The sequence below is a fragment of the Culex pipiens genome, chromosome 1 (assembly GCF_016801865.2).
Source record: "Culex pipiens pallens isolate TS chromosome 1, TS_CPP_V2, whole genome shotgun sequence".
NCBI classification, from domain to species: domain Eukaryota; kingdom Metazoa; phylum Arthropoda; class Insecta; order Diptera; family Culicidae; genus Culex; species Culex pipiens.
Genome location: NC_068937.1, coordinates 119,757,293 through 119,829,381, shown reverse-complemented (window position 1 = coordinate 119,829,381; position 72,089 = coordinate 119,757,293). Strand labels below are relative to the sequence as shown.

The 72,089-nt window shown below is 38.3% G+C and overlaps 3 protein-coding genes and 2 long non-coding RNA genes across 17 annotated transcripts in view; 4 read left to right on the top strand and 1 right to left on the bottom strand.

Annotated features, from left to right (window-relative positions):
• LOC120423960 (peripheral plasma membrane protein CASK) overlaps positions 1-35,776 on the top strand; it is a 539,239-nt gene extending 503,463 nt beyond the window's left edge. For 4 of the 13 annotated variants that reach the window (XM_052709491.1, XM_052709518.1, XM_052709488.1 and 1 more), the window contains 10 exons: positions 13,192-13,383; positions 21,769-22,002; positions 22,777-22,808; positions 26,125-26,230; positions 26,291-26,429; positions 28,740-28,793; positions 32,312-32,434; positions 32,582-32,704; positions 32,771-33,054; positions 33,200-35,776. In XM_052709491.1, coding sequence (XP_052565451.1) covers positions 13,192-13,383; positions 21,769-22,002; positions 22,777-22,808; positions 26,125-26,230; positions 26,291-26,429; positions 28,740-28,793; positions 32,312-32,434; positions 32,582-32,704; positions 32,771-33,054; positions 33,200-33,379 — 1,467 coding nt within the window. In that variant the 3' untranslated portion in view covers positions 33,380-35,776. The remainder of the gene's footprint in view (positions 1-13,191; positions 13,384-21,768; positions 22,003-22,776; positions 22,809-26,124; positions 26,231-26,290; positions 26,430-28,739; positions 28,794-32,311; positions 32,435-32,581; positions 32,705-32,770; positions 33,055-33,199) is intronic. The other 9 variants (XM_052709493.1, XM_052709496.1, XM_052709495.1 and 6 more) reach the window with 9 other exon arrangements.
• Positions 35,777-38,972: 3,196 nt separating this feature from the next.
• Positions 38,973-39,872, bottom strand: LOC120421186 (uncharacterized). Its single transcript, XM_039584387.2, has 2 exons — positions 39,666-39,872; positions 38,973-39,593 (listed from the first exon to the last, which is right to left on the bottom strand). Exons 1-2 carry the CDS (start codon positions 39,765-39,767, stop codon positions 39,051-39,053), a joined length of 645 nt encoding a protein of 214 aa, XP_039440321.1. The 5' UTR covers positions 39,768-39,872; the 3' UTR covers positions 38,973-39,050.
• A 3,834-nt stretch (positions 39,873-43,706) lies between these two features.
• On the top strand, positions 43,707-47,822 carry LOC120421187 (ubiquitin conjugation factor E4 A). Its single transcript, XM_039584388.2, has 3 exons — positions 43,707-44,716; positions 44,773-45,718; positions 45,786-47,822. The coding sequence occupies exons 1-3, from the start codon at positions 43,963-43,965 to the stop codon at positions 47,125-47,127; spliced, it is 3,042 nt and encodes a 1,013-aa protein (XP_039440322.1). The 5' UTR covers positions 43,707-43,962; the 3' UTR covers positions 47,128-47,822.
• Positions 47,823-50,375: 2,553 nt separating this feature from the next.
• Positions 50,376-51,135, top strand: LOC120421181 (uncharacterized). The gene is made up of 3 exons (XR_005605947.2): positions 50,376-50,588; positions 50,646-50,713; positions 50,773-51,135. It is a non-coding gene; the product is annotated as an uncharacterized LOC120421181 (long non-coding RNA).
• Positions 51,136-55,080: 3,945 nt separating this feature from the next.
• Positions 55,081-56,334, top strand: LOC128093309 (uncharacterized). The gene is made up of 2 exons (XR_008212394.1): positions 55,081-55,669; positions 55,731-56,334. It is a non-coding gene; the product is annotated as an uncharacterized LOC128093309 (long non-coding RNA).
• Positions 56,335-72,089: the final 15,755 nt, after the last annotated feature.

The window sequence follows — 72,089 nt, the reverse complement described above, 5'->3', positions numbered from 1 at the left end:
CCGGTCATAGAACTATTTTGAAAAGCAGCCCCGGGCCGGATGAAATGGCTTCATGGGCCGGACGTTGGGCAGGCCTGGTTTAATATTACAAAGATCAGTGATTTTCAGACTCAAAATCTGCAATTTTCATGATGAATTTGATTAAAAAATTAAAATAACCTCTAAAATCTTATGTAAAAATTTTAGAAAATACTTCTGTGACTCATTTTTTGTGATCTGTGAAAAAACTAAAACCAAAAGAATATCGTGAAAATTTCACCGGATCCGATACGATTCCAGTTTCAAACGCAATAACCAGTTTCGTGTCCGAACCGGTTGTTGCGTTTGAAACGGACTTTGTATACGATTCAAATAGTATTCCGTTTGAGAATTCGGATTGAACTGCCTTCTGGACACTCACCAAGGCCACCTTTCGCAGGAAAATTTCACCAGATTTTTCCTCTCCGAAAAGCTAAGCTTTTGTTATCCTAGCGGTAACGTTCACCAGGACGCTTCCTCCGTTCGTATCTTGATGGATGAGCGGCTTAGTGGTGTTTCTTTAATATTTTTTAAAGCTTATTCATTGTAAGACCAGGCTTTAAGGGAAATTCGATAGACTCAGGGTGTGGGCGAACCACATTTAGACAAGACATTGCGGTTTCCTAATTTATGGATGATCCTTCCCTGGAGTCACGTGGCGTTTGCACGTGGAAAGCCATTTTTCATAGCTTGCCATCATCAAAGCTCCAAATGATGCGAGGGTTGGTGCTCTTTCTCCACTAACGGATGAATTTAATTTGCAGAAGAAAAAAGGCAAACATTTTCCAAAGTAAACCATTTTGCAACTTTCCTTCCTAAAGATAACATCAAAAATTGATTCCCACAGTTATCAAACCTTGTATACCTCACTTTTTTTTTCAAACAATACCGCCATTTTCCCCATCACCGCACATTGTCCGCTCCAATCTGTGGGCGGAGTTTCATAACAACCCTCGATAACGAGAGCCCATAAAGTGCAGACGTGCATCGTGCACCATCAAAAGCCATCACGTACTTCACCGGCACAAGGACGGCGGTTGACAGCAGCCGGCAGTAGGTCCTTTGAAGTCCTTCCCCGAGGAGATCAACGAGAGAGCTTTTTTTCTATGGTGTGGTGTGGTTGATCATCACCAGTCAAGGTTACACGCGAGCTGGCAACACTGCTGCAGTACCAGTATTGTAATAGCGTTGCAAGTTTAATGAGACCTAGTTTTTCAATTCAAAAGAGTCGGGTTCATTGGAGAACGTGTCAAATCAAGTGGATTTCAACGCTGTTGACATGACCTGAATATAAAATGTGCTGTACGGAGACCTGTTTTGACACCATTCTGTAAATTTTCCAATCAAAATCTCAACGTATCTGAAACCTATAAAGTACACCGTCTTTGATTTATTTCTTTTCAAACTGTCAGCCAGAGCTGCCAGAAAAGTCGCACGTTCGCTTCATTCTAGTCAATATCAACCCCCTGGAGAGCAAGTCACGTTGCTACCAGTAGCTTTTGCGACACCATCAGCAACCTGTGGCACAACAATGCGCAAAAGCAGACTGTGTTGCCAAAGTCACTGCTTCCAAAAGCCAGTTGTTGCCAGACTGAATGATTTATTTACGTGTTTTTGGCGTGGCTTTTTGGCGTGGCTTTTTGCCGAAACATGACATGACACTTCCCTGAAGGCACCTCCTCTCGTGGCTGGAATGGCAAACTTTTTCGTAACTCCGGAGGTGATTTTCAGGTTGGGAAAACTTGTAACGTGTGTTTTCTCGCGTGATACAAGGTGAAAGTGATGTGACAAAGACCTTTGAGCCTTTGGTGAAATCAATCATGCAAGTTTAGATTTTTAAGTGAAGAAATTTCCCGCTTAAAAAATCTCGAATAGAAGGGCGCATCCTAAAAAATGTATCAATTTCCATTCGTTGAAGTCAATTTTTTCCCAAGGACGACATCCGGTCTCCGGAGGCGGAAACGAAAGGCAGCAAAGGACCAATTCCATCAAACTTGGCGACACAAAAAAATCAACGGAACATAAACGAGGAATTCTTGGAGCCACTCTGCTACTGATGGGCCATTTTGCCAAACGAAGGATGACGAGTTTTTTGTTTGACACAGGAATGTCTTCCGGGAATTTGCTGCGATTTTCGTCCGGAAAATCTCTTTGGGCACCCTAATTGAATTTTTAAGGTATTCAAATTATAATTTAGTATAGTTTATAAATGTCCACGCAGGTAAAAAAACGTGTGCAAAAGTATATTAAAAAATTAATAATTAATTGAAACTGCTTGAGGTTAGATCATACATAGTTAAGGCTACCAACTGTACGGATTTTTTCCTTACCATACGGATTTTCGACCCTCTTCGCGGATTTTTAACAGGCCGGAATTTTTGTAGGGATTTTTTCGCATAATACGGATTTGTACGGAATTTTAACAACTTTTTAAACATTGAATTGCTTTTTTTTTATTTGATCAAAGCATTTATTAACTAGACATTTTTATTTTTATTTAACTGTGAGTTTGATTCAAAAAGGGAGTTTTCCGGGTTTTCTTCAATTCAAAAAAAAAAGGACCTATAAATTATCGTCTTTCATATGTTGATAGGACCTTTTAAAAAAAATCTCGAATTGTTCTTTTAGAAATTCCTTACTAAATATATTTATCCATTGAAAGATCCAAAGGCCATCTTAAACTTGTGAAAACCTTTGAACATTTGAATTAACAAATCTAGAGTTTTTTTTAAAGGTCCTATAAACTGTTGTGTTTCACATGTTATAGGACCTTTTCAATATTTTTTTTTTGAAGTGTGTTCGTGAAAACACTGAGAACGTTATTATTGGTTAAAGCAAACTTGACATTTCGTAATTTTTTAAACCTTTAACAAAAAAAATAAGAGCATAACGTGTTGATTCAAATCACGGTTTATTTTATGAATACTTTTAAACGTGCAAGTCATAAGAACTCTGATAGCATTTTGTGAAATTTGTTAGCTGTAAAAACGACACTCAAAAAAATGAGTTCGCGTCAACGTGAACAGAGTTCATGCCAACGGGAACCAGGAAGAAAACTGTTCACTGTCATGGTGCAATGCACTATTAAAGTTGAACAGATTTCTTCCTGGTTCCCGGTGGCATGAACTCTGTTCACGTTTACGCGAACTCATTTTTTTGAGTGGACGCAGTTTTATAGTTTTTATTCTCAAATTTATTTAATTTTATTTATATAAATAATTCCTTGACAGTTTTTGTTATACCATGCTATCATATCTGCAAAGTGAACGGATTTTAGCTCAGCAAGAGTTGGTAGCCTTATACATAGTATATATCAATAAATCTAGGTTCACATGTTAAACAAACACAGCAAATTTAGTAATTAAGCTGCTTGTGAAATGCCTGAGTGTTAAATATATTTTGCACCTTTTTTTTATTTTTATGTATTTTTATATGCAGAAATATGAAGCCAATCGGGATAGGAATTCTACTTTAACGAAATGTTTAGCTCATATTTCCGTTTATTCATCCCATTCTTCCCTTTCCAATAAAGTAGTGTGGGCTAAGACGCAGTCCCCTTAGTGTGTGCTGGGTTTGAAAGTTTTCGTAAACAAAAAAGTTTTTTGTAAAGGCTGCACATCCAGTGTGCATTATTCAATGACATTTCTCAAAAAAAAAGATTTCTTGAGTTTTTTAAAGGTCCTATAACCATATGAAACACAATAGCTTATAGGACCTTTTAAAAAAAAACTCTAAATTTGCATGCTATTACCCTCTGATTATTAACTTTGAAATCTAATATTCCATTTTCCAATACCAATTTCCAATAAAATTGCCTGAGAGGTACGGATTTTGGAATCAAGACTAAAATTTCAAATGGGCGTTATATATGATGTTTGGCCCTTTTGAAATGTTAGTTTTAATTCTAAAATTTTGAAAATGGAAAATGGGATCAATAAGTTGGCATTAGAAAATGCGGGAAAATATGTTTTGTGGGACTGTCCAAAGACGTATGATTAAAAATAAATCTGAAATGAAATATTTAAGCTGAGTGACTTGATTTCCAAAAACACTTCCGCCTTAAAAAAAATCCAGGGAAGGAGAAGGCGTTTCAAATCAAATTGGATTCGCAAAATAAAACGTAGTAGATTTTTCAACGACTTGTAACCCTGCAGGAATGATTGCAAGCTGGGAAGTTTCGACAGACACCGGAAATTATAAGTTAAACGAACATCGCGAGTGTCTTTTAGCCGGGCAGTCTCATTAGCAACTTCAAAGGGAAAACGTTTTAGACGGGTAGCGCAAACTCGTTTTCCGTGAAGTTTGTCTAAATTCAGACAAGTCTCATTTCCGGCGTGATCAAGTTAAGCTGAGCTAAAATAATGCTTGGCTGTTTAAGGTCGTAGATGATGTCATTCACTCTCGGAGGAATGGCTGTCAATGATGGTTCTGGTATAGAGCTCGGAAATAGTTAATTGAAACAAAAATGAAATTTAAAAAATGTTAATTGCTTCTACAAACAACATCTGAGCAATTATTCAAGAAATCAGCCGATTCTGACTGTTTTTTATATTTTTGTATTATGCGATTCGGCTAAAACATTTTGGGGGCTTTCTCTATGATCAAAGAAGCCATTTTGTGTCGTTGGTTCACCCATACAAGTTCCATACAATTTTGGAAGCTGTACGCTAATATTTGAAAATCTGTAGCTTTTAAATGAAAGTGGTGAGGATGAGGACTATTCAAAAAAAAATTAGTACACACAAAACATTGCCGTATTTTTGAATAATTGAAAAAAAGTTATTTTTTTTAGAAAAAAAAAAATGTCAACAAAATGTAGTGATTTCAGTTTTCAATGTAACATCAAATCGGCTATCAAAAAGTGTTTTAAACATTTCGATGCCTCTGTCCTCTCTTGTACTAAGCTTGCTGGGATTCCTATCCAGTTAGCATAAAAGAGCACAGAGGCGTCGATTTTTTAGCTCTTAAATTCCCGTTATTCGATTTATTTACATGATTTTCCATTCCAGATTTTTTTTTATGTTCACGAAATTTCCAATAAAGTTGCCTAAGAGGCATTGAATATTGGACCTCTGGTTGCTGAGATACAGCGAATGTAAGAAAAAGAAACAACAAAATTAATGTTGTTACAGGCTCATCCAAACATTCCCACATTTTCTTATGTCAATATCTCAGCAATTCATGTCATGTTCCAATTTGCTGCAATTCATGTAACTGTTGTAACATTTATTGGAAGTATACCATATGGAGCCAACTCCAATTCAAAACATGGTTCCGAAATTTGTTCGCATCAGTATCACCACCTAGCGTGGATGCCTGAAGTTACTACACTGTTAACTTTGAATATTAGACAAGATAATGTTGTATAACACACGCTACAGGTCACGCGCACTAATCTGATTTTGAATAAGTGGCATAATTTTTGAATTGACCGTTGCTACTGGTTTATTTTTGTTTTCAACTTATTCCCTAGCGTAAACGAGTTGCATACATTGTGTAAATATGTAAACAGTCTCCTTAAATAGAGTTGGCGGAAATTGATATGAAAATATACGTATGTTTATAAATTAAAATTTCTAAAATTCTTTGGGAGGGATAATGCGTGTTACAAGTTTTTCTTATCTTTCCGTAAAATAAGTGTTTCGGTGTTACTCAACAGATGGCCAGTTGGCCTGGCTTCAGCCCCAGTCAGACCCGGTGCACAGTGGGCGAAATGGAACCCAAAATCGGACTTAATTGAACGTGGCTGGTTCCCTGGTATGAAAAATAATGTTTCTTATGTAAAAAATCCGGAGAATCGATTGGTGATGGTTTCATCCACCGCACGAAACGGCAAAGGGTCCATTTTGCCCCAATTCCCCATTTTTCAACATTTTTTCTTGAAAATCGGTCTGTATTTAGAGCGGAGGCTTTATGCGGCCATCCAAAATGCACTTAACTTAAGCTGTGTATGCACATCGGAAGGAACCGGTCAAGAAAAATTTCAAACGGGCAGCAGCGGCAGCGAAAGCAAGCCAGAGAGGGTGAAGAAAAGCCCCAAGAAAACGCTCCCTCTTCTTTGTTCTGCTGTTCGTAAAGCTGTTTCTTGACCCCTTTACTTCCGATCACCATACTAGCCTTTATGTGAAAATGTCCCAGGAATCCAGTAAAAATAACCACTTGCACCGCAAAAATCATCTAGGGCCCATTTAACCCCAATTCCGCTATAAAAGCATTTTAGGTCATTTTCAAATGTTAGGTCAGATTTTAAAAATCTGAAAATATTTTTTTCGTAAAGATCAGACAATTTTACATAAGAATGACTATTTGCACTTGATAGTTTGACACATTTATGTTGATAAAAATAAATATTATTTAGAAGGCAGTTTATAGGCGAACAAACGTCAAAATTACCCCCCCACTAGAGGGCGCTGAAACTTGGTGTGATGTTTACATTATAACCTAAAGAGAGCAAATCGGTTTGAAATTTGAAATTGATTTATTTTATCGTAAAATCGACAATTGTAAAACATTATACCGTTTTGGGGTAAGAAATAAAGAGCTTAATTGATTTAAACAAAAATATTTTTGTGATGGCCGATTTAACCTGTTCATTATTTGATTAAAAATAAGGAAATTTGTCAATCAACGAAAACCTAATTAATTAATTCAGAAAGTAAGTTTTTTCAAGTGGACTAATGTTTTTTAAAGGCACTTATACCTTAAAAGCAAAACTCTGTCTCAAAAATTGAAATTGGATTGATTTTCAAAATTAGCAATCTAACCTCACTCTCGCATTTTGAATCCGGATCTCATAATTTTCAATAAAAATGGCAACTTAGCAAAAAACTCAATAAGTCAATCGATAATACTTTTTATTTCTTACCTCCTGTTGACTTCATTTTATTCCAAAAGACCAGTTTTCATGAAAAAAATCTTAAAATAGTTTTCACTCCCGTATGTACTTATCGCGCAAAAACGTAAACGTAACCTTCCACCAAAGTTCTCCTACTCGAATGTAGATGGCGAATCGTGTTTTTAGCTTTGGTTTTGGGGGCCTATTCTGCGTATGGGAAAATTGGCCCAAAACTGATTCTTCAACCTTTTTATTTAGTTTAATTTCTTTATCAACATAAATGTGTCAAACTATCAAGTGCAAATAGTCATTCTTATGTAAAATTGTCTGATCTTTACGAAAAAAATATTTTCAGATTTTTAAAATCTGACCTAACATTTGAAAATGGCCTAAAATGCTTTTATAGCGGAATTGGGGTTAAATGGGCCCTAGACGATTTTTGCGGTGCAAGTGGTTATTTTTACTGGATTCCTGGGACATTTTCACATAAGTTAAGTGCATTTTGGATGGCCGCATTAAGCATCCGCTCTAAATACAGACCGATTTTCAAGAAAAAATGTTGAAAAATGGGGAATTGGGGCAAAATAAACCCTTTGCAGTTTCGTGCGGTAAATAAAACCATTACCAATCGATTCCCCGGATTTTTTACATAAGAAACATTATTTTTCATACCAGAGAACCAGCCGCGTTCAATTAAGTCCGATTTTGGGTTCCATTTCGCCCACTGTGCGGTGGCTTGTTTCGAGTCAAGATTTGTCTTATCCGTCGAATGGGGAAGTGAACATTGGTTCAGACCTAATCTAGATCGTTAGCTTAGTCCAGGTGTAGGAGTCGTCCATGGGTCCTTCCTCGGTGGAGTCGCTGGTAGGCAGTTGGACTCACAATCCAAAGGTCGTCAGTTCGAATCCTATCGAGAGGAATGCAACAACCACCATACGGTAGATTAAGTAACGTTTTACCATTCGTTAACATGTTGAAGTAGTTATTGATATACTGATTAAATATATTGACAAAAAATCTGATGACCTAAATTTGTAAACCTTTGTTTGACAGTTGACAGGCGAAAAAAACAATCACTTTGGAGACAGGGAACTTTGCCGTTCTCAAGCAAACTTTTAAAATAATATCCGGCAATTTTGGGAAAGGTCGGTTTTTCTTGACAACGTTGGCAAGCCAGATTTTTTTTAATTTGGCCACTGTTTGACGGATTTCTTGGCTGTATTTTGCAAGAGGAATCGGTCCACCGGTGGACAGATTTCTTTTCAGGAGAAAATGGGAACTTGGGACAAGTTTGTTAACAATGTCCAGCAAGAGGAATCCGTCCAACGGTGGACGGATTCCTCCTGCAAAACAATGCACAGAAAGCCGTCCACTGGGGAACCAGTTCTCTTGCCAACTTATAGCTATTCTTGAACGCCCAACTAGTGTAAGCCAACATCACGTGCATGATGAAATTACATGCTATTCCCCTTTACATTCATAATAAAATTATGCTGCAAAAGTTTTTTTTTCCATAAAATTATTTTTATTAGGTCCTTTTCGGTACTGGGACCTGGTTAGGACCGAGCCGGCTTTTGTAATTACATTTGACTTAATAATTACAGAGGATCTTGTGTATAAATGTTAGTGGGAGGGGAGCCGATTACCCGCGGCCTACTCGGGGTTAGTAGGGAAGGGATTGATGTTAAAGACAAGGCGTGGGAAGGGAAGGGGGATTGTGTAGGGGTCTTGGTTGGCTCTTCTGGCCTTTGCGTTTTGTCCTCAGCCGCAACTATGCTGCAAAAGTATTCAAGAAAAAACGAACCGACTTACGGTAGTTGTACTGCATACTGTTTACAAACATTATACGAGGCTTTTTTGACGTTATACCACTGTGGCGTACACGGTCAGCAGCGAACGGGCAAAACAGGCAACAAATGGGAAATCAAAGTGAGACCAGGAAAAAAAATCGCTTTTGTTCGAGCTTGCCTCTATATGAGTATACTCTCTTGCTGCTTTTCAAATTTAAGCTTTCGTAAAACTCTAATTACATCAGCAATTCTTGCAACCAGCTAGCTCCAATAACCTCTGGTTCAATGAATTTGAAATTGATTTACGACCCTTTTTCGGAGTGGTTTTGCCGCTGTCTGTGCTCAATGAATTTTCTGACAAAACACTCATTCACACACTCACACGAACAGCTCAAATACGAACACAGCAGGTGATATTTCGCTATAAATTCTAGTTCGAAATTAATTACGCTTTTGCCTGGAATTTTAAGAATTCATTTTGAAACCCCCTCACTATGTGGAAAGGGTGAAAGGTATTGTTGTTTAATGAATTGCCTTTCTGTACAGGTGACGCACCTTCGGTGAAGCTGCTTGGCTCGTACCTATACAAAGTCAAACAAAGCTAAGGTAAACAGGATAATTGATGGCAGAATTTCGGAATTGTGAACACGCTGCATTCCCGACATGAATAACAGGCGAAGCGTTAAATTAGCACGTGTCTGCGTTTAAATTATAATCAATCACATTGCAACCGAATACTTGCAAGCTAGTTTCCTGTTCTACAGCCATGCGCAGACATTTCGAGCGAAAACTCGTTCGAAACATTGCCGTTTGGCACACGTGTATAAACTAATGTGTGTTGTTTTAAATTGCAAACAGCGGTGCAAAAATTTTCAAATTAGCATCATTTTGATTCATGCAACTTTTGCAAACCAAAAGTAATTATAAATGTAAAGCTGCAACTAATATATGTAAAACGATTGCAACGAAAAGCAACAATCAGCACGACAGTTGTCACACACAAACCTCACTGTCAACTAGTTTTTGAATCGACAAATCCGGAAAGGGGGGGGGGGTGGACAGTTTTGCACATTTGTCAGTTGGCTGCATTCCCACAAGTGCAAATCCATGGCTAAAAACGATATTTGCACGTTGCATTCGCTACTCGCCACTAGATGGCGCTATTGTGGAATGATGAAGTTGCATGCAAGTTTGAGTTTGTTGTATACCAGTCGCTTTCACAACAATAATTATTAATCAAGAATTCTAAATCAACCAAATTTGTCCTAATTTCGCATGGATTTGCAGGAAATTCTCCAGTCCCTGCTCGTTCGAGCAATATTTCACATTGTCAGCTTTTGGTTTGCACGACAGCTGTGCAAAGAAGGCGCACTTTTGGCGCTGCAAAAAAAAATGCGAGAATCTTGGTTTGATTTTTCCGGCAGTGCTGCCAGACAAAATGTAATTTCCGTGCTTTTTTTGCTTCCTTCGACACGAACTCTCATCCTTACTACGACAGCGAAAGTGTAATCTGCAACCGACATGATATCCGACTTCTTCTCGGGAAGTATTTTGTTTCAATTTTTTTCTGAGACCAGTACTGCCGTTCTACGCATAATTGTCCCATGTTCAAAAAAGTGCTACTGAGAAAAGCGCTCTTGAAAATTTTCGACCGTTTTTTTTGTGTTTCTACGCATAATTGTCCCGTGGGTCCTTGTTCACCCCATAAGTCCCTAGTCATCCCAGTTAGCAATTTAAAACTCTTATTTGTAATCCTCTTGCTGTACAATAAGTAAACAAAACACAATACTTCGTGAAACTGATAATGTCTTGAAAGAAAATACTTGGTGGGACAATTATGCGTAGAAGTACAACAATGGGACAAACAGACTTGGTGTTGATTTCAATGAGTTTTCGAACAAAGTACTAGATTTTATGTGTTTTTCGAAAAGTAAACGTCAAACTAAACCTTAAAATGACAAAAAGTCAGATTCGACCAAAAATGACATGGGACAATTATGCGTAGAACGGCAGAGTACTTTTGGAAAAATTTTGAAGGCAGCATTCTTACTATCAATCGGCAACTTATCAAAAAAACATTAAAACATTGTGATCAAATTTTCCGAGCATTTTAGTGTACGAAATAACCCTCTCAATTAGTCTACAAGTACGTCACCACCTCGAACACCTTTGATCACAATGGCTTCTAAGGCAACGATGAATATTTAATCACGTGCGGAGGATGAATAATTTTAGCGCAGTAAATGTAGCTTTTCCGACAACTGAGTTTGAATTTTTAACGGCGTTTGCAACCGGGTGATGATAAATTAATGCAAATTAGAAAAGGAAGTTTTCTTGCAGATGTTTTAAAGTTTATTTTTGACTTTCTTCGAAAATTGCATTCATCAATTTATGGTTCACTGTGAAATACGAGCGAGATAATAAAATTCTCAAACTTTTTCCAAGTCCCCAAACTGCAAGAAGCTTTTCGGGAGCTTCGCTCAAACTTGACTTGCATGCCTGATGAAATACTGTGTTAGATGCTTTTATTTACGAACATTTGCACACCCAAATTGAGTTAGACACTTTGACAGGAAAGATACCGGAGGGAAAGGAAAGCGGAGTCCGCGATAAGGTGAATTTACTGCCCCGTTTCCGGAAAGCTCATAAATTATGATAAATTCACACTTTACAAGGTACTAAGTTGCGTGTACCGAATTTTGCGGTGGCCCGTGGTAATGGAGACGCATGATGTTTTACGGCTGGGGATGTGCCATTTTGCAGGCTGTAAATTGGATGTTTATGTCCTGGGAAAAGGGCTTTGAACCTCCTGGGGAAATAAATTTGGACGCTAGGGAAAGGGGTTATCTCACGCATTTTGAGGAGAGGGTTATCACAGACACAACTATAAATGAACAATTATGTGGCCAAATAACGATAGAAAATGATGGTTTTTGTGTTTTTTTTATAAGCATGACCCTGTCAGCTTATATATAAAGAGACAACCGATTTGAAATAGTCGCATTCAATCTAAGTTTCTTATTTTCTAATAGCATTTATACCCAAATTTTCATCCCAAAAAGCTTATTTTTCGCCAAGATTGCAAAAATGAAAAAAATAATATTTTCAAAGGGGTTCTAACTTTCAGTTAAAACTCTAACATCTCAGACCATGCGTTAATTGCTCAGAAAAACAGAGCAAATCCTTGAAACAGTTGTTCTAATTTGAAACGCAGCGATGCAAAATATGAACTTTCATCTTCTGTGTTTCACAAGAAGTCCTAAAAGTTCTTTCCTGTGCCATCAGACAACAGCATTTAAATTATTTTCTTTCCTGCTCCATCTCGAGCTGTTTTTTCGGGAAGAAATTTCCTTGCATTCCTTGCAGTGCACTTCTTTCGAGAAACCTAACACAAAAACCCTCCTTCCTTTCCCTCTTACGGTATACAGCAGTTCATTTCGAAATCCCGTATTTTCTATTTAAAGTGTATTTTGATCCTACGATGCCAACGGGAGCTTTCGGGTGTGTTCTTGAATAACAACTATGTGCACAACTCTGAGCATGCTCTCGTTCGCAAAATTATAGACAAAACGTGGGAAAATGCTACCAACACACACAAAGGAGTGCGGCAAGGGCAGTTATTGTTCATCCTGGCTCCCTTTACCTCACCTCATCTGGTTGGTATCGAGAAATTAAAAGTGGGAGTGTGTGCGTGCAACATGGAGTTAACCTTTTTGAAAAGCCTTGGTAAGCTTCACAGCAACTGCACAGAAAGCTGCATACAATGAGTTAGTACAGGGCAAATCAAAAATATTTTATCCAACTCTAAAAAAATTCTTAACATTACGACGTCAATGGCCTAGAGGCAAGGAGCAGTCCAAATCGAGACAGGCATCAGAGTTATCTAAGCCCGATCTCACGCACACTAGCACGCCATTTGTAAGCTGGCCGGTACAAAATTTAACCTCAATGGTTTGTTAATCACACAAGAATTGGCCACAACCAAGAGTGGCTGGTGTCCACAGGGATGTTAAATAAAATGGTAAAAACTAAATTTAATAAGATTGCATTTCAAGAGCTTTGTCATATTAGTCATGTGTGACATAATCTCCTGCACATTTTTGCAACTGGAAAAGAATAGAAAAAATTGACGATGACGATAAAAACACCATTATTCAATCGTTTTTTTATTAAAAATATTTGATATGAAAAAAATACAGATTCAAACAGCTGTCAAGCGCGTGTAATCGTCAATGAATTTGATTTCTCGACTAAATTTTCAAAACAACCTTTGAGACATGGGTTTTCTATGCAGAAAGGACCTTTGGAAAATTTAATCTAGATTTATTCTAATTAACTATCCTCGATCTGAACACCCCTACTTAACCAAATGGAACAGGATGCAACCGAGACTGATTAAACCATTATTAGCCAACAGCAACATTTACATGCACCGGCGGATCGCTGTTGCTAATTAATCCTTACCCAACCTCCTTTAGATGTCATCTCTCAAACTAGCACGTCCACACTAACCCAACACTCTATTGTTTTGCTCTCGTCCCGTACCAGGCTCTATTACACACGCATGACGTGGTAGCTAGAGAAGTATACGGCGAGGAAGCTCTCCGCGTCACACCACCACCGATCGCACCCTACCTAAACGGCGGCAACGACGACATCGACAATGGTGACACCGGCGACCTGCAGCACGTCACCCGCGTCCGGCTGGTGCAGTTCCAGAAGAACACCGACGAACCGATGGTAAGTGACATATTGTAAACTCGTGGGACACGATTAAAAATTCATAGGGACTGCGTTGGCCCTCAAGACCCAACCCCTCTACTGGATGAGCTTCGACCTGAACATTCGTTGAAAACAAAAATTTTAGCCAAATTTGAGGCGTCTAAATTCATATCAATCAAAACTCTTTATTCATTTTTATTTTGATGATTTACATGGTTGTGACTTTGTCAATGTCTAGAAAAAAAAATGTATCATTCTGGGGACAATTTTGTTCGTGTTTTTAACTACTTCTATCTCTTACTTATGTGTTTTACAAGAATTTTGATTGTATCCAAAACTATGTTTCAACGCATTTTGTTGCAACTTAAAAGCTAATGATTGTATGGTATAGTATAACTTTGACATGTCGTGTTATCTTGTCGCACGTGTTTTTTGGCCAAATTTAGTTAAGAACACCATTTCTGAGATAATCAATAAAATCCGAAAAAAAACTCCGTGCATTGTTGTCACTTTTCCCGAAAAAAATGTGCCGTGGAAGGTTAAAAATATAGCACAGTAATTCATTTATTTCTTACAGCTTTAACCTTCTTGGTCAATCGCTGCTCTCTGACTGATATTATAAACCAAAATATGCAGGTGAATATGGGGATCATAAAACCCAATACTTCCAGATGACTCGCCTTGAAGTGAAATTGTGCGAATGTGTTAATTACTGTTAAATTGCGCCGGTTGTTTATTTGATCTATGTTAAACCTAAAACCAAAACAGGAAAACGATGTGTTGCTGTAGTTGTCAAAAACATTTATTTTAACATATAACAAAACGCCTCGAAAGACTAGGCTTTAATTGATCATTTTGAATAAAACACGCGTTATGTGGTTATTATTATTAATATATTTAGTACCGTCATCTGGGGCGAATCGGGACACATGGGGCGAATTGGGACAGCTGTTATAACAATGTTGCAGCCAAATATTTTGATATTTTTGAGTGATTTCGGGCAGACCAGATTCTGAGCAACAAAATGTGTACATTCATTTCCAAATTTGAAGCATTTAGCTGCTGAGCAATTTCGGCCATTCTATTTTTTTTTAATTTTTTAATCCGACTGTAACTTTTTTGGTGCCTTCGGTATGCCCAAAGAAGCCATCTTGCATCATTAGTTTGTCCATATGATTTTCCATACAAATTTGGCAGCTGTCCATATAAAAATGATGTATGAAAATTCAAAAATCTGTATCTTTTGGAAGATTTTTTTGATCGATTTGGCGTCTTCGGCAAAGTTTTAGGTATGGATAAGGACTAGACTGAAAAAATGATACACGGTAAAAAAATTGGTGATTTTTTATTTAACTTTTTGTCACTGAAACTTGATTTGCAAAAAACAAATATTTTTATTTATTTTTTTATATGTTTTAGGGGACATCAATTGCCAACATTTCAGAAATTTCCAGGTTGTGCAAAAAATCTTTGACCGAGTTATGAATTTTTGAATCAATACAGTTTTTTTCAAAAATCGAAATACTGGTCGCAAAAATGTTTCAACTTCATTCTTCGATGTAAAATCAAATTTGCAATCAAAAAGTACTCTAGTGAAATTTTGATAAAGTGCACCGTTTTCATGTTTAATCCATTTTTAGGTGACTTTTTTGAAAATAGTCGCAGTTTTTCACTTTGTAAATTAGTGCCCATGTTTGCCCACCTTTGAAAAAAATATTTTTGAAAAGCTGAGAAATATCTCTATATTTTGCTTTTTTGAACTTTGTTGATACGACCCTTAGTTGTTGAGATATTGCCATGCAATGGTTTATAAACAGGAAAATTTATGTCTTCTAAGTCTTACCCAAACAAGCCACTATTTTCTAACGTCAATATCTCAGCAACAAATGGTCCGATTTTTTCAAAGTTAAAATATGAAACATTCGTGAAATTTTCCGATGTTTTAGAAAACAATATTTTTAAATCAAGACTAACATTTCAAATGGGCGTAGTATTGAATGTTTGGCCATTTTTAAATATAAGTTTGGATTTGAAAATTTTGAAAATATTGTTTTTCGAAAAAATCGGAAAATTCCACGAATGTTTCATATTTTAACTTTGTAAATCGGACCATTAGTTGCTGAGATATCGACGTTAGAAAATAGTGGCTTGTTTGGGTGAGACTTAGAAAACATCAATTTTCCTGTTATTAACCTTTGCATGGCAATATCTCTGCAACTAAGGGTCGTATCAACAAAGTTCAAAAAAGCAAAATATAGAGAATTTTCTCAGCCTTTCAAAAATATTTTTTTCAAAGGTGGGCAAACATGGGCACTAATTTAAAAAAAATGAAAAACTGCTACTATTTTCAAAAAAGTTACCTAAAAATGGCTTTAACTTGAAAATGGTGCACTTTATCAAAATTTCTCTACAGTACTATTTGATTGAAAATTTAATTTTACATTGAAAAATTAAGTTGAAAAATTTTTGCGCCCAATATTTCGAAGTTTGCATTTTATGTCCCCTAAAACATATCAAAAAATAAAAAAAATTAAAATAGTTTTTTTTTGCAAATCAAGTTTAAGTGAGAAAAGGTTAAATTAAAAATCACCAATTTTTTTTTACCGTGCATCATTTTTTTCAGTGTAGTCCTTATCCAAACCTACAACTTTGCCGAAGATACCAAATCGATAAAAAAAATCCTTCAAAAGATACAGATTTTTTAATTTTCATACGTCATTTTTGTATGGACAGCTGCCAAATTTGTATGGAAAATCATATGGACAAACTAATGATGCAAAATGACTTCTTTGGGCATACCGAAAGCACCTTAAATGTTTTAGCCGGATTAAATACAAAAGTTTAAATTAAAAAAAAGATCGATTTCGTAGAGAACTGCTCTGCTCTAAAACGTGCTGTCCCTATTCAGACTGTAGTCCCGATTCAACATATACATTGATTTTAGTCAACATCACGATTTTTACTCTCTTCAAAATCACTACATTGACATTTATTCTAAATCTTTGTGACGTCCTTTTCGTATGCTGCAATTAACATCAATATCTTTTATCAATTCAGGTCCATTAAATGGTGTTTATAAAATATGTTCCCATAGATCTAATTGAATCTAATTGAATTATCACACGCTTAACGTCACATTATACCACTGAGAAATGGTTTTAACATTTATAAATATTGTTTTTATTTACCAAAGTCTTGCCTGAGACCGCCGGTAAGGAGGAGGCATAGGTTAAAATCTTCATTATAGCCTTGTTTAATAAGAATGCAGAACAGAGTGCCAGAAACTGCTAGCAACATCGAAGATTAGTTGTACTTTTAAGGAAAAATATGTTGAGGTCCGATTAAATTGATTATTTGAAAAGGTCATATGAAAATTTCATTTGCTGTTCTGAAAGTCTCGGGACCAAAGAGCTCATGTCTGAAAATATTTTTTTCTTGATTCCTTGTAATAATTTACATAACATATCCAAAAATGGCGAATATCCGCGCAAAAAGGGATAATCCAAAAAAACGAGTAATGCTCAACTTTTTTGACAAAAACTGCGATAACTTTAAAATCATAAGCAATAAACTATGCTTTTTTGGGAACCAAAAGTTGCGTATTTCAATTCAAAAATAAATAGAACCCGAATATGTATATTTTGAAGTTATTGCAGCTTCTGCGAAAAAAAGTGAATTATTTCTCGAAAACTTCAAATCATTAAATTAAATGTTCATACGATCTTTTAAAATATTCAGATAGTTTTTTCAGACCACAATATATTTGTCCTTAAAAGACCAACTAGGGGAAATTCTCGTATGTTTGGCAGGTTAAGCACTCGCTCCTAACTCCATCCAATTTGCTGATTTTCACTATTTAAACAACTAATTTTGCAAAACTTTTGATAGAAACTTGCTTGCTCACTTCTCATTGAGCTATTTATCACTCAATTTAAGTTGAAAACGCTTTTAATTAGCTTTAATTGAGTGTCAAAGTTCTGACCTGCCAACATTAGAGGCACGCTGGAATTAGATGCTGTTCCCCTAATAAGATTTCTTTTGAAACATGGCGCTCTAAAATTCGTTCAGCCGTTCAGGAGATATGATTTTTTTTAAATGTGTTTTTTTGCTAAAATCGATAGGAGCACCCTAATCGCCAAACTAAAAATTATTTTGGCCAAGGAACTTCCATGCTAAATTTATTCCAAATCGGAACCCTTTGATTTGGATCCTGCTGCACGAATCACAGTGACTATCAAAGTCACGCCGGGTTTTAAAACAAATCTTTTCTGAAAAACAAGTACATGGCCATTGTGTTAGGCAGCCTAATAAATGTTTTAAAAGTATTAATCATGAGAAAAGTCTAACCGGTTGAAAAATAAATTGAAATCCTATTAATGTCAGTGGAAAAACTGAAAAAACTGTCTTTTAGTTGAATAACTGTTGTCTTTTCTAGAGGATTTATGGTATTTTTAGAAGTTCAATAACGTCTTACTTATACGAACTGGCTGTTCCAGTAAAAGGGGCCGCAGGCACGATGTTTGCACTATTAAAGTCGAAATGTATTCAGCAATTTTCTATCAAACTTTCAACATTGGCAAACAATGAGCAAATTAAGCGCTAAATCAAGTAGTGAAGGAAATCTTGCGTTATTGATTTTCTCGTACCTCTCGATGAACTAAACTAACATGAACGTTTTCAACGCCATTCCGGTTATGTCTACGTCATAACAACTTATACTTTAAAATGCTTGATTTTTGTTTTTTTTTTTTTTTTTCACTGGATTATACTTACGCTGCTTATTTTTTCGAGATGCAGCAATCGTTGTAGTCGTTTAACACATGATACATGTTGTAGGCCAAATTGAGCAAATGCCAGAACCGGTTTTGGGTAAATTCCACCGATACGAATCCATCGAATCGTAATGGTTGCTGCGACATTGCAATCACTATGACAAAATTCTTACGAACTGATTTGCACTCGGCTGCGAATTGATCCTCGTACTCCAGCCTTGTCTGCCAATCCAGGCAGTACACTTCTCGGCCAATGGATTCGTGCTGTATTTTTAAGAGAGTTTGTTTTATTAGAGTGTTAAAAAGTTGTTTGATAACTCACCGCCTCATTCAACAAGCTCACACCTCGTGAAATAGAAAAACATTCGAAGGCAATCCAAAGACAATAGAGAACCGTTTGTAATGTAAATGCCGTGATCGTTTTCATCTGTGCCAGATACATGGCTCCGCAAGCCAGACTAAGTGCAGTAGTATAGTAAATAATTAATAAGTTGAAATTCAGCAACGGACGAATTTTGTTTTTCATAGTTAAGAATTCGACATGCAGATCAATACATTTGCCAAACTCTTCCTGAACGTACTGCCAAAAGTAGAATTTCATCTTGTAATCCATTTGACGAATGTTGCAAGCTTCCAATTCCAGCATCCTTTTAACTCGTTGGTCAGCATTTTCAAAAAATTGGGAAAATGTTTGAGCAATTACCTTAACCTCAGTTTCAAGTCCCGTAAGAACCATGTAAAAAACGACGTAGTTAGGTACAACCATAAACTGTATTCCAGCTGTGAGGAAAGCGAATGTCTTATCACAAAAGATCTGAACCAACTTTAAACTTGGATCTATGTTAAATGGCTTTTTCAAAAAATGATGATGTGAAGTGTCGACTATCATAAACATTGAACATATAAGTAGCACGAAGCTACAAGAGAAGGTGAATATTTTTCGGTTGTTAGAGAAAGTTTCACTTCGAATCTTAAGTGATGCTGCAAGATTTCTACCGAAACTTCGATTGTTTACATATTGTCGCACTTCCTTAATCGTTTCGTAATTCCGAATGGTGAAGAATATGCGAACGTATATAAAAATGAGCGCAAGCAAACATTGCGCGCAGCTAAATAATATGTCAATTGTTGGGTAATGTTGTATATTGAGTAGGCAGTTTAAACTAATCATCATAATTGAAGCACAGATCAACACACGATAAAGGTTCCAAAAGACGCGATATTTCAAGTTTTGTGTGTCAAGTCGAGCTCCCGGAATGGCCAGTAGAAGATCTAGTCCATAGAAGGTGTCGGTCGAATAGTTAAAGTCCTTTCTTAACTCGCGTCGAAACGCGTTCACCCGCGATTTACACCGATTCCACAACACTTTTATCAACTGTTTGCATTCCATCGTTCCGAAATGAATACTGCAACTTGCCATTCTCTGGACAACGGTTAATATAAGGCCTAAATCCAGAAATCTAACAGGGCGGAGCTAAACCGTGGAGATCCAATCAGCAAGGAACAGCACCATGTGGGGATCCCATCCCACTCCAGGGTGGCAACCTGTAAAATCTCTGATTGGACGAGCGGGTGGCGATATCAAGGTCAGCAAAACGATTTGTTGTGACCAAAAATAACCACTAAACAATCGGCTTTTTTCGATTGGTCCACGACTTGCAAAGAACATGGTAACTACTCCCTTAAATTGTTCTTTTTCAAGAATACTGCTTGAAACTTACGCCAGCACTGGCGTTCCTGCAGCTCATGCCACATCGTCAGAAAAATTCATGTATAGACTCGAGGGGAAGCATGAAGTTTGGGGTCTCCAGAATCACGTGCACTTGGAATTTTTCCAAAATATTAAGACAGGGCCGAATGGTTTTTCTCCAAATGGAGGAAGCTGTTCTCTACTCCCACATATTTGGATTGTATGTAACTGCGTTGAGCCGGGTCCGGTGGCGCAGTGGTTAGCGTGGTAGCCTCTCACCCCAGTATGGCCTGGGTTCAATCCCAGACGGACCCGGTGGCATTTTTCGAGACGAGATTTGCCTGACCACGCCTTCGATCGGATGGGGAAGTAAAACGTCGGTCCATAAGCGTAAAAGAGGTTTTGAGTGACTCACCACACATAACCTTCGGACGCCTAGAAATGAGCAGAAACTTGCAACAGAGACCACAAAAGACCCGGGGGTCGATAAAGTGGATTGCTTTGCTTTTTTTTTTTTGTAACAGCGTTGAACCGCCCTAATTCTCTGTGTAGCCGCAAAATAGCTTACAGGAAACCAATCGACGCGACGGCTTCTACCGCACGCCTGGGCTACGAGCAAGTTTCCTATCTCTTTCTAGCAAAAGTTTTTTGTCAGGCGATTTCTAGCTGGGTTTTTTGACTGACCGCCCGATATGTCAGTCAACATACTTCGCAGGGCTGTGACAGCTCGAGCTCGATCATTGTTTGCATCAGGACACTGTGACGAGAAGTTCGTCATTTTTGGGTTAAATGATATGTTTTTCACTGGGCCTAGAAAGCCTTATGTCGATCAATAGCGTACAGGCGCCCGCTATTATGTGTCCCCCTCACATTCTCCATACAAAGTTTGGAGAAAAACCATTCGGTCCTGTCTAAATATGTTTGAAAAAAATCAAAATGCACGTGTTTTTGGCTACCCCAAACTTCATGCTTCCCCTCGAGGTGAGCCTGTGCAGTCATTTTTGTATTTTTTTGTAGGTCAGTGAAATCTAAACATGAAATTTTCTTACGTTCTGATTATTTCAATATGAATCGTTAGTTGAATTGAATTTAATCATATTAAGTTCTTTAATATTTAATTTGTTGTGCATTTTCAAAACATTGGTGCCAAAAACCTCCGCTTGATTTTTGGGAATTCCCGGGATATGATGATAAATAGCTCAATTTTACATCTCTACTGAATTTCTCCGGTTAAGTTGGTACCATGCTCAAGGCACCGTCCATAAATGACTGACTTGTTGCGGTGAACATAATCTGTATGGTAGAATTCTTCAAATATCTTTGGTTATAAGCACCGTTAAAAATGTGTTTCGTGGCACGAGCTTTTTCCACTTATTTCATTATCATAGTTTAGGGATGCTCCATAAACATGTTAACAACCACAAATGCAACGTGGTGTCAAAACCATTTGTGACGTTTCTCATCAATTTGCAACTTCTAGGATTTCCCCACTAGTGGGTGGCACTGCATCAGCCGGCTGTTGAAGAATGATTTGCAAAGGTTCGAATTTTAATAATTTAGAGCGGTGAGAAAATTTAAACGCATACGTGTGTTAAAAATGCTCAAAGTAGGTCAAGGTTATGGAAAAATCATCCAAATTTTATGATTAAAGTCTATTCTATTGATACATATTTTTAATATATTATTGGTTCTGGTTAGATTAAACACAGAATAACAAAATTTGTACATTGCTTTCCAAATGTGGAGCTGGCAAGTGTTCAAAAATCTCATGTCCCTATTCAGACTGTTGTACTGAAACGCACGAACTTCCTAAAATAAGCTTTATCGATTTGATAACTTTAAGGATAGGTTTAAACCCATAAAAGAATTCAATATTTATTTGACCAAATTGCAAACCCCAAAACGTGCCCTGTACCATCAACTTTCTTCTCTCTCCCGCAGGGCATCACGCTCAAGATGACCGAGGACGGCCGCTGCATCGTGGCCCGGATCATGCACGGCGGCATGATCCACCGGCAGGCGACGCTGCACGTCGGCGACGAGATCCGCGAGATCAACGGCCAACCGGTCCAGCACCAGACCGTCAGTCAATTACAGCGCATGCTGCGGGACGCCCGCGGTTCCGTTACGTTTAAGATAGTTCCTTCATATAGAAGTGCCCCACCACCGGTCGAGGTAAGATTCTTTTCTGGCTTGCAGAGGCCGTTTTCGTTGCACTTTTTGGGAGATCATAAGGTTGTACGATATTTGGTGGACCATTATAAACTTTATGTAGTAAAACATAAAACCAAGGCAAGTCCCAAAAAAACGGCATAACCAAAGTGCCACCGGCAAAAGAGACCTGGTGAAACTGAATATCCTTGTGTTATCGCATAACGTCAAGACCGGGCCCAGAACCGGAATAATTTTGGGACAAACGGTTCGTTTATCTCTCTTGATTGTTGATAATGTGATACCGGACCTGCGGCATAAGATTTGCCTTCAATTTTTCTGATTATAGGAAAAGAATTTGTTTACCTTTATTGAAATGATAACCATAAAAACGAGAATCATTGAATATAATACTACTAATACTTCTTCTACAGTTTAAATGATACAACCAGTAATTGAATTGCTCCACAACAGCTGCAAAGTTTCTCATCCGTTCTAGGCGATTGAATTAACTTCCCAAATCGACTCGCTCTCGAGATCTGTTCAACAGCAAAGTTTAACCCTATAACCTCAGATAATCTCTGTTCGATTCGTCCAAAGCTTAAACTTGCTTCCGAGGAAAACTTTGTTGATTGGCATGCCAGCAGCAATGCTCTAATGCTTTCTACGAAGTAATTAAATATAAATCAATTTGGGTTCTTCCCAAGTTACCCCTCTCTCGATTACTGAAACATAACCTGAAAAACAACAAAATCATCCTCCTCTCTTTTCATCCAACTTTTACTGTGGAATCTGCAGCTGTTCAGGATAAGACCGGCGCCCGTCTTAGTAAGTATTTTCGCTAACCTGGTGGGCGTTAAAATTAAGTTTCACCAACTGCATGCATGTTTCATTTTATGTTTTGATTTTCGTGAATTTTAATTTCAATTTGTTTAAAAACCTTTGGTCAACACAATTTTAATGATGCGTGAACTCTGGTCAAACGGTCAATTGAGAGTAAAATTGCTCCCTTATCAATTATTGATCGCATGCAATAACCTTAATTGCAGTGTATCGAACAACGATTTCAATTTTCCGATCATAATGACGCTAAACATAATTGGAACGTTTCAACGATAGGGGGGGTGTCAGCAATCAAACCACTTATGAGGCCCAGCAAATTACACGTTAATCAATGTGGTTCGATTGCTGTTTGTGCTGACAAAATTAGGGGGTTGTTTTTTATGCGATGCAATTAATCTTGGTATAATATTTTCACACAAAGGCTAGCGACGAGTGTTTTTATCGTAATATTTTCACACAAAACATGAAATAAAAGTTTCCTGATCGGTTGGGACTTACTTGCATTTATATTTTCTTTCATAATTAAATAAAAAATCAACGCATTGTTGCCATCTCATTGAACATCATCGGAAAATAGCGATCACTAGCTTTACTCATCTGTCTAAAAAAAATCAACCCCGTTCCAAGTAAGTCTCAGTATCGCATGACAGTGTTGCCAAATCAGCAAAATCATGTGAAAATAGTCAATTTGTTCTGTATGAAGCATGTATGTACAATGTTTGATTATTTTTTTGAGTGAAAGCAAACAACCAAAAAAATATCACAAAAAATATACTTTTGGAAAAATGTTCGACCATTTCCTAAAAATCTATTTGAAATACTGTTTAGGCCGATGCAAATATTTTTCAAAGTTCAAAAATTAAAACAGTAAAAAATGAAATTACATGCCACGGTTTCGACATTTCAATGAAAAAAGAGTTTTCAAATGCATTATACACCTGTCCAGTTGTTTTGTAATCATTAGTTTTCAAAATATCTAAGTATTGACGAAAATTTTATCTTTTGCGATTTTATTTTGTGGCGCTGAACATTGGAATTTTATAAAAATTCAAAAAAATTAATCCAGCCCAAACATGCTTAATATAATTATCTATTTTCATTAAACTTTTTAAGTTTTTTGAAAAGAAACATTATTTTGCTCCTTGATTTTTGGACCAATTTTGAAGGGAGGGCGACATAAACTTTGAAAAATATTTGCAACAGCCTTACTGCCCATGTTCGGATTAATGTCCCATATGCAAAAATAGCAAGCTGAGAAAAACGCAAAACACGTTTGTCCCACACATAAGGCTACGTGTTAAGTTTTCGCGAAAAAACCTGGATTTCCTCGTGATTTCTAGAACAAAGTACTGGATGTTGTAAGCTTTTCTGAAAGAGCACACGATTTTAAACCAAACTGCATCAATAGCTCAAAAGTGACGAAAATGCATATGGGACATTTATGCGAACAGGGTCAGCTAAGGGTTTTAAATTATTTGTTTTTTTTTTTTTTCAATAAAAAATCATCCAGAGTTATTCTCTACGTTTTTGCAAATTAACTTTTCTTTGTACCGTAAAACGGGGTGACTTTGTTAGGTTTGAGATTTTTCCGCAAAATGAAGAGTACAAATTAAATACGTACGTACGTGGAATCGTTCTGACCGTGGTAGAGAAGGGTTCAAAGTACTTCTAGAAGAAGTTTTCCAAATATGTTGAAAACTTTAAAAAGTTAGTTAACAATAATCAAAGAAAACGTTGATGAATAGCATTATTTTTATATTCTCAAAGTGTCATGATTTTCTCAATGAACATGATTTCGAATCGGAAAACGGAATGCATTTGAGAATTCTTTGGACAATTTTCCACTAGGAGAAGGTAAAATGAGTTAATCAAATAATTAATATTATGTGTTTTTGAAACAAAATTAAATAAAATCTCCAAATATGTGGGCATTTTCAGTAGGACAAATTTCATCAAAAGTGTGAAAACTTTTGATTCGTGCGTCGAATTCATTTTTAAATGCAATATGAATCGATTATTTTATTAACATAACCAGTTTTAACAAATTTCAGGCAAAATTCTGACTTTTCAGACAAGAATTGATACGTGGAAAAATCCCATTGTTTTTTTTTTTTTGACTTTATATGATAAAAAGTTGAATTCGCAAAACACTTTTTTTATTATTGATTTTTTATGCATTTTTTTGGGACATGCAAAATGTAAAAATCAAAAATATTTTTTTTAGATGTAAAACATGATTTGCAAAATTAAATGCCTATACATATTTATTGAAAAAGTGCACAACTTTCAAGTTGTAGAAATTTTTAGATGATTTTTATTTGCGATTTAAAAATGTGTCATAAAGGAAGAGCAATGAAAATACATTTTTGTGAAAAAATAGATTTTCTCAGTGTCATCCAATTAGCCCTCACTGTTCAACTTGTGATATCCCGGAAACTATTGGTTTTATTTTCAACGTTAAAAACGCTCATTGGGCTAAAATCACCTTTTTTTTGAAATTGTTAAGTGTTGGGTTAGATTTTGAAAAATTTCACCGTATATGGACATCCTTATGTTTATTTGAAATTCAAATGCATTTTATGACCGATCGATCCTTACACAACCACAATTCTAAAAACTAAAAATTTGGAATCGTTTAGATAACATCTCAAAACCGAAAACCTTTGCTAACCTTTATTACTCCGAGCAATCTCCTCTCTTTTTTCACGCAACCCTCGCTGACCATTCAGTGTCAATTTCCTTTGAACTGCCAATGTCCGGGCGCAAAAATTGCTTTTTAATTCGTGCATACGTACATTTTAATCCAATCACACATTGAAAAGGCGGATGAAATTCACCTGCCAACCCCCTCTCTGTGTCTCTGTTAATGAACTTGTGTGTCTGTGACGGCTGCCTGTGTAATCGGATTACCTCTCAACAGGCAACTTTTCATGAATGGTGGTGTAGAAGGACACAGTTGATTAAAAATAAACCCCAATTGAACATGCCAATCGGGGTTCAGAAGAGGGGTGGGGGACTTCATAAATGTTTCGAAATTAAAAGTACTGCCGGGCGAATATTTAATCAGGCTGTGCATGCAATGGCCGCCATTTGCATAACTGCAGGGGTAAGATGCTGTCAGGGGGTTTTTTTTTTCATTTTTAATTCGGGTCATACAGTTGTTTGTTTTGTTGGAGGATACTTTTGTTTGTTTCATAATTAATAAGCGTATTTTACGTTCTGCCAGAAGGGACTGGTCCCCCAATTTGACACAATGTATATACTAAATGGAGTTTCCGGTGTCTCTTTTACCCCCCACCTGGTTGACCAGATTTTCGTTCGAGCCCAGTTCGACTACGACCCGTTGGATGACGAGCTGATTCCGTGTGCCCAGGCCGGGATCGCGTTCCACGTCGGGGACATACTGCAGGTAACTGTGGACCCTCGGTCCGTTTGGTGCCAAAAGCTAATGCCGATTTTTTTCTTATAGATAATCAGCAAAGATGACCACCACTGGTGGCAGGCTAGACACGATGCCGCTGGTGGATCGGCCGGGCTGATACCGTCGCCCGAGCTGCAGGAATGGCGCATTGCCTGCCAGTCGGCGGACAAGACCCACAAGGAACAAGGTAGGACGGGCGGGTTGTCGTAAATATAACTTCTTTTTCTTAAATGGTTTTGGAAAAATCACAACCCACGTCTCAACCGAGTGGCTATGGTGGCTTTGCATACATTTGGGCGTTTGTTTCTTTGAGAAATATTAAAACAGTAATATTTCTCAAAGGACTTGGAATTTGACAGAATTGACAGAACTGACAGCATTAACTTACCAAAATATTCAGCAACACAGCAATTAGACATGCACTTACCTTTCACATTTTAAATTTGACTTGACATCACTTCTTAGAGAGAATCCATCGACTTTGAAGTCCGTTTTAGAAGCGTTACCAGCCATTAATCATTCCGAGAAGCTTATAACGTCACCATTAGAATTTTCCGCAACCTTAAACTCCAAGAAGCCTCATTATAAAATCAGCAGACGTCTCGAAAGGACATCAATTTCCATTAAAAGCCTCGATAAATTTTCTTCCATTGCGTTCCCCGCCCAAAGAGGCACTTCATCATCCGACAGCCGGATAGTTGAACCGACTATCCATAGCTGCCATACATCAGCCTATCCCGACTTGGGTTTAACGTCGTCGAATATCTCTTAACATACTCGAACCAAAAAAAAATCCAACTCAATCTTGCCCTCTTCCGGTGCTCATCCAATTGAGTATTTCTGCTCGTACGGAGAAGATGAAAAAAACTCCTTGCTAGAACATAAGTGACTGTCGTTCACTTTTAGTTTGAGGAAGAAGCACCCATCCAAGTGGAAACTGGTACTGCACTGAACTCAGAAGTGGAAATTCCACACGACTTTTCCACGTGGTGACTCGATGGGGAAGTTTTGAAGTGAGGATATCCACTCGTAAAGTTTGTTCCTAGCACAGGGAGCAAAACGAATTTTGACCAACTCTGGAATGTTTTGAATAAATTGATTTAAAATAATTGATTATACAAAGTTGTGCTCCGGAGGGGACGGCAGCACATTTTAAATGTTTTGCTGATAAATATTCATAACGCTCGCTTTTTTTTTGCTGCCTGAATCTCTCAGTTCCCGGAGAATCAACAGGATTGAACTGTTTTTTCCCGTTATCCTTCTGCTCACAAATTGGCTCTTTGCCAGGCATATTTTATCGCACAGTTCTGTCTTATCCAGCCCCCGAAGCTCTGCAACCGAAGCCGAGGCTTCGGAATATATAGAATATACGCTGTAGATATACACGCGTTCTATCCTTTTGATAAGGTATCATACTCTTCCGGCTGGGTGACACTTTTGAGGATTGAATTTCGAGATTTTTCCTATCTACAGTCAGTGCGAGTGGGTGGTGGATATTCATCTCATGAATTGTAAAGGAGATACTTGTGGCTGTTCCCAGTTACGGGAAGCCAATTAGGAAGGTGAGCTGAATTAATTCTGGAGATTATCGATAATTCATCGGACGTGACGGCTGTACTGTTGCAGGTTATGTACGAGAAGATCAAACAAACGTTGCACAGCGTAAGTGTATAACGTTTGTTGAAACATTGAAACAGCGATATTTCACAAGCTTGACAGAATTGACAGACATTGACAGTAATTGACAGATGTACTTACCTGGGTCACCAACGCTGCAACGAAATCACTTTATCACTTAAAGCTGATGCAAGTAGAAGTACCTAGATGTTGAAGTCCGTTTTAGAGATGTCAATAATGCGTCACAAACTCCCGAATGTATGCAAAATGCCACCGAGCAAACACCTTCACCTTTCCATCCCCCATTGCAAAACACACCACACTCACAGTCTTCTTTCGTCAATTCATCATCAATTTGTGAATTTCTGTTTCCGTAGATTTGAAACATGTCGATGTTTTACATTTAAGCCATTTCCTGTTTCCCGTTTTCATGCAATATGTCCAAATATACACAAAAAAAAAGTCCTAAATAAATCGCTGTATGAGTGTGCGTGTGCAAATTTCCGTTTAGAACCTTTCCTTTTCTCAGCTGGCCGCTGATTCCTGTTACTGATCTGAATTCTTAACCTCTAAAATTTTTCCGTTTCCGTTCCACGAATGTGTGAATGAGTTTCGTTTTCTCTGTGCTCTGTTTCTTGTCCTGTTCACCTCTCCTTACTCTAGCTGTCTGTAGAATTCTGTACAAAAATCATCCGTTCAGTTTTCGTTTCCACATCAACCCCCACCCCTTATCTGTTTCTCCAATCTTATGTCTCAACCCGCTTTCTTTTCAAACGGTACATCGCCCCTTAACCCGCAAACGAAAAAAAAACGCTCGTCAACTAAAACTCTGCACTACCAACTTATTTTTTCACGTTTTTTCAACAATGTGTGTGTGTAGGAGAGGTAGGGCCTGGTTGCTCAGCACACGCAGAAGGATGTGACGGATCTACAGGTATTAGATATATTACAGCTCAACACCAGTCCAACAGCTACACAAAACCACACAAATAGCTACACATACACACAGTCGCTTGGAGTTGAAAACACAAATTTCGTTACTTCGATTGAGCAACAATGGATTCGAAAGCACAAACAAACGCGTACAACCTCAAAGCTAGGATCGTTTCGTTAGAACAAATAAAACACACACACAAAAGCTCCGGTTACCCGTTTGCTACAGTACAATAACCAATGTTCATTAGGGTGTATCCTTGGATGTAAACAAGCTATAAATCTTTCTCAAATAGGAAGAGGTATTTGTTTACATTCAAAGTTACGCCCTTTTGAACATTAATCTTAGAGTTGACGAAACATCGAAATTTATGTTTTTTTCCGTACTGACCAAACGAGCGATTGTTCTCTTTTACTCTCTATTTATCTCTTTATTTGTCGTAATTTTGTCATGTATTTTTTGAACAGTAAAATGTTATTGATTTGACAGTTTTTAGTTTGACAACTTTGTAGTGTTCATCTTGTTGATTTGGCAATGGCAACCTCGAAAGTGACTCACACACCATCACAAAAATCAATGTTTAGTGACTGAGTGAAATGAGCGTTGAGATGTTGTCAAAACTAACAATGGGACACTGTACACCATTTCGTTTCGAAAATAGTTAGCTTTGTTTATCGTTCTTTTACCATTCACCAATTTACCACCACACCGTAAACCGTTTGTTCGTCAGATAAATAAATCAATAAATTAATAAGCTTTTTTGTACTCCATGCCCGTTTTGATATTAATTGCGTTATGTTTCGTTCAAGAATAAAATGGCTTTTGTTTCTTTTGTTATGCTTTCGCTTAAACTTTTGCTTAGAGTTGCAGTCCAGCTTTTGTTTTCAATTGTGATTTATGTTTTCATATGTATTTGCTTGGTAGCCCAAATTAGATAGATTTCATTGTAAGATCTGGCAACACTGCCAAGGGTATTTTTGACAGCTGCTGCTTAAAGACCGTATCCAGAGCGGATGCATTAGTCCGGATTGGAACTGCATTCGAACTAGCGAATCTGAATTCACTACAGAGTGAATTCGCTAATTCGAATGAGCGAATCCGATTTAGCTAATGGAACACTTCCATTCGTGCAGTTTTTGTTTTTTTCTATAATAAAAACATTATGGGAAAACTGTAATTTCTCGCTAACATTTTCAAATAGTCCTGTGTACTTACTTACTATTTGGTGGATTTTAGGACACGTTTCATCGGAAAGATTTCTTATGTCATGACGGCAAAAAGTTTGTCGGGGTTTGACACTTCTTCGCCAAATGACAGCCTGGCATGTGTCAAAAAATCGACAAACATTGTAAGTTTAACAATACACTCAAACTCCGATGGTTTGACACCAACTGTTGTCCAACGAACCGGGTCAATTTTTAGTTTGACAAGCCTTTTACACGGAGTTCACACACACTATCAAACGTTTGTGTTTATATTGTACGTGAGCGCCGTGCAAAAAGTGACAGTTGGTCACTTTTTAGATTGACTTTGTCAAACCAACGGGGTACAAACTAAAAAGTGTCAAACGAAAAAGTGACCAACCACCGGAGGTTGAGTGCATCACTCTAGTTTTGACGTGAGAGTGCTTTTAAGTTCGAACTCGTTCGAACTAGTGAGCATTCGAATTAGCGGACATTCGAAGTAGCGAAATTCGAATTAACGAATCCGCTCTGTACATGGAACGACTGACAGCTTGCAATCTTTCATTTACATTGTTTTGCTTGATTTAAAGCTTGCCCTGTCACATAATAAATCTTTTTGCAAAACATTGAGTTTGAAGTAAAATGCAAAAAATTGAGAAATTCACTAAATTTACCACACATTTACCTTGAACCTTTTTTCATGTTTAATTTTGATTTAAATGATATAACAGTCACAGCTTGAAAAAAAAAATGAAAGCCATTCTGATTCAAAACCAACCAGCGTGTAACGAACTCATCTGTCAGCTATCCACGCTAAAACAGCAAACACACGCGAACAGAACTTTCGCTTGCTTTGAACTCCCATCGAGCAGCTCGCTTCCAAATTAATCGAAATGGACGCTGGTGCCGCTTCCCCCTTTTGCTCCACAATGCTAAATCAGCCCCAAATGGAATGCAATTTGTCGCCACATTTGTTCCACTGGATAAATTTATCGTGCTTCGCTGGGCCGGACATTCCGGATCGGTTTGGGAGATTGTATGCAATAAAACGTGACGGCACTTGGCTGATTTTGGACCCTTTTTTTGTGATTTGAACTTGACTAGAAGTTTTGTGGCTCCAGCTTAGTTGAGACGCTTCGGAATGATGTCAGAACTGAGAATAGGTTAATCGTGTACTTTTAGTTTTTGACAGCTCGACAGGGGAGTACTTGTGGCGAAACATCAACCAAAAACACTTTTAATGCAGTACGGATTCGATCATTCAAATACGCTCATTTCATCGTATAAAAAAAAAACTCAAACGTCAACAATGTTAATATTTCGACACTTTGGTTCGTCGATTTCTGAGCATGTGGTTTCGTGCTTTTGACAGCTGTCAGTCGTTCCAATTAACGAATTCGGTTCTTTTAGCAGTTCTATTCGAATTAAAGAATCCTCTCTGTACCTTACCACAAATTGAGTCATTTAGGAATCTATTTCCTGGTAACTTTGTCTACTGCTTTTAAATCATCCGAGAATTTATCTCGCCAAACCGGAACAGTACTTACAAACGAACATAACCTCAAATTCCCAGCGAACAAAAAAAAACCCCCCGCTCAAAATAGGTTTTCCTTCCGGTCATTTTTCAATCCTTTTGCGGAGTTCGACAGCGCAAAGAAAAAGTTCGAAAATTACCATTTCCAGCAGCAGTCGGAATTTTCTCCCCTTTTATCAGGTCTCGGCTTGCCGGACCAGAATTCCATCACCGGAAGCAAAGTTTATCCCACTGGGCCATATTTTCGCACGCCATTATTTCGGCCGAAAGCGAAGGGGAGAAGCACCCGGCAACTTTTCCGTGACCGAAAATTTCCCCGGAGTCACGATTTTGTCGGCTCATTAAAGTTTTTCGCATCCTTTCACTATCTCTCAAGAGGGGCGAGACCAAAGTGGAAGCATGGAAAGGTGTGCGCTTTTCTTTTTCTTTGTTGTTTGACAAACTTGCGAGATATTTCACACGCCACTAGCGAACTATTGGAAACGAAGTGGAATTTATCACACCGGAAACTTAATCACGTTCGACGTCTCATCCCTAACCTCTTAGTCACGAGCCTAACGAGCCTAACAAAGTCTTATTGCATGCCCGGAATGGTTCCTTTATCATGTAGAAAGTTTTCCGTTGCACGTTTTTGTCCGAGCTTATCTGATAGCTGTTTAACCACTTCATCCAAGTTTTGCACTTAACATCTAACCTTCTTAAGATATTCACGACCGCACTTCGCCCTAATTGATTACTAAGCGAAAAACTTTGGTTTCTCTTCCCCTCTCTCTCACGCGCGTTTGTTGTGCAACAAAAAGCAGTAAATTGCTCAATATTTAGCCGTAAAAAGAAGCAATGCCGGGACAAGTACCTGGCCAAGCACAACGCGGTCTTCGACCAGCTGGATCTAGTGACCTACGAGGAGGTCGTCAAGGTTCCGGGTATGTTTGCAAATTCCCACCCCTGCTATTGACAGGTGCTTACCTACATCTGGACACGCGCGCCTTGCGCTGCTCCTGTCAAACGCACGCAGGGTTGTTTTTTCTTGCTCGAACTAACGTTTGTGTGGATTACGTTTTGCTTTCCAGTTGGCGATCCGGCCTTCCAGCGGCGTACCTTGGTTTTGCTCGGAGCCCACGGCGTTGGTAGACGTCATATCAAGAATACCCTCATAGCTAAGTACCCGGACAAATACGCTTATCCGATACCACGTGAGTTCCTCGAAATTGGTTTCCTTCGTTGACAACTTTTTTGACGTTTCCCTCACCTTCCAACAGACACCACCCGACAGCCGCGGCCGGACGAGGAAAACGGTCGCAGCTACTACTTCATATCACACGACGAGATGATGGCGGACATCGCGGCCAACGAGTACCTCGAGTACGGCACCCACGAGGACGCCATGTACGGCACGAAGCTGGAGACGATACGGCGCATCCACGCGGACGGCAAAATGGCGATCCTGGACGTCGAACCACAGGCCTTAAAGATACTGCGCACCGCCGAGTTTACGCCGTACGTGGTGTTTATCGCGGCGCCCCTGCTGCAGAACATTGCCGATGTGAGTATTGCTCGGCTTTGGATCGGGATACACCCCTGCATTTGACAGTGGCTTACCTTTCGGGTTGAACTGCCTTGATTGCAACAACTGTCAGAGCAGTGTCAACAATCAAAACGTCACCAACTAAATTTGTAACTTTCCACAGTATGACGGCAGCCTGGAGCGGCTGGCGAAGGAGTCGGACATGCTGCGACAGGCGTACGGCCACTTCTTCGACCTGACCATCGTCAACAACGACATTGGCGAGACGATAGCGATGCTGGAGAACGCAATCGACAAGGTGCATTCCACGTCCCAGTGGGTGCCCGTGTCGTGGCTGTACTGACAAGATAGCGAACTAGAATGCCCGGCCTGTCTCGAGGAGGAGTGCGACTGCGACTGTGACTGCGAGGTGGACCTCAAGTAAGGGGCAGTGGAAGGTCGGATGCAAAAGAAAGAAAAAAACTTACAGGACACCGGTAATCGAAAACGGAACTTGATGTAGTGAAATGTAAACAAGAAACAAAAAAAAAACAGGAAATTTAAAACCTTTGGAATGAAGAATAAACAGATTTACCTAAGTTAAACCATGGTTTACTCACGAAAAGTGATGTGTCGTGTGCAGCAAACAACAAAAAGTCAGTTAAATTGAAGTGTTTCGAAAAAATCTAGTTATTGTTTTAATAAAACAAATAAACAAACAAAAATATCTACTACTACTACTACGTCAAACAAAAAAGGCCGTTTTTATATTATCAAAGTAGGAACAAAAAAAAAACAAAAACCAAACAAAAAAAAAACATGATAAATTCACTTACCACATTGGAAAGTCATCTTTTCAGGATTACAAGTCATCACTTCAGGATCACTTCATTTCAGTTAAATGTCATTAGTAGGAGAGAAAAAAACCACACACATTTACGGCGGAAGAAAAATCAAGAAAATCATCGAATTTCATAATGAAAAACAAACAAAAAAATTGTTACTTTCGAATAAAACCAACAAAAAAAAAACAAAGAAGAAAACATACAGAAAAAGAGCAAAAGCACAAAAACCAGCGCGTTTCTATGGTTAAGAATGACCAGCTAAAAATTAAAAATGAACACGAAGCATAAATATTAACCAAGGTTGCAGAACACGCGCTCTTATCCGACTCCATTTCTACCCACTTTCCCGATTGCAAAATAGTAACAATACCGAAATCCCAAAAATAACATACACTTCAAAAGGTAAACAAAACAAGATTAACTAATAACGAAGTGATAGAGCAAACAAAATAAAACTAACACACGCAGACACTACGCAAAGAGTAAACAAGCAAAACGAGAGTTGTCAAAGAGCGACAACAACCCGAGCGTTAAATGGCAACAAGTAAACCAGAGTCATAAAAAAAAGAAGAGAAAAGAAAAACCACGGAGGAAAATATTAGTTAGACTTGATATTAACCAAAAACAAATGTTAACATGATTATTAATAATTAAAAGTAAAAGAAGTATAATTAAAACAAAACAGATGGAAGCAAAGCTAAAAGCCGTATAGAAGGAAAAAAGAAGAAACGGAGACGAGACAGATGAAACAACAAAAGAAATGTAAGGACTAACTATTAAAATCCGAAAGTAACTGAGAAAAAACATAATTTAAAGGATGCGGAAATGGTTGAGACGTAGCGAGATTTTTATCATTTGAACGAGAACGCGATAAAAAAAACAAACATAACAAAACAAAACAGGACGAGTGAAATTTGACGTTTCAGCAAGTAGCAAATACAGCAAACAAGAAAAAAAAAATAACACAAAGACAGATTTATTGGAAAAGTTTCAGGGTTGAATGGTTTAACTTAAAAATAGTAGTCAATCACAAACGTGGAAGATGGAAATTACCGAAAGCAGACATGATCCACAAAATGTGGATTGTGAGTGGGGAAAGATTCGAAATTTGAGTTACTAGCCAAAATTTATCCCCATTTCCGTGCTGTATTGTTGATGTACGTAATCGTTGTTAAGTTTTACATTGTTTATGTTGGTTTTTGTTAGTTATGCAACGATTTAAGTTTACTTTATAATTTGAAAACATTCCTGACTATCCAGGAAATTTTAAACAACTTTTTTCAGACAAAGCATTAAACAGTCGATGGTTTGTGGAATTTTGTTTTTTTTTTTTTGAGTAACGACAGTATTATGTTTCAATTACGCATTTTATTTAAAAAATGCAATTTATATATTTTGTTTGATTTTTCAAGATGTTTAAAGCATGTTTCAAAATAGCCAATTACTAATCACAAAAAGAACGGTTCAATAACTTGCTTGTGCCAACGACGTCAAAATTACACGATTATTTAATTTAAATTGAAATAATAACTAATTGGCACGTTGACAGAAGCACTAGCAGAAAGTTCTGCTCGGCAAAACATGCGAGAAATAATAAAACACACATTTTAAATTTTCCTCTACCTTGAACGAGCACACACTCACTCTCACAGACAAACACCCAATTCCACAATGATTTGAGAACTCGGAAAGATAGAACAATCAACTGTATGAAATCTAAGAGCTTCTTTCTCAAACGTAACAGCCAAACGCTCAAAAAAGGTTTGATTTTTGCTGTCAAATTACACAAAAAATGTTGCTCAAGCTGTGGGTTACATTCCAACTCTGTCAACATATTTTGCACAATTTTTAGGCAAAAAGTCACACTCGTTAGAAGAAATTAAATAAATTCGGAAAGATCACTAAATTAAAAAAAATACACAATAAAACATTTTTGGACAGTGCAACATACGCAAAATATGCTATTCATATTTAACAAGACACACAAACTTTAACTCACACACACACTCACACACGAAACACTCACACAGAAAACAGAAACGGTGTAAACAATACACAAATATATTCAGCTAACACAAAATTTCAATTACCTAACGATCCCTGAAAACCAAGCAAGCATAAGAAAGAAAGAAACCCCGGTCAGCTGAACTTTGCAAGCAAATAAGTTATGTTACGATCGCAAAATTTAACAACTAGGTATATGACTTGATCAAACAGCTGTCATACGTCAAAGGGTTAAGATAAAAGTAAATCGGAATGTTTAATGAAATCGTTCAACCTTTCAAACAGCCAAAAGCAAGCAAAAAGAAAAATCGTTGCGTAATGAAATGGATCCACAGTGGATACAGCAAACAGATAGTGTATTGTAATAATATAATTTTATTAGTTTATTTTTTTGTTTTTGGATGAGAAAAAATTCTAATAAAATGAAGTTAATAAAATTGTACGATTTGCATTGTGTAGCGGTTTTGAAGAATCCTATTTCTTTTTTGCACATTTCTCTTCTACAACTCTTTTCCAAACTGCCATTCTTCATATAATCCGAATACCGATACTCAAACCCCGATGGTTTGACACCAACTGTTGTCAAACAAACGGGGTCACGTTTTAGTTTGACACCCCTTTTACACGGAGTTCACACACACTACCAAACGTTTGTTTTGCTAGTATTCGTGAGCGCCGTGTGAAAAGTGACAGTTCGTCACTTTTTAGTTTGACTTTGACCAACCAACGGGGTACAAACTAAAAAAAATGTCAAACGAAAAAGTGACCAACCACCGGGGGTTGAGTGTATTTACCTTTCTGGTGGTGAGGTGTGTCTACACCTCGGTCTACACCATAGAGTTTGATGACGTTTCGCGTACGCACACTAGCGCACCATGTTATTTTGCTGGTCGAACAAAATTTAACCTCACTTTTTTTCGTGTACGAAACGTACACGCAATACATGCGCACGTAGATAACTCTATCGAGAAATTAAAAGTGTGAGTTGTGTGCGTGAAACATGTTGCATGAAGTTAAACCTTCTGAAGTGCCATGGTAAACATCACAGCAACTGCACAGAAAGTTTAACTCGATGTAGCAGGTTTGACAGATTGATAGGCAAATAGATTGCTAAACCGACAACCTGTCAACAATTGTAAATATCATGATCAGATTACAAGTACACTGACCAAATCTGGAGCCACATTTTAAAAGGGCGCATAAGCATTTTGACAGCTGAAATTATGTCGCCAATTCTCTGACTCCAGGCATTTTTTTCAAAAAAATCGATGTTTTAAACAATGACTGGCCTCCCCAGCTATCATTCAACACTTCCAGTTTTGGTGAATAGTTCTCTATTGCCTGGGATTTTGGAAAACAATCCAAACTGTCAAAATGCTTATACGCTTTTTTCAAATGTTGCTCCAGAAATGTTGTCAAACGAACGGGGTAACTTTTTAGTTTGACAACCTCTTGACACAGAGCTTACACTTACTACCAAACGTTTGGTTTGATAGTAAGTGTAAGTCCCGTGTAAAAAATGACAGTTTTTCACTTTTTAGTTTGATTTTGTCAAACCAACGGGGTACAAACGAAAAAGTGTCCAACAACCGGAGGTTGATTGTGGAATAATTACACGCAGAAACATTTATTATCAATCCGATAAGTTTTTGCCATCAATTCAATAAATAAACTTATGGATTGGGGACCAATAATTTATTTAATAAAATCCAATAAGTTTTCTTATCAATTTGATAAAACTTTTTTTGTGATTTCAACGCATTTGTCATTATTTTGATAAATTTTGGTAAACAAAACGTAAATTTTGTTTATCGGAATGAAAATTGTATTTATCTGTATTTTGAAGGTTCTTCTTTAGTATTTTTTATTTCAAGTCAAACGAAAAACAAGCTTTTAAAACGACTGTGTTCTAGACTGTGTTTATTTAATTAAATCTACTTTGTCTACCGTAATCGGTAACCGGGCTCTGAACACCACAGGGACCGACTCTCTCGATACCGTTTGCTGGAACGTTTTGGCGGTGTCCAAAGATACCTGGTTGATGCCCAGATTCAGGTGAAAATCTGAAACACGGTGAAATTGTTAATTTAAAGAAACTCAGCACAAATTGTCACCATTAACCTCTGATTCCATTTGCAACGTCAGCCCTTTGCTTCCTGCGAGTTTTCAGCATCCTCTGTTGCCATTTTCTCTGACTTCGATTCTGGTGCTTCCAGAATTAGCCTCTTTGTCCAATGTGGCCAATATATTGGTAAAGGGCCAGTACGCAGCTCCAAAGGAGTAAAAAAAAACAGATTAACAAACAGCAGAATAAAGGAGAGGAAACGCTGCTGCCCACTTGAAATTTTCCTTGATTGGTTCCTAACCCAGTTGCACACTGCTAAAAATAAAGATCAACAATCGACTGTTGTTTCTTTTTTAAGAAAATTTGTTGTGGAATCGAATGGCGCTTTCAGTTGCTCAGTACCGTGATGAAATCTGGATATTTCTTGAGATATAGAATGTCTGAACTTCAAGTTGCAAAATTTTATTACCGTACTAGCACGGGTATGAATCTTCAAGCAATTTCAATATGGTGACTTGTATCAGAAGAAAGTGAGGCATTTTCGCTAGTTCTCACTGTTATGTGTTCTGCGTGCACGTCCGCAAATATCGACCACACACATACTAACACAAAGCGCCACCAAGAGGCAAAAGGTAGTTACGAATATTTTTGGCACTTTTGTTAAAAAATCTGCGGTTTTGCAAAAACAAATAACAAAACCAACTTTTAAGTGTAGCCCGACTATCAAACTTGTAATTCGTTGCTGATTTGTTGGGATTTTTTTTTAAATAAAAAGTTTTTTTTGCAGCACCCCTTTTGGGCGGACATTTCTGTTGTCACCTTTTGGTTCCTTGGATTTGCCATGGATAATTTCACAGTGTAATAAACAGGGCAGCTACCACCACGCGGCGCCACCGTTTTGATTGAGAAAATGATACAGGTTTTTCAGACGAGTTTCAATCCCGTGGTACTAGGCATTTTGACCAACAAGGCGTGCAAGTTTACGTCCAGAATCAAATTTCGGGGCTGTCCTTGCGACCCACAATAACATTACACGAGGGGGATGACACTCTCAGTTTCAAGCTGACTTATATTTCGACAATTTGAGATATTTACAGCAAATTAAACACAATCACATTCACCTATGCAAACACCTGAAACTGCGTCACGGGCCAAATTCTACAGATGGCTTTACTTTTCACCAGCCCAATCGGCACCGGGCCGTAATTCCGCGAGTCCGAGCTGTTTTGCACGTTGTCACCCTCGATCCACAGGTGACCCCTCGGAACCGTCACGATGCTGGTCCGTATTTCCGGATGCGCCGGATGTTCCTCAACCAACTCCACGCCACCATCGTCGGAGCTGGCATCCACCGAGCCGGACACAAAGTCCACCTTCTGGCGGAGCTTCTGCTCGGCCGCCGTCGAGTCGGAGTTACGGCCCGGTACGACCGACGTGTGGATCGTGTAGCTGTTGGACAGGGGGTTCAGATTGAACGACGCCTTGGTCATGATCCGGTCGCCCGGAAGCCCAACGATTCGTTTGCAAACGTGCTGCAGCGGATTCGTCGGACTTTTGGCGATTATTATGTCCCCCCGTTGCAGGTGGTTTAACCGGGGGGTTATATGGTCTGTGATGAGGATGTTGTTGGTGTGAAGTGTCGGTTCCATCGAGGGGCCCACGCACTAAAATTTAAGAAATCATTTAAGAGCCCATTAAAGTCAATGCACTGAAATTATGTAATTTCGTGCGCTTACTACGACAAAATCTCCAAGGTATTCAAAGGTACAGTGCGTTAAACAACCGTACTGGATGACGTAGCCAAATACGCCGGCTGCTTTCGACAGGAATTTAAACATATTGATACAAGTCTATCAAAATTCTGTCCAAAAAAAAAACAATTTATTTCACCAGAGCATTTTTTATAACAATATTAATCCATCAGCTGAACTTGACAGGTAAACAAAGTTAGTTCATTTTGTTTATATACAATGCGTCCGTTTTGATGACAGGTTCTCATCCTCGTTCTCATCCTTTTGATCATATTTTTCGTTTTTGAAAAGAGTTTCAATTTAGGATGTCAACTGCCCTGCATGTCATAGACGCATATCTAATTCAAGTAGTAAAAGTCATTTAATGAATTACAACCACTTCGCTTGTAATAAATTAAATTTGATATGTTTATATATCTGATTTTAATATTTTTTAAGTCTGTTTCACTGGGAGCTAGAGTTGGAATCGTACTACAAACAAGGGGTTGGAAACTCTTCAAAATATACTTATTATGTTAACCAGTTTATCAAAATAAATGTTAGTATACTTATTATTTCCTTTAAATATCGCCAGTATACTTACAAATATACTGAGAGTATCTTAATATACTTACAGTTTATTGTTTCTCGGTTAGTAAACTCAGTATTCCTAAGTAATATTAAAGTATTAGAGTTTCCAGCCCCTTGACTTCAAATGAATGTATCATGAAACAGTGCTGCCTGCTTCTGATTGTAATTATTCTTAGCTAGTAGATCTAGATCAGCTAGTTTGAGAATTATGAGTGAGTCACTTGAATCTACAGTTGGGACGGCGCCCTCCAACCCAGTAAAGAAAAGTCTTAGCAGAGCTGATTTTGCCAGAATCCTGCAAGAATTACCAGCCCTGATTTGGCCCTGATAGTGCTTTGCACCCACAGTACACTCAAAAAACCTTTCACCACAGAGTTGCATGAAAATTCCGGTGGCAACCAATTTTCGATTGAAAACAACGTTTTGCATGAGTCATGCAACTGTCACATTACATTCATGTCACCTCTGCTTGATTTCCACGCAGCTTACACTCACACAACAAAATACCACGTGAATTTCATGCCTGAAAATTTGGAGGCGTGGCGTGCAAGTCAGATGATTTTGGTTTGCATGAAATTCATGTCACATTCGCAAGTAAAGTGGTACGGAAAATATTCACTTACCATTTCATGCAACATTGTGGTGAAAAGTGACGACGATGAGCCACGCGATGAGCAGAGTTGAAAGGTTGCGTGATTTTCCAGTCTGAAAATTTTTAGCCAGGCCTGCAAGTCTGAGGACAATCAGTCTGCTGGTGATCCTCAACAGCTAAACATTCAGTCGGGCACGGAATCAAAGTTTATGTTTTTTTTCTGTTGCTGTGGGTTTCAAGAACCAGAGAAATTGTTCATTCTGCAGTCTTTCCCTTTTTTGAAGATTCATTTGTAAGTATTTTCCGCACCATTGTTGATTTCTTTTTTTCAAATAATTTTCTGTGTTCTTATTTTCTAGGCATCGGTTTCAGAAAATCCAGCGCGATTGTCGGTGCCCTATCGTGGCCAATTGTAGTTTGCCGGATGTGCGCAAAGAACAGCGGGATCGGCCATCAAGGTAGCCAAGGAATCATGAATCAAAAAAGGCCGAGGAGAAGGAGACGAATGTGTCGCCGCGAATGGTAGAAGGTAAAGATAACGAAACTGCCCTTCAAGACTTCCCCGGAAGCCGCAGGCGCGCCGGAAACGTAGACAATTCGCCTGTGATGGAGAACTTGTTGATGTCGGAGAAAAATATTGTGTGTTATTGAACTTTTTTGCTGTGTGAAGTGCGTTCATGAAAATTCCCAAATTTTGTAAATAAAAGGTTAAATACACAACTCCATGTTTTCATTCTTCATAAATCACCAACATAAAAAAAAAATATGAAAGAATGAATGAAACCCCCCCACCCCAAACCGCCGTTTTCCACTAAAAAATCATGTGATGGTCACATTCTTGGAATGTAGGGGCTGCGTGAAAGGGACGCAACTATGACGTAAAATTCTTGTGATGTTACTTTTGACTGTATTGGTGTGTTGGAAATGGATAAAACCAAGACTCCTGAGGTTCACGTAGATTTCGCATGAACATCCATATGGAAAATAATCACTAAGATTTTCATGCAGCATTGTGGTGAACATTATTTTGAGTGTAGGTTCCATGCATTGAAGGGGGCCGGAGGGACGTAAACTTCAAAAATCGGCCTAATAATTTTGTTTTGCGTAGATCACCTATTGCCTTTCAAAATAATTTTAGAATCAATTATAAACCGTTTTTGGTTCTGCAAAGTGTTATTTCGGACAAAGAACTAAGCTAAATCATTGTGCACACAAATACAGTTCGTCACTTTTTAGTTTGACTTTGTCAAACCAACGGGGTACAAACTAAAAAAGTTTCAATCGAAAAAGTGACCAACCACCGGGGTGTTGGTAAACACATAGAAAATTCAGAGTTTTTTTTATTTTTGAAGGGCTGTTTCACGGCAATGGTTTGGTTTGGTTTGGTTTAAGATAGGCATGGATTCTTATGTAAAACTGTCTGGAGACCACGGTGGTAATCAAATAAAATATATATATATACAGCAATTCCATTTGAAAAGAGCCTAAACCGAAAAAAAAGTTCACCGATCGGACTCAAAATTTTCTGGGGGATCCTTGGCCAAAATAATTAGACCCCTTTTTTTTGCCATTAGGGTGACCTATACATCGTGCTAGGGTGGTTCAAAAAATGGCAACTTTCGTCATTTTTCGCAAAACCCACTTTAAAAAAAATCATATCTCCGCGTCATTTCATTCGATTTTATCTGTCTTAGACGCAAAAGAAAGGTGATTAATTTGGCTATTTGAGAAAAATAGTAAGAAGTTTCAAAAATCTTGCTTAACATTTGAAAAAGTTGTATGAAAACTCAAAATGGCGTTTTGACCGTGTCTGAACCAAAGAGCCTATATATGAAAATATTTTTATCGGATTTCTCGGAAAATTTCACGTAACATATAAAAAAATGGCGATGTCGAACCGTACGTTTCCGAGATATGATTTTTTGAAAATAAAAACTGAGTTATTCGACTTTCGACTTATTCTACTTTTTTCACTAAAACTGCAAAAACTTAAAAATTTCAGCGATGACCTATACATGTTAGGGTTCCCAAAATTTTCGTAATTAAAATACGCAACTTAAATGTTAAGCTAGATTTTGAAACTTCTTACTATTTTTTTCAAATAGCCAAACTAATCACCTTTCTTTTGCGTCTAAGACAGCTAAAATTGGATGAAATGCCACGGAGATATGATTTTTTTTTTTTTAAAAAGTGGTTTTTGTACGGGTCTAATTATTTTGGCCAGGAACCCCCAGAAAAATTTTGAGCCCGAACATTTTTTTTTTCGGTTTAGGCTCTTCTCAAATGGACTTGCTGTATAAATATAAGGAATGGGTGAAAATCACGTTTTAAACTATAAACTGCAAAGATACAATATTGGAAGGCATTTGAGGTTGGTTTTAATTTTAAATGAATTCCTTGGACAATACATTCAAAGTAAAAGTCCATGCGGATATTTAGTCCTTTCGAAAAGAAACGAGAGGAAAGTACTTTTTGGCGAGAGTAAAGACCTCTCGCGCTACAAAAACAACAAATCGTGTTTATTCGTTCATTGAAACAGTTCATCCCATTGAGTGGCTTATACACGCAGAAAAATAAGGTATATTTGAATCAACAAACCGTTTTGTTGATTTGAAAATCATGATTTTTGTTGTATCAACCTCGGAATCAACGCTAAACGCCAAAGCAGCTTTTTCGAAACAACAAAAGACTTTTGTGGAATTGAGAAAATCAACCCTGTTTGTTTCGACTCACATGCGAGAAGATTTGCAGATATCTGCCGCACGACCTTCAGATTTCGTGGCATCATGGTACAGAAATCAATTTGAGAATTTTTTCCGTGCACGGTTTGACGTTTCTCCTCTAAGATTGTACTGTCAGAAAAATTTTCCAACTCATTCCCTGTTTGGTGTTTTCGGATCGTAACTTTTTCACTTTTGTGCAATCGTGATTTTTAAAACCGTGTCGCTGCAAATTTCGTAAATTTCCGTCGAGTATTCCCGGGTGACCATTACGATGCGTTCAATGTGAAATCCGCGGTTCCTCAGGTTTTCTAGTAGATTCTAGTGTCGTGCAAAGGATCGTCAGCTTGGAGAGTTATTTTTTCTCTGACGGAACGGGGTTTACGGAAAGAACAGCAGGATGGAGGACCAGGCGGTAAACCCGCTGGAAGCCAAGGTCAACGCGTTGATCGAGAAGGTGTTTCTGATAACGCTCAGCAAAAGCCCGCCCAGGGCTGGCCGCTCCCGGCAGCAGTTTGTGTTCATGGAGGAGGTGGCCGCGATGGCCGGAGAGGATGCCCTGCTGAATTTGGAACTGCTCGAGCAGGCCCTGTTTGAGCGAATCTTGCTGTTTAATCCGCGGGACTATTTGATTCCGAACAATGTAACGACGGCTGAGACGGACGAGGTGGCCGAGACTAAGGTCATGCTCTATCTGTACGGATGCTTTGTCCGGAACGAGCAGACCAGTGCCCATGGCGGGAACGATTCCATCGCAGTGGATACTTGTGCTAAAATGAAGGCTTTAATTCTGCGAAACGCCAGCACATCCCTCCGGCAGCCGGAACTGTACGAGGGACAGAACCTGTCGGCGCAGCTCGTCGAATTGTTCAAGCTATACGACGACGACACGCAGATAAGGGGTAGGTTCGTCTCCGAAACGGTTAAGGAAATTGGCGCCGATGTTGGTGGACCGGAGGAGGAAATAGCGACCGTGCTGAGGGGAATATTCGATCCGATCTTTGGGGAAGCGGCTCGGGCGTTGAGGAGTGCCTCGCTGATTAGCATGGAACGGTGGATTATGCCGTTGCTGGAGGTTTTCTCCAGCGACAAGAACAACCCCAGGCTGGCACTTCTGCTGCTGGACTACACGAGTCCGCCGGACGGAGCGGAAGGTAAGGTCGAGATTCGGTTGTACATCACTGACTTGTTCTAACAACTTTATTTGCAGGCAATAAATATTCCGAATCGCTGCTCGGTCAGCTGATGTCTCTGTCGATCATGCCACGCAACCACAACGGGCCGTACGAGTTTTTCGAGAACCCACTGACCACGAACCGGTCCGCGTACGACAACCTGTCGTCGTCGCTGTGGAACTACACCAAGCTGCACCTGGAAGCGATGCACGGTTTCGTCAAGAGTTTCCTCCTGATTGGGGGCGACGTCCGCAGCAAGATGCTCTCCTGGATCGGCAACTGTCTGCATGCGAACGTACCGCGAGGCCAGATTTGGAACACGCACCAGATGCAGAACGTTTTCGGCAACCTGACCACGGCACCGGACTCGTTCAGCGTCAACTTGGCCGGCGTTCTGCTGAGACTGTGCCAACCATTGCTCAAACCTCAGCTGAAGGTTCTGATCGTGGATCCGACGTACTGCGCCGTCCGCGAGCCGGACAAGGCCGCCAAGGGCGTTCACATGCGGGACACCGAGAAGGAAACGTGCCTGCTGCCGGTGGACGAGGCCGAGGCCCGGCTAGACGCGGACAAGTACAACTTTGTGACGGAGTGCTTCTTCATGACGCACAAAGCGATCGATCTCGGGTTTCGCGTTTGCATCGAGAAATTTTTCCGCATGAACCGCGAGCTGCACCGACTGCAGAGCGCCTACCAGGACACACTCGGGGGCGGCGGAAGTGGAGCGGACGTGGCCAACAACATCATGCAGATGCTGTCCAGCCAGACACAGCAGTTTTTGTGTCTGCAGAACATGCTGCGCGAGCCGGCGACCGACCAGCTGCTGTTGCAGTTCTACGAAGCGTCCGCCATTTGGCTGGCACAGCTGGCGTCCCGCGAGGCAACCCGCTTCGACGGGGGCGACAAGGCGAAGGGTTTTGCGCCGCAAAGCGTGGAGGAGGTTCGGCTGCCGCTGGGAAATGGAATTTCCAAGGTTTTGAAGTGAGTTTGGGGATGCGTTGGGAAGATCGGAGGTCAGATCATTAAAATGTTGCGTATCTGTTCGCAGGTGCATTCCCGAGTACATCATGGAGAACATTGTCGGTTATTTGCAGTTTTCGCGCCACTTTGACAGCCAGCCGCTGCGCGTTGACGTCGAGGCGCAGAACAACATCTTCACGATGATTCTGGTGTTTATGGGTTCGTCCGAGCGGATTCGCAATCCGCACCTGCGAGCGCGCCTTGCCGAAGGCCTCGAGAGCTTGCTCCCGAAAGAGTCCGAATCGGGTGGGTTCTGCTTCAGTGCGGCCCTCTTCACCAACCACGTGCACCGGCTGGAGATCATTCCGAACCTGTTGCGGGTTTTCGTGAGCATCGAAATGACCGGCCAGAGCGTGCAGTTTGAGCAAAAGTTCAACTACCGGCGGCCGATGTACGCCATCATGGACTATTTGTGGAAGATTGACGAGCAGAAGGCGTGCTTCCGGGAGCTGGAGCGCGAAGCGATTCGTAACATTGAGGCGGAAGATCCGCCGATTTTCTTGCGGTTCATCAATTTGCTCATCAACGATGCTATTTTTCTGCTGGACGAATCGCTCAGCAATTTGCAGCAAATTCGTCAGCTGCAGGCTGCGCAGGACAACGGCGAGTGGGCCGAACTGCCGGCCAACGAACGCCAGCAGAACGTGGCCAATATGCGCCATCTGGGAATGCTCGCCCGCTTTGACAACATCCTCGGCCGGGACACGATCAACATTCTGCAGCTGCTGACGTCGGAAACGCGCGAAATCTTCTGCCACTCGTCGATGGTGGACCGCGTGGCCGCGATGCTGAACTACTTCCTGCTCAATCTGACCGGCCCGAAAAAGGGCAACTTCAAGGTGAAGGACAAACGCGAGTTCGAGTTTGATCCGGCCAACACGGTGCTCGAAATCTGCCGCATCTACGTGAACCTGCAGGAGTGCAACGCGTTCTGTCTGGCCGTGTCCCAGGACGGTCGTTCGTACAGCCCGAAACTGTTCGAGTACGCCGAACAGGTCCTGACACGAATCGGCGGCGGCCAACTGATTGGCGAAATACAGGAACTGTCCACGCGCGTTCAACGCCTCGAAGCCCAGCAAAAAATCGACGAAGAAGCCCTGGTCGATCCCCCGGACGAATTCCTCGACCCGATCATGTCCTCCCTCATGGTTGATCCCGTCATTCTGCCCAGCTCGAAGACCGTCGTCGATCGGTCGACAATCGCGCGGCACCTGCTCTCCGATCAGTCGGATCCGTTCAACCGGTCGCCGCTGACGATGGACCAGGTGCGGCGTGATACCGCACTCAAGGCCCGCATCGATGAGTGGATTCGTGAGCGACGGGTGGAACATGCTGCCCGAATCAACGCCCAACCGGCGGGTGATGAGTGAAAGACGTACTAGCGTAGTGTTACTGTGTAAAATCCACTTTATATTATATTCACATAGCTAAAGGAAGATGTATTTTTACCTTGCTTTATTTTTTTCGCTACAGTTTTTTTTTCTATATTAAAATAATAATACCGTAAACAAGAGATGAAAAGCAGCTGCGAGCCACTGCTTTGTTCCGGGATTTAGGTTTAATTAGGAAAGACACTTGTGTAGAACGTTCGGTTTAGTCTCGACAGGACAAATACATAATCCCAGTCTAATGGAATAATAACGTGTTGCATGTGTTGTTGTGACGAATGAATCAAAAGAAAATCCTTAGTTTTTCCTGGATGGAAAAGGCTTCCTGTTATGATTAAACTTCTGCGTCTGCCATTAAGACTTAATGCTACAGTCCGAGGAATTCTTCCTAAGAGCTTATCCGATTTTGTTTTGTTACATACAAAAAAAAGCAAAAGCAAAGCAATCCACTTTAACGACCCCCGGGTCTTTTGTGGGCTCTGTTGCAAGTTTCTGCTCATTTCTAGGCGTCCGAAGGTTATGTGTGGTGAGTCACTCAAAACCTCTTTTACGCTAATGGACCGACGTTTTACTTCCCCATCCGATAGAAGGCGTGGTCAGGCAAATCTCGTCTCGAAAAATGCCACCGGGTCCGTCTGGGATTGAACCCAGGCCATACTGGGGTTTGGAGGCTACCACGCTAACCACTAAACCACCGGACCCGGCATACACAATTTGCAAAACAAGTTTTCCTAAGTCGATTACTGTTATGTTTAGTTAAGACACTTCGAATTTAAATAAATGAAAAATCTTTTATTGAATTTCGTAATTAGGAGTCCCGCCCGTGTGGATCAATCGGACCGCGCACTGGACTCACAATCCAGAGGTCGCCGGTTCGAATCCCACGGCGGGCGCTCTAAAATTCTTTGTGTAAATATGGGTATTCGGCGCCGTCGCTCCGTGCCATACTTTCATACACTTAGGAGCCCAGGGCGGCGAAGTCCTTGTAGATAAAAAGGAAGACACTAGTGGTTGGTACTAGCAATGGTGGCCGACAGCTATAAAGTCAACTTCGTTTTTTTTTTTTAATTAGGAGTAATTCTCGCATGTCAGGCAGGTTAAGCGCTCGCTATTCCATCCAATTTGTAGATTTTTTCTTTTCAAACAACTTATTCTGTAACAACGTCACGTTTCAGGGGTTTTCGCAAGCGTGACGAAGTTATTTCTTGAACATTGGAAATTCAATCTTGAAATAAATAAAAAAAATTATGCTAAACAAGCCTTACCCGGCAAACTTTGTCCTGCCCTTTTTTGGTTTCCTGACGTTTCTTGCTTGTTTGCTAATTCAGCCAAAATTCAGCCTCCTGTGATCAAAATTTGATTTTACGCAGCTTTTCCCATACAATCTGCAGATTTTCCGGAATCGGTTCCAGAGTGGCCAAAGTTGTCACTTTTTGGCGTAAGAACCTTCCTTGGACTTTTACGAACCCAACGCAACAAAAAGCACCTCGATACGACGCTCCGTATTGAACTGATTCACGTTCGAACAAAACCGTCGAATTTTTTTTATATATATAGATAATTTAACATAGACACTGAAACCCCGATGATTTGACACCCACTGTTGTAGTTTGACACCCTCTTTACACAGAGCTCACACTTACCACCATACGTTTGGTTTGAATGTAAGTGTGAGTCCCGTGTAAAATGTCACAGGCCATCATTTTTAGTTTGACCAACGGGGTACAAAACAGGTACAAAGCAAAAAAGTGTCAAAAGAAAAATTACCAACCACCGGGGGTTGAGTGTAATTAAACACGATACATGTTCTCTAAAAACATGACTAAGCAATTCTTTTATTTAGAAATTTGTTTTCAAATATTTCAAAATACAGTACATGTTCGGTAACTGGGCGTTGTTTAACTGGGCTGCTTTTTAACTGGGCGCTCAAAAACTCGGCCGTAGCCCAGTTAAATAGCAGACAAACGTCAAAAAACAAACCGAAATGACCGAGGGATTCATGTTCAAAAAATAAAAATAAACTTTTTTCTAACTTTTATTTAATTTCATGTCACAATTAACGAAATATGAAAAGTAAGCATTGTAAATAAATTTTAGTAAGTTTTATTTTTATATATCATATGCATCTGTGGTCCCCTGTTAATTTTTCTTTCAGCCCAGTTAGCGAGCAGCATATGGTGACTGGGCTACATTCTCAGCCCAGTTACCGAACAAGTACTGTATTTCAATAATAAAAAAAATGGGAGATCACAATTCAATTTCAATACCTACAATATTTATGAAGACTTGGGAAGTATTAAATAAGCAAAAAAATCAAATCAAATTATTCGCTCTACAGCATTGCCTTGGCGTTCTCGATTGCGAGATTCCTACTCGAAACTAGGTGTTCGAAGGCTTGATTGTTGAGGCAATTGCAAACCTCTTTTTACACCTTAGCTTCCATCCACCCCGGGATTCGAACTGACGACCTTTGGATTGTTAGTCCAACTGCCTACCAGCGACTCCACCGAGGCAGGACCCAGGGAGACGACTCCTACACCTGGACTGAGCTAACGACCTAACCTTTTTTTAGGTTAGTCCGGGGCCAACATTTACTTCCCGTCCGACGGAAGTCGTGATCAGACAAATCTCGTCTCGAAAAATGCCACCGGGACCGTCTGGTATCGAACCCAGGCCGACTGGGTGAGAGGCAATCACGCTTACCCCTACACCACGGTTCCCGGTAATTAAATAAGCGTTAACTCAATTTCCAAATGGTTTACAAAACGAAAAAAGCTTTAAAGTGCAATGAATGAATAGATTTTAAAGAAAGTTTTGTTTAAAAAAAAGTAACTTTTATTTACTACTTGAAAGGAAAAGTTTGAGAAAGCGATGATCAAAGTTAAAAGTTCCGATTATGGATTATTTTTTATTAATTAGAGGGTTATTTTTTTTTTCAAAAAATGATTTTAATTAAAAAAACTAAACATCAAGCGGTGGAGCTCCATAAAAATTGAAAAGTCTGACGAATGATATATTTTTTAACATATTTATTTAACGAAACATAACTCGAAACAATATAAGGGGCAGGGGGGCAGAATGGCCCGCCTAAGGAAAATGCAAAAAAAAAAATTGAAAAACAAACAAATTTATGAACTCAGTGTAGTGGGTTTATGCTTTGGGATGTTCCCTTTAATGTTGTACTTGGTTGATGAAAAAAAAAAAAAAAAAATACTCAGAATTATTGTTGCGACGAAGTCCACCGTCAAATATCACCGCGACGACTCATTGTCCACCTGACGTCAACGGGACCAAATGACGCGACGCTCTACATGTCGATCATTCTGATTGTCAGTAGCCGTCATCATAAAGTGCTCACCAAACCACCCGACAAGTCTACAGTTTATTATAAGTTTAGTTCAAATTCCAAATTTCTATAACGGGTTCCAAAACCGATGAATACTGTAAGAAGCGCTGAACTATTTATCTCCAAATTATTATAAACACTATTTTCCACTTAGGTCTAATAACAACACATACCTAAGTCATCGACCCACTTTCCATGTGGTACTAACGTTGCACATAAATTGTAAGAACTTCTGATTGAGAATTAGCTTCGAATTATTCTAATAAATCTATTTTCAACAGCTTGAAGCTGGCACTATCGTATTTGCCTGCTGTCGAGATTTTGTGACTCCGAAACCTCTTTACCATCGTAACAATTATTTTTGAAGCACTTTTAAAAATGTGTTTTTTTGACTACTTTTCCAGGGTACGGGGCAGAATGGGCCACCTTAGAAAACAAGCTATTTCGTCTAATACAAGATTGAAGGGTGATGATAAATGAATTAAGGGACCTTTCCAACATAGTTTCCATCAAGTGGCGATTGTCCACGCTCCGTACAAAAAAGATTTTATTTTTATGAAAATTGTCCACGTTGGTGGGGTGAGATTTCCAAAAAAGTGCCACGTGGTTTGTGGATGGTCCCTTATAAATTAAAAAGACTGTAAAAATCGAGATTAGTTAATAAAAATTAAGAAATAAAGGCAAGCATGGTTTTTAGATTCAGTTGGAAGATCCAAAGTGGTTCTAACGCATGTATGGAACTGACACGTTCCTTTTATACGCTTGGCATAACATTTCATAAAATAGAATTATTAAAGAAAGAATAAAATTTGAGTTAAAAAGAAATATTTTGTGAAAAAATTCTATTTCATTTAAATTTTATTATTGTTTCCATGGTTGTTCCTTTTATCCAATCAATGATACAAATTTTAAGAAAAAGATAAAATTTCAAAAATTTCCAAAAATATTTCTAGTAATTTTCCAAAAGCATTTCTCAGTGCTTGCTCAATAAGCTGGAATATAACTCTATTGAATTTTTTTTTCTTTTTTTCTTCCAGCCAGATTCGACGATTTAAAAAATATATTTTGATGGTTTTTAGCAATAAATCACTTATTTTTCGAGATGCAACATAATATTTATAATTCTACAAAACATACATTTTTGTGATTTTTTTTTAAATAAAATTGAAAAAAAGTGGATGATTATTTTTTTTTTTTTAATGTTCGTCTTAAAATTAGTTCAAATTATAAAAAAAATAAAAGGCAGTTTTTGTAAATATTACTCGATTTGTTCTAGAGGTCGTATCGAGGAGCTCCGATTTGGATGAAACTTTCAGCGTTTGTTTTTCTATACATGAGCAGTTCTCTAGGATTTCGGTCATTCGATTTTTTTTTTGTATTTTTTAATCCGACTGAAACTTTTTTGGTGCCTTTGGTATGCCCAAAGAAGCCATTTTGCATCATTAGTTTGTCCATATAATTTTCCATACAAATTTGGCAGCTGTCCATACAAAAATGATGTATGAAAATTCAAAAATCTGTATCTTTTGAAGGAATTTTTTGATCGATTTGGTGTCTTCGGCAAAGTTGTAGGTATGGATATGGACTACACTGAAAAAAATGATACACTGTAAAAAAAATTAGGTGATTTTTTTAATTTACTTTTTATCACTAAAACTTGATTTGCAAAAAAACACTATTTTTATTTATTTTTTTTTGATATGTTTGTTTTAGAGGACATAAAATGCCAACTTTTCAGAAATTTGCAGGTTGTGCAAAAAATCTTTGACCGAGTTATGATTTTTTGAATCAATACTATTTTTTTTTCATAAAATCGAAATATTGGTCGCAAAAATTTTTCAACTTCATTTTTCGATGTAAAATCAAATTTGCAATCAAAAAGTACTTCAGTGAAATTTTGATAAAGTGCACCGTTTTCAAGTTAAATACATATTTAGGTGATTTTTTTCAAAATAGTCGCAGTTTTTCATTTTTTAAAATTAGTGCACATGTTTGCACACTTTTGGAAAAAATATTTTCGAAAAGCTGAGAAAATTCTCTATATTTTGCTTCTTGGGACTTAGTTGATACGACCTTTAGTTGCTGAGATATTGCAATGCAAAGGTTTAAAAACAGGAAAATTGATGTTTTCTAAGTCTCACCCAAACAGCCCACCATTTTTTATTGTCGATATCTCAGCAAGTAATGGTCCGATTTTCAATGTTAATATATGAAACATTTGTGAAATTTTCCGATCTTTTCGAAAACAATATTTTCAAAATTTTTAAACCAAGACTAACATTTTAAAAGGGCGTAATATTGAATGTTTGTGCCGTTTCATCCAAATCGGAGCTCCTCGATACGACCTGTTACACATCGGTGAAAAACTCCCTCTTAAGCAAAATAATTCAAGCTGAACAAAAAGTTTAATACAAATCTATTTGTAAAACTATGAAAATGTTATGCAGTGTAAATTGGAAAGGATTAACACTTAAACTCCCAAGCACGAGAAAAAGGTAAAATTTCCATACAAATTCCTCCTTTGCTCGAGCTTGGGAGTTTAGGTGTTAAAATATCAAAAGGAATGAAAATTTAATTTTTACGCAGGTGATTTCATAAATTGGATTTGGGGGAGCGGCCGTGGCTGACTGGTTACGGTGTTTGCTTTGTATGCGAATGGTTCTGGGTTCGATTCCCATCTGCTCCCAACGAGAAAGTTAAGAACACATAAATTTGAAATGATGAATATGAACGAAAAATCTAAGTCGCTCGAGATGGGGTTCAATCCTCCGTCCTTTGGATTGGTAAGTAAAATTGCTAACCACTAGGCCATGCCGACTTGGTGAGCGTGGACTGGAATTAGGAATACTGTTACAGAGAGCGAGTTGTGGCGCTATAACCACGGCAAATAGTGTCCAGGGCAATTGTGGAAATACAATGTCCCATCCCAGAGGGTCCCGGAGTACCAAACCTTCTTAGCATGGTGCTCCCAACGAATACAACCAAATCTCGGAGCGTATGGTGGAGCGTACGTCCCGACGCTTCTTCCTCCCCTGTCGATTCAGAATTGTGTTGTTGTTCGAACACTCAGTGCTCAAACTCAACCCATTTACGAGTCATCTCTGCGATACGGCTTTACGCAGTAGGCCTGGCCGCTTTAACGCTTGTTATGTTTCAATGCATTCTAATGCAATGGCGCACTACAAATGTTAATAAATGACAAGAAGAGTGCTAGGCGTCATCTAACCTAAGGCACTCTCCAGGATCCCTTCGAAAGATTGGCTGCGCTAGGGTCTGATTAGATTAGATTAGATTAGGTGATTTCATAAATTGGATTTACATGGAAGTTGGGAAACATTTAACAACATTTGAAAATCAAATGAAAAAGTTTTGCAAAAAGTAAGTTTATCAAAAATACAACTTTTGAACTGTTGAATGCCGCGATACTACGGCGAATTGCCAAAATAGCCTGCGAAGTTCAGTTGGCTGAGAGCAACTGGTTTGAACTTTTAACAATAAAAATAAAAGACTTGATTAGGAAACTGGAATTCATATATATTTTTTCAGTAAATTCATGCCGAATTATAAAAAGAACTTTCATCAGGAGGTCGAAAAGTTCGGTTCCCGCAGTTTGTAGAACCAATCAAAATGAGTCCCGCTGTCCTATCCCTAAACGGTTCATTACAACGATCAGCCTGTCGGGTCGTCTGCGCGCACAACGCGATGTTCCAAAACCGATTCTGGATGGAACCAGACATCTTCCGAATTTTCATCACGTTCGAAGCATGCAAAATCATACCTCCCCACTCCTCGGTGGGTCCGTATACATTATTGATTTGCCAAATGCGTTCGTTTTATTCGCCACGTGGACGCTTTTCGTCCGAGCTTTTTGCATACCATTATGATGGAAGCATCCCCGAGACTGTTCATCGTGTCCATGGTTCGACGTTCCACGAATTCTCGCGTGCTTGAACGTGTATCGTAATCGCTCATTCACCTGGAGGATAGTTATGATGAGCTGTAACTGGGAGCAGAAAACTGATTGCATTTTGCATATCGTTATATATGGCCGAGAGGACTCCAAGGCAACTGATTATTCTGGGAATGGCAGAACTGATGGTGCACTTCTGCAGATGAAGCTATACGGAGCCTTTATGGATCATGCTGGAATGTACAAGCGTGGTTGTGCCTGGAATGATTTCTGTGGAGGCGCATGGTTGCTGGTACTATTTTGAACTAAGTTTGAGCAATATTTTGTAGCTTTTTAAATTGTTATGTAATATTAACACGGGCTTGTTTTGGGTTGTATTGACATTCGACACTTCTCTATAAAATAACTTCGTGCACATTTTGCTGGAGCTGCATAGTGATTTGAATTCGATCAATGAACCGAAATTCTTTGAATTTTGTTCAGAAAATCATGCATCGATTTAATGAAAAACATGTTTGGCTATAGGCTCTTGTCCATCAAATCAGTAAATTAAGTTTATCTTTGAGTGTATTCAGCTATGATTACGAAATATTTGTTGTATCTTGAATTAAAAACCCAACTTATCACTCTGTTTTCAAATCGTCGAGCTTGAATTTGGTCAGCCCCGTTCTGCGTTCGTTCTCATTCTTCAAAATGAACTGAACCCACAGCGCAGGAACCATTGCTTTTCGTTCCAAAAACAGAACTTCACTTTTTCGTGCCGTTCTCTTCAAAGTTTGGAACGCGTTCTGTGAACCGCCTGTAGCCAGAGGCTCTCTATGGCAACTGTTTAGCTTTAATAAATACACTGAGGAAAAAGAATGTAAGATTTTCATAAGTCTACATCTTATGTGCTGCCTGATTTGAGTATCCACTAGCCTCTCGCGATTTTCATAGACAATCTTTAGACCGTCACTATAAATTCATATGGTTATAACTAAACTTTACTTATGTATTTGGTCCACTGTTGATAGACTATGAACTTCATAAGAAATTCTTATGGAATTCATCTGTAATTGTTCAATGGTTTTCGCGTAAGATGCTAGCGTGAATTTTTTTGACATTTCAAGATGGCGAAAGGACGGATCGAGCAGACAATTTTGAACGCTCGCGACTCCAAATCGCCCCGTAATTCGTTACGGTAACTACTTCGCAAAGCTGCCGCCGCCGCTATGAGTTTCTGATCGGACGAATAAATTTTCTTAATTACCGCGACCTCCAAGACTCAGGTAAGTTCTGTTGCGGGTGTTTCGTGGGTTTTTAGTTGAATATTTTGTTTTGGTATTTTAGGTAACATCAATGGCTGTTGGTTCCGCCGGCGGCCCTCCTGAGCATCCTCCAGAATGATTCGGAGAGAAGCATCGGTGAGGACAGTTCCGAGCAGCGGTCGGTCGGTTGATTGACGCGGTTATGCCGAAGGTGTTGGCCATCCGGCAGAACATGCCGAATCTCCAGCAAAAGACGATTAAACCGGAGGCAGTATAAACCAACGGGACGACGAGCACCGGAGGAACAGTGGAGCAGTGGGAAAAACATCTCCTCGAAGCAAAAATGAAATGAAGTTTTGGTTATATTATGATAATTCAAAAATATACACGTTTAAAATTTAAATAAACATTTGTTTTCATTCAATTAGAAATAAGAAAAAAATTAGAATAAAAAACAACGTATGTTAATATGATCTCCATGAGCATTGCCATATATTCTTTACACAATTCCATCTATGAATGTCATAAGATAACTCAATGGAAATCTTAATTGACGGCTTTGTCAAATTTCCCCTCCCAGCCATAAGAAAATCTTATGACATCCGAATAAAATCCTGATGTCGAAAGGTCATAAGACGTTCTTATGGATTTTGCCAGTACTTTTTTCTGAGTGTATTCAGTGAAACGATTTGTATAGAGCTTAGTTAGCTCGGTGGTAACATGCCAGTACAGTATTCAAAGGAAATGAGTTCGAATCTCAAATTTATGAAATATATTTTTTTTTTTGCTAAATTTTTGACGCCCACTGAAATAACATTTTATACATATCAAGGGAAACTCCAGCTGGGAGGCTAAGGAGACTATTCTTTATGTAAACTAATGTCAAAAATAAAAACAATGACTTTTATATCCCGCCGTTTGACTGGTGGGTTGTAGTGATCCCGCCAAACAAATCCTAGTAAACTAGGGTTGCGATGGCCAAAAAATACTTGTCAAATATTTTCTGTTTTTGTGTTGAACAACACGGTTCCCAAATCGGTGAACAAAGTTGAGATTAATCCTGTTTTTTTTTCCAGCGTCAAGGCCGCTATTCGTGATGTCCAGGTCATCCAGGCATGTGGCAGCTCCACGAGGCAAGAGATGAGTTCGCCCACCATCCGGAATGATAAAAAATTATAGGTGTAACCTAGGGCGTAACACACTACGGCTGCCAAACGTTTAAGGCAGGTGTGGTAGCCGATTGTGACGAGCTTGGCCACGAAGATCATGAAATCGAGAAATCCCATTTCCTAGATTTTTTAGATCTGCTTTGTCCTTCTGAAAGATCAAGATGTTTTTTTGGTTTTTCGTCTGTTATGACATGACATCGGGTACGAACCAAGAAATCCCGTACCATGCTCAAGACCCTGACTGCTAAATCATGAAAATAAAGAAATCAGCATTCCTCTACTGGAAACATTTTTTAGGAAACATTTATCAATGTCAATTTTCTTTCCTTCAATTGGGTGAATTCATCCTGTCCTGGTCGTTCAACCTTTTGTCTTCAGTCACAATTTAAACAGTAAAATTGAAACTTTTTTCATTTGTTTGAACATAATTTATTTTTTGGATTTGATTGGAAATTTTTGAATGGATTGTAATAAAAATAAAATTGGAATTATTAAAGTGATAGCATTCTTAGCCATTTCGGTAGGAGCAATTATGACCCTCATGAGCGACTTTTTAAATAACTTGAGTCCGTTACGGTCATTATTCCAGTTTAGCTTGTCCGACCGTTAATGGTTGCACAGCTTGCGTTTTTCAGTTCCGATGGAAGTCTTGTTGAAGTGCTGCAAGGGTAGTTGCTCAACGAAAAGTTTGCTTGTTCCGGCCTAAAAGGTTCGTCATCCTGCGCAAATCGATCATGTTCCGGGTAGTGGACGATCTCCCTTTTCCACTTCTTGTCTTTAGCAAATGCCGGGATGACCTGGACATCACGAACAGCGGCCTTGACGCTGGAAAAACAGGATTAATCTCAACTTTGTTCACCGATTTGGGAACCGTGTTGTTCAACACAAAAACAGAAAAAAATTGACAAGTATTTTTTGGCCATCGCAACCCTAGTTTACTAGGATTTGTTTGGCGGGATCACTACAACCCACCAGTCAAACGGCGGGATATAAAAGTCATTGTTTTTGTTTTTGACATAAGTTTACATAAAGAATAAGGAAACAGTTCAAAGGCAAAAATCATTTGAATACACCTCCAACTAAAATGGAGACGAAATCTTATTGTCACCGTGATTTAAAAACTTTTTCATGCTTTTCATGTTCAGGAAAAAAAAAGAGATTCGAACTCACTACCTCTGATTACTAAACCTATTTGTTACCACTAAGCTAGCAGTACTGCCTTGTAAACAGATGATTAAAATTCAATGAAGTTTAGCTAGTCTACTGAGGTCTTATCTAAGGAAAATGTTGAAGTTCTGAACTGGGTTCTCCGTTCGTTTCAAAAAAGCCTACTGAACGAACGTTTCTTAGAGGAGCAATTCTCTACGAAATCGGTCATTTTTCTTCAATTTTAATTTTTGTATTTTTTAATCCGGCTGAAACTTTTGTGGTGCCTTCGGTATGCCCAAAGAAGCCATTTTGCATCATTAGTTTGTCCATATAATTTTCCATACAAATTTGGCAGCTGTCCATACAAAAATGATGTATGAAAACTCAAAAATCTGTATCTTTTGAAGGAATTTTTTGATCGATTTGGTGTCTTGGGCAAAGTTGTAGGTATGGATACGGACTACACTGGAAAAAAATGTTACACAGTAAAAAAAAATTTGGTGATTTTTTATTTAACTTTTTGTCACTAAAACTTGATTTGCAAAAAAAAACTATTTTTAATTTTTTTCATTTTTTGATATGTTTTAGAGGACATAAAATGCCAACTTTTCAGAAATTTCCAGGTTGTGCAAAAAATCTTTGACCGAGTTATGAATTTTTTAATCAATACATATTTTTTCAAAAATCGAAATTTTGGTCGCAAAATTTTTTCAACTTCATTTTTCGATGTAAAATCAATTTTGCAATCAAAAAGTACTCTAGTGAAATTTTGATAAAGTGCCCCGTTTTCAAGTTAAATCCATATTTAGGTGACTTTTTTGCAAATAGTCGCAGTTTTTCATTTTTTAAAATTAGTGCACATGTTTGCCCACCTCCGAAAAAAATATTTTTGAAAAGCTGAGAAAATTCTCTATATTTTGCTTTTTTGAACTTTGTTGATACGACCCTTAGTTGCTGAGATATTACCATGCAAGTGTTTAAAAACAGGAAAATTGATGTTTTTCTAAGTCTCACCCAAACAACCCACCATTTTTTAATGTCGATATCTCAGCAACTAATGGTCCAATTTGCAATGTTAAAATATGAAACATACGTGAAATTTCCCGATCTCTTCGAAAAAAATATTTAAAAAAATTTAAAATCAAGACTAACATTTCAAAAGGGCCAAACATTCAATATTAAAACCTTTTAAAATGTTAGTCTTGGCTTACAAGTTTTGAAATATTTTTTTCGAAGAGATCGGAAAATTTCTCGAATGTTTCATATTTTAACATTGTAAATCGGACCATTAGTTGCTGAGATATCGACGTTAGAAAATAGTGGGTTGTTTGGGTGAGACTTAGAAAACATCAATTTTCCTGTTTTTTAACCTTTGCATGGCAATATCTCAGCAACTAAGGGTCGTATCAACAAAGTTCAAAAAGGCAAAATATAGAGAATTTTCTCAGCTTTTCAAAAATATTTTTTTCGGAGGTGGGCAAACATGTGCACTTATTTTAAAAAATGAAAAACTGCGACTATTTGCAAAAAAGTCACCTAAATATGGATTTAACTTGAAAACGGGGCACTTTATCAAAATTTCAATAAAGTACTTTTTGATTGCAAATTTGATTTTACATCGAAAAATGAAGTTGAAAAAATTTTGCGACCAAAATTTCGATTTTTTGAAAAAATATGTATTGATTAAAAAATTCATAACTCGGTCAAAGATTTTTTGCACAACCTGGAAATTTCTGAAAAGTTGGCATTTTATGTCCTCTAAAACATATCAAAAAATGAAAAAAATTAAAAATAGTTTTTTTTTGCAAATCAAGTTTTAGTGACAAAAAGTTAAATAAAAAATCACCAAATTTTTTTTTACTGTGTAACATTTTTTTCCAGTGTAGTCCGTATCCATACCTACAACTTTGCCGAAGACACCAAATCGATCAAAAAATTCCTTCAAAAGATACAGATTTTTGAGTTTTCATACATCATTTTTGTATGGACAGCTGCCAAATTTGTATGGAAAATTATATGGACAAACTAATGATGCAAAATAGCTTCTTTGGGCATACCGAAGGCACCTAAAAAGTTTCAGTCGGATTAAAAAATACAAAAAAAAAATCGAATGACCGAAATCTGAGAGAACTGCTCAGAGACGAGCGTTCGTTCTCAGAGCTGTTATTTTTCGTGTTGCTGTGTGAACTTGAACGAACGGAGAACCCGTTCAAAAGCATGACTGCCCTGAATTGCTACGTTCAAAATACAGATTTTTTAAGGTTTGCTCAGATGCTTTCTCTAAATTTGGTCGTTGAAAGCGTAGATTGCGAGGTAAATTGTTGGTGTCTTTGACAAAGTTGCTTAGATTGCCAGCCCCAAAACTTTTAAGAAGACAAAAAAAAATCAAAAATATTCCTGAAAAGATAGATTTTCAACCAACCCAAAAGTTGCTCCTTTTCATTTGTAACAACTCTTCTGAAGACACCAAAGCTCCAAAATTTAACTATTTATTTCGGAAAAACCATCTTCCTCTTAATTTTGCGATCTGAACCACTGTGCATTAGCAGCAGGACTGAAACAAATTAAACTTTCCCATAATTTCACTGCCGGATTGAAAGTACACGAACACAAACAAATTACCCCATACTCCCCTAGATTGTTAAAACATTTGCGCAAAGAACTCACCACTTGACCTTTTTACCTCGATAGCCGAATGTCTTCTAGCGTCACTTCGATCAATCAATCAAAGCTGGTATCCTTCACATTTTACCTGTACTGCTCATCCCAGACCGTGGTCCTCCGCGATGGTCTTCCAAGATTGATGACATCATTTTCACTCCGTGTCCCCAATCGCTGTCCAATCAGAAGAAATTTATCGCCGGTTCGAACGACCTCGTCTACGTCTAACCAACTCGACGGGAACCAAGTTAGAGCCAAGAATAAATGGCAATTTAATTGAAAATAAGAGAACTCTCAGAGCTGGCGGCTGGTAACCCTGGAACAAGATTGACCGTCACCGGTTGGTTGGACAGCTGATGGAAATCTGTTCATTTTTTTTTGTTTCCTTCTCTTATGCAGGTGCTTTATCGGCATCATCTACCTGACCCACTTTCCACAACCATGGCATGACATCGATAAGGGTGGCTGGAAAGATGCAAAAAATCAGGAAAATTGATTGGTAATCAATGCTGAAGAATTGCTTATTTCTGGAGCAACTAATCATTATTTTCTTCCACTAATTGACAAGTCTGCAGCGATTTTCTCCAGCATTCATACACAGCAAATTTTTGATTTCCATTTCTGTAAATTAAATTAAACATTACTTTTGCTGAAATTCGGCAATGGACAAAAACATTGCTCAAAAACCAGTAACTGCATATCTGTCAAACTAAAATGTCACTTTTAACTTATTTAGTGGATGCCGAGAGAAAATTCTCTTTCAAATGTGCTGTGTGTTTTTTTTTTTAAATTTTGTATTGTGATCTTTACAAACAAAGGTAAAAAAAATGTGAATAACGAATGCCTCGATGCAAACCACCTGTTTTTTAGGTTTGGAGGATTGATGATAGTACTGAAAACACTTTTAATCGCAAGCAAAATAAAAAAATTGATAACTGAAATACCAGAAACGATTGCCGAATCCTCAGAAAATGGTCTGTCATACTGACACGAGAAAATTAGTGATCTTTCGGCAACATAATTTGACGTTTCTTTTGCTGAAATTTCAGTTGTTTTGACCTGGGTGTTGAATAGTGGTTCGTAAAACGGCCTCAAATTTGAACTGTCAAAGTGGAACCAATTTACTGTTCGCCAAAAGTAGAGAGTATTGTTATCAATAATTAAAAATTGTTTTTTTTTTTTTTTTTTTTTGCAGGGATGCAAAATGTGTGGCTTTTGAGGACCTGAAGTCAAGGAAGTTGAAGTCAAGAAATCTTAAGAAAGTTGAAGGCGAGATTGTTTATGGAAGTTGTTTATGGAGTCGATGCGGTTGTATCCATCCAGAAGCTGTCTTAATTGTTTGATTCCGTTTGAAAACCTACTGGTTTAGTGAAAATATTTTCTGTATGTTGGATCAGCTTCGCTAGAATTAGCGATGTTTTTTTGCTGGACTAGGAAGAGCTGCAGGATTCCAAAATCAGCCAGGGAATTTATATGCGACATCCAGAATGACACTCTCACCACAGTTTTTCATCACCCGTAATTAAGAAAAACCTCTTCTTACCGAACAAAACTTGAAAACACACATAATTTTCTAGCAAAAAAAAATTAAAAAAATAGAAAACTAGACAAAATAAAACACAAACCACTGACTAAAACAGCTCATTTACGAGTAAGAAAAAAGTCATGCTTGTGCTTGAACAGCCTCCTACTTTGTAGATGTAAACAAAGTGGGACCATTTGAAAATCACGTTACGCATTCTCTCTATTCATCACCCCGGTTTTGACAAGCATTTTACACAGAAAAAAAACCATTCCCGTAATCGTGAATTAAGTTCACGAATGTGAGAACCACGAAGGAATTTATTCATGAGTATGGTGCATTTGCACTATAAACATGAATATATTCCTTCGTGGTTCTCACATTCGTGAATTTAATTCACGATTTCGAGAATTGATTTTTTTCCGTGTACTGAAATTTCAGTAAACTATCTGTCAAAGTGGCAAATGTCAGTTGACTGAGAATTCAGAAAATGTAAATTATTGAATCGTTTACTGAATTTTCAGTTGATGAAAATTCAGTAAAACTTAACTGAATTTCAGCGAAAAAAAAAATTGGATTGTAGACCGGGATAGGGAAATGGCATGTATTTCCATCGGGCATCTAATGTTGGCATATTATTACTCCGACGCTCGATTACAGTTCATAAATAGACAGAATAGCTTGAAATTAATTAGAAATTTCGATATCGATCGGTAATGAATATTTTTTTACTGCTTTATTTAGGAGATTTCTGCAAATATAATTATTATTAGACATGACAAAAAAGAAGAACAGCTGATGAAAGACGAAACTTCTCCTCAACGAGCCCTATTCTCAATTTAAGAGCACCACTTGAGATGGACTATGGGTGTAGCGTGTCCTCTACAGGACTGGCTGCCACTGGCAGAAGCTACTACACTGCTGCAGACACGTGGTTTGGGATGGGTACGCAAAGTCAATTAACTTGGTAGCTTCTGGGAGGACAAGGCTTCTTTTTCCTTCTTGCGTGGTATGTCTTCAGGTCTCCTTTTTTTTTTTTGGGCTCTGGTATCCGCGTCACACATACACATGGGAATGTTGACACAAAGTGAGAACATTCCACGTAAGCGGGTTTGTTTTAGAAAAAGTGTGTTTACAAATAAAAATCAATAAACAAAGAATGTATTCATTTTCTTAAAAACAGCATAAGGTATCTAGGCTCATTGAAAAAAAAAACTATTATTTAACTAAAAGATTAATACTAGAGTACATTTCCAAAATAACCTATGAGTCATGGGTTTCTTATGCAGATAGGATCTTTTGAAAATTTAATCTATAGAATATATCCCCGTCAGAGTGTCTTAATGCAAACAAAGAGCTGCCACAGACCAGGTCAGTCGTCAGTCAAAAAAAATGTCAAGGAGCATGGTATGTAGATTAGCCCACCGGAGGTCACATACGTGTATTTTGTACACACTTTGTAAGGGCACTTGTAAGAAAGACGAAAACACGCTACTTCCCGAAGGTTAGATAAGCTAAGGCGGGTTTTTCTAGCTGTTAAAATAGTTAGCACGAAACTTTAATTTTATATGGAGATTTTCAGTAAAGTGAACATTTGTCCATTTTACGGGCAAATTTCACCAGTTTTTTTTTGTTTTTTTTTTTTTTTTTGTAGAATTGTTAAGCATGCCAAACTGAACCGAAAAACGCGTTAAGCTGAATTAATTTTTTTTGAAAAAATATTTTTGTTTTAAAAGCGTTTTTCGGTTTAGTTTGGCATGCTTAACAACTCTACAAAAAAAAAAAAAAAAAAAAAAAACAGTTGAAATTTGTCCGTAAAATAGACAAATGTTCACTTTTCTGAAAATCAGCATACAAAATCTAGGATTCGTGCTAATTAATTATTTTGACAGCTGGGAAACCCGTCTTAACTATCTTATCTACTTTCTTTAGGCAAGTAGTCGCATGATAAACAACTTTTGTGAGAAAGAGAAAGCAGATTTCTGATGCAAACAAACCAACTTCTGTGGCACCCCTTGGTTTTAAGTGTTGGTAAATTTTCAACATGAAAGTTTTGTATCCTTAAATGAAAGTGTATGACCCTGACGGATCAGCTATCAAACGTAGGTCTGAAATTGTACACGCACTCAGAAAAAGGGCTACAATTGGGTTAAAAGTGCTCTTTTCCACTTTGTTACACTTTTATTTTAACTAGGACACTTAAGAGATCTTTCAACGATCAGTTTCGTAGCGTAGAGTACCCTACTCACCATTGCAGAAGCAGTATAGACATCCCCATATGAACGACACGAGAGAAAATAGATTTATTTCGTCTAAACTTTGTCAATTAATTAAAGGAATATATATCTTTCTCGGCTCCTGCAGGACGACACACTCTAAAGAAGGAAGAGCCAACATTGGCGCGCTGTGTGTGACATTCTGTCGCTACAAGTGGGTTTTCGCAGTTGTTGGCCAGCTCACGAGAAAAGTTACATGAAATTGAAAGAAGCAAAGAGTGAACAAAAAAAAAAATGCAGGAAATTGAGCGAAGAAATTGGAAGCTAATTGGAATCGTTGATCAAGTCGAAGGGGGTTGAGCAAAAGAAATACAGGAAATAGCAAACTATCTATCGTTCACGCCTTGAGGGAAAATAAACTCGGAAAAGATAAACATTTGAGCGGTTGGGGTGAACGGACCGGGCAATTGATGGGATCCAGACTGAAGGATGGAATCCTTGTTATGAATCAATCAACTTGGAGATTCTTTTAAAAGAAAATGAACTGAAAGGCATGGATAGAATAGGAGTGTTTAGGATGAATTTTGTAGGGCTTAAAAAAAACGAACGAAACGAAGTTGACTTTATAGCTGTCGGCCACAATTGCTAGTACCAACCACTAGTGTCTTCCCTTTTATCTACAAGGACTTCGCCCTCCTGGGCTCCTAAGTGTTTGAGTACGGCACGGAGCGACGGCGCCGGATACCCATATTTACACAAAGAATTTTAGAGCACCCGCCGCGGGATTCGAACCAGCAACCTCTGGATTGTAAGTCCAGTGCGCGGTCCGATTGATCCACATGGGCGGGAGTAGTGAAAATTGATTGTAGTGCTTAGATTGAAAAAATAAGCCATAATCTCCCGAGATAAAAAGATGGAAGTGCCTTTCTACTCATAATTGAAATTCGGCTATTACGCAAAATCAGGTAGGGAACGTCATTGGGCAACATTTCGATGCCTCTGTGCTCTCTAATGCTAACAAGATAGGAAAACCAGCAAGCTAAGTACAAGAGAGCACAGAGGCATCGATTTGCTCACGAAAATCATAGCACCTGGTTTGGTAACGGTTGTGTCGTTCCCATATCCATTAACTACGTTCACAAGTTTTGGTAACAACTCATAAATTGTAATACTTAAATACTTGATACATGATAACCTTGAAATATATTTGAACATTGAAACACGAAATATCTGTATACTTGAATTAAAAATAAACCTACACAGAAAAACAATATTTCTGTAAATTTACATTATTTATCATGTACCAAAAGGTATCATGATAAATGATGTATATTTACATTAGATTCCTTGGAAATTTACATTAGATTCATTGGAAGTTTACATTAGTTTTGCTGAAATAATTCAAATCAACTAACTCTGATGGGCAAATGGGAATGAGAAGCTCGACCTGAAGCGGGCAGCAAAAGGAAATTCTTATTTTAAAAAGATGTTTCACAGGTAGGGTACACAGAAAAAAATATGTAAATTTACACAGCACGTAATTACTGTTTCTTATGTAAACTCACTCAATGTAATGTTATAATATGATGTAAAGAGTAAAAAGTCATGGAAATTACTCAAATGTAAATCTAAATCTAATGTAAAACATGAATCCAATGGAAACGTTGAGCATGGAAACTCAAATCTGATGAATTTCTACCCGTGTTTGGCTTCCCGTAAATTCCTATTTAATGTAAATCATATATCCAATGTATTTCTGCCAAACATTGTCGACGGCCAAGTGGAATAACACTGGACTGGGTTTTCGAATTTTTAGACCCCCATCAAATACATTTCTTCAAAAATTACAGCTTTTGAGGCATAGGGGAACAGCATCTAATTCCAGCGTGCCTCTACTGTTACCATATCAGCACATTGACATTCAATTAAAAGCGTTTTCAACTGAAATCGAGTGAAAAATAACTCTGTAAGAAGTGAGCAAGCAAGTTTCTATCAAAAGAATTGCAAAATTAGTTGCTTAAATAGTGAAAATCAGCTAATTGGATGGAATTAGGAGCGAGTGCTTACACTGCAAAACATACGAGAATTTTCCCTATAACAAAACAAAAACTGTTAAGAGGCAGTTTTTGTAGATTTTGCTCGGTTTTTTCTAGAGGTCGTATCGAGGTGCTCCGATTTGGATGAAACTTTCAGCGATTGTTTGTCTATACATGAGATGAACTCATGCCAAAAAACATAAAAAATCTTAAAATTGCTTGCATTTCCGTAAAACTTAATCAATTCCAACTCTCTTAGATGCATTCGAAAGGTCTTTTGAAACACTTCAAAATGAGCCATAGACATCCAGGATTGATTTAATTTTTTCTCATAGCTTTTGCAAATAACTGTTAAAAATTGATTTTTTTAAAACCTTAAAATCTTTTTGCAACAGCCTACAACACCCATACGGCACTTTTTGGTCTCAATTTTGTCATATTAGGAATCCTCGGGAAATTCCACGTAAGTTTGAAGTATTGGAGTTGTTATGTATGTCAAGTTATAACCACTCAAGTGATATTATTGTACTTTTTCGATACCTGACATTAAAGATGTACCCCTTCCCACATGTTATATTACCATGATTTTTTTTCACCAAAGTGTCGTCTCCCTGGGGAAAAAACCCTGCCGCGGTAGATTCGCTGGATGACAGTTGCACTCACAATCCAAAAGGTCATCAGTTCGTATCCTGGGGTGGATGGGAGCAATTAGGTGTAAAAAGAGGTTTGGATTGTCTCACCGTTTCAAGCCTTTGGACACCTAGTTTTGAGTAGGAATCTCACAATAGAGAACGCCAAGGTAATGCTGAACATAGAGAGAACAATTTGATTTGATTTTTGAGGATGGCATGGGTTTTTCTTTAAATTAAGATTGTGTTAATGAAAACTTCATTAACAGTTGTCACCATTATGATCAAAGTGGAATTTTGTGTAATAAAAAACCATCATCACCAAGCAGCAGATGATTTGCACCGAATTCTCAGCCATTAGTCATCAGCCCCCACCGACCAAGTGAAACAAAACCAACCTCAAAACCATAAAAGAAGCACTCGGACAGAAAATTGTTACAATTTGTCAACCACATTTATCTCCGTCCCTGCTGCTCGGTAAGTTGACCTCTGGTCGATGATCTCACGAACATTTCCATTGGTCTATCCCTCTTTCATCTCCTCCCTCCAGGGAAAACGTTGACGACGCATAGATTTCCCAGGGAGACCACCATCAGGCCAAACTGGCTGAAACTAGACTAAAAGCACGGGTATGAATCTTCAAGCAATTTCAATATGGCGACTTGTATCAGAAGAAAGTGAGGCATTTTCGCTAGTTCTCACTGTTCTGTGTTCTGCGTGCACGTCCTCAAATATCGACCACACACATACTAACACAAAGCGCCACCAAAAGGCAAAAGGTAGTTACGAATATTTTTGGCACTTTTGTTAAAAAATATGCGGTTTTGCAAAAACAAATAATAAAACCAACTTTTAAGTGTAGTTCGACTATCAAACTTGTAATTCGTTGCTGATTTGTTGGGAATTTAAAAAAAAATAAATAGTTTTTTTGCAGCACCCCTTTTGGGCGGACATTTCTGTTGTCACCTTTTGGTTCCTTGGATTTGCCATGGATAATTTCACAGTGTAATAAACAGGGCAGCTACCACCACGCGGCGCCACCGTTTTGATTGGGAAAGTGATACAGGTTTTTCAGACGAGTTTCAATCCCGTGCTAAAAGGAAGAAATCATGGTGTAGGAGTCGTCTCCATGCCATAAGTACAAACAACACACCAAACCAAGCCTACTCCGGTGGAATCGCTGGCGGCGGTTGGACTCGCAATCCAAAGGTCGTCAGTTCAAACACTGGGGTGGAAGGTTCCTTGGAGTAGAAAGAGGTTTGGGTGCTCTCCCCATTCAACCCTTCGGACTCCTAGGTTCGAGCAGAAACTTGCAATAGAGACCACAAAAGACCCGGGGATCGTTAATGTGGATGGTTTGATTTTATTTTTTTTGGGTATATTTCCCCTAGTTCCCAATAACCAAAGTAACTAATTCAAAATAGTTTCTCCTGCTCTGGATGATGGCAGAAATCACGTTTGAAATCACAAAATAAAAAAAGAACCAATCTCCCACCTCTTCAACCCAAACAACCATCATCACCATGTTTGAAACAATTTTCCATAAAAGTGAATGTGAATGTTCCTTGATGTGTGCTTTCGTAGTGGCAACGGGGAAAATGAAAATCTATTGCCAGCAGCAGACTGATGTGGAAGAGGAGAAGGAAAGAGTGTTGCGGCCATTGGCATTTTTGGGGGTGCATTGGCTCACACGTGTCTGTCTGTCTTTTAAACACGTAAGATTTGGTTCTATTTGTGGAATTTGGTTTATTTTAAAGAACATTTTAAGCTAATGTCAAGAACTTTAATTAATGCTAGTCCAAGTTACTAGAAAAAATAAAAGGGGGGCAATCTGCACCTTCGTCAGGATATGATATGATAAACTAAAACTTCAGTAAAAGTTTCTCAAAAATCGAAGAAAGGTCGGGACAGCTGCTGTGTGAGTCCCAAATGGATTTATAGAGATAAAACGTCGAATTTTATAATCTTATCCCGAGCAGACGGAAATAACTTGGGAAGGTCAGTTTTTGATATTGTGAGAAGATCGAAATATGTTATTGGGATGATCGGATTAGTTGTTAAAATAACAAAAATCAATAACAAAGATTTGTTCGAAGAATAACTTAAACTGTTATTATGTTGTTATTGCAATAACAAACCAATAACACAGAAGGAATCATGAAGGAATAACAAGATTTGTTATTTTGTGCGGAGAGGTGGAGCAGCATAATAACAAAAAATGTTATTGAACTGGTATGTCTCCATAACAAAAAAAGTTATTGTTTTGGTTTATTTGTAATTTGCAAATAAACCTGCAATTGCCATAACTCCTCTGTACTAGTCAGGACTGCAGAGTCGGGTACCTCCAGGCGACTTTGAATCCATACTTTGGAGACAACTCCGACTCTGGATGCAGGATATGACGTCAACGACGACTTCAGCTCTCCAAAAATACCCGACTTCACAGATTCCGACTCCAAGTAAAAGTTGCTGAAAATTTGCTGAATCCGATGCAATCTCCGAGGTCTCACTCCAGCTCGAACTTCAACGTCAGCTCCGACTTCCTGGCTCTGTGAAAATAATAACAGTTTATGTTATTCACATTTCAAAAATTCTCAATAAATAAATCAATTCAATTAGGGAATATAACAAAACTTTAAAAAAAATCTACTTTCAAAAGCTAATTTTATCGGACTAATTTTAGCTTCAGGACCCCATTTCATGGTGAAATAAATGACCCCGATAAAATTGGTCAAAATTATCCCATAGTTCTAGCCAATTTTAGCACAGTCCCTTAGGGGGTATATCAAATAATTAAAAAAATCAACTTTCAAAATTTCAACTTTTTAGAATAATTTTAGCTTAAGGACCCCATTTCATGGCCAAAATAATGACCTCGACGAAATTGGTCAAAATTATCCCATAGTTCTAGCCAATTTTAGCAAAGTCCCTTAGGGGGTATATCAAATAATTAAAAAAATCAACTTCCAAAATTTCAACTTTTTAGAATAATTTTAGCTTAAGGACACCATTTCATGGCCAAAATAATGACCCCGACGAAATTAGACGAAGTTATTTCAAAGATCTAAACATATTTAACAAAAGAAAAAATAATAACAGATTGTGTTATGGACACTTAGAAACTTTTCCATTTGTGCGATTTATGGTAATTTTATTTCAGTATACCGAACGAATAACAAATTTTGTTATTAGGAGAGTTTTTGAAATGTATAACATTTCGTCTTATTAGCGTGTTATTAAACATTTTCAATATAATATCACTTCAATACCAAATTTTGTTATTTTATCAGAAACTGTTATTGTTTTTTCTTCTTGAAGTTGAGCTTCAGGATAAAATAATAACACTTTTTGTTATTTTAACAGGATTTGTTATTGAAATATTATTAATTTTGTTATTACCGTCTGCCCGGGATTCCAAAAAAATTAAACAAAAATTGCCTTTCATAAGTGCAACTGCTCTTTCGTAGAACAATGCAAACACTCGAAAAACAGCCAAATTAGCATTTTCTTCCGTTATCACGGGCTATAAATCATTCCTCTTCTAATTAGTCGACAAGCCAAATACGGTCTCACTGGCGTTCATTTGGACAGTGCACTTTTTGCCTTTGAATAGTTGCTCAACATCCCTCCCTCCCATTTTCCCCGAAAAGCCCTGCCACGAGCCAAAAACTCTGAAATGATGCTCTTTTTTTTGAGTGCCAAAGGGAGCTAAAAAACAGAGAAGAAAACTGAGCTGCTGCTGGTGTGCCTTATCACTATCGGCGGTCGGGTGCTGCATTGACACGTCCCTTCCATCAAAGTCGTTTTAGGCTGGCTGGAAATGGGATTCAACTCCCCCCCCCCCCCACTCCCCCATGTTTGGCAAAGGGGGATGTGTGTTCTTCATTCTGTCCTTCGAACGAGCCTGGAGATTCAGTCTGAATAGGGGAGGTCATTTGATTGTTTTGTCACTTGGAAGAAATTTATATTCTCAAATAATTTTATTTTTAAAAGATAATAAATGTTTAATTTTCAAAAGCAAATGAAATCAAGAAGGAGTTTTTTTTTATTTCCGAAGAAACTATAAAAAAGACTTCATCCTCCTTTTGTGGAAACTTTTCTCATGTCAAGTACACAACTCATTAAAATGATTCGTCCCCTCCGAGGAAAGCTCATTTTGGGTGACCGCGCGTCAAAAGAGATCCTTGATGAGCGTTCCCCTCTGTCAGAAAATCTGCAAATGAAGAAAAAAAAAATATCATTCCAAATGACGTTTTCGATAAGCAAACGCCGGAGAGAGCTGTCACGAGGGATAAGTGCAATTTCGGAAAAAAAAAGAAGAACGGATGACTCTGTACCGAGAGAATTGCTCTTCCGCCGTTGATTTCTGATTGATTCCGTGTCTTTTAATTAAATTTAAAGCACTCGCTCTCTCGGAATCGGAAACTGGAATCAACATTTATGCAAACTCAGGCGCAAACCGGAAGAAGTGCAGAAGGTACCGGAATCGGAACGCGCTGATTACTTTCTTAGGGCATTTTGATTGAATCCTGAGCGTCATCGCAGTAAATCTAGATTGCAACATGCAAATTGATTTGATGTCGTTGGGGGGGATGAGTGGCAGAGTGCTGCAAATAAATTGTAGATTGGATGTTTATTAATTAAGAGAGGAAGTGAATGCGACTTTACGGAACGAATTTTGTGTTAAACATAAAAAGTTAGATGGTTCAACGTTTATTAAAAGAAAGATATTGTCCGTTTCTCTCGAAGGTACACGCCGCGCGGCATTTCAGAATGTGCCGCAGACATTGTTGCCAGCGATTTTCTGCACTTTTGGTTCAATAAAAAAACATTCCCGGCAACAAGCCATGCACGGGTCCCCCACAGACCGTTATTATGAAAAAAAAATTTCCACCCAAACCAATGATTGGATATGGTTCCTGGGACCATTCTGCACCTCTGGGCCGAGTTTCAAAATCTTTGCCGGCAGAAATTTCGAATACGGTCAGTTTTAGTGTTTTGAGTAGAAATTAAGGAGAAATCACATGTGAAATGCGTAGGAAATGATCAAAATTTCAAT

Bases quoted from the DNA above. Each gene is read 5' to 3' on its own strand.
- LOC120421187 (XM_039584388.2), top strand. From the start codon at position 43,963: ATGGAGGACCAGGCGGTAAACCCGCTGGAAGCCAAGGTCAACGCGTTG. The intron at 44,717-44,772 runs GTAAGGTCGAGA...CTTTATTTGCAG, and splicing joins TCCGCCGGACGGAGCGGAAG to GCAATAAATATTCCGAATCG. The intron at 45,719-45,785 runs GTGAGTTTGGGG...ATCTGTTCGCAG, and splicing joins GGAATTTCCAAGGTTTTGAA to GTGCATTCCCGAGTACATCA.
- LOC120421186 (XM_039584387.2), bottom strand. From the start codon at position 39,767: ATGTTTAAATTCCTGTCGAAAGCAGCCGGCGTATTTGGCTACGTCATC. The intron at 39,594-39,665 runs GTAAGCGCACGA...CTTAAATTTTAG, and splicing joins ACCTTGGAGATTTTGTCGTA to TGCGTGGGCCCCTCGATGGA.